The sequence below is a fragment of the Acomys russatus genome, chromosome 25 (assembly GCF_903995435.1).
Source record: "Acomys russatus chromosome 25, mAcoRus1.1, whole genome shotgun sequence".
Taxonomy (NCBI): domain Eukaryota; kingdom Metazoa; phylum Chordata; class Mammalia; order Rodentia; family Muridae; genus Acomys; species Acomys russatus.
The window spans coordinates 41,919,420-41,972,032 of NC_067161.1; the positions used below are offsets into that span (position 1 = coordinate 41,919,420).

At 46.7% G+C, this 52,613-nt stretch overlaps 1 protein-coding gene across 1 annotated transcript; it reads left to right on the plus strand.

Annotated features, from left to right (window-relative positions):
- Positions 1–370: 370 nt before the first annotated feature.
- Positions 371–47,808, plus strand: Tnfrsf13b (TNF receptor superfamily member 13B). Its single transcript, XM_051167285.1, has 6 exons — positions 371–408; positions 4,068–4,120; positions 31,360–31,488; positions 40,937–41,182; positions 46,952–47,122; positions 47,507–47,808. The coding sequence occupies exons 1-6, from the start codon at positions 371–373 to the stop codon at positions 47,728–47,730; spliced, it is 861 nt and encodes a 286-aa protein (XP_051023242.1). The 3' UTR covers positions 47,731–47,808.
- Positions 47,809–52,613: the final 4,805 nt, after the last annotated feature.

Genomic DNA, 52,613 nt, shown 5'->3' on the forward strand with positions numbered 1-52,613 from the left:
AGTGAGATTGGGAAAGGTCTTCCAGAAAGGATGCTCACTCACACTGCCTGGAGCACCTTCCTTGGGAGCAGTGGGTGGAGCAGGCGCTCTCCCCTGAGCTCCACTTCCACCTGGCTTGCCCCTGGGCTCTCACTGAAACTGATTTCCCTGGAATAAAAAATCAGCAACGTGGCTCCCTTCCTTCTTTCCCTCCCCCTCCCCCTCCTTTGCTTTTCTATGTAGTTTTTGGACTATACAAATGTGCACAGTTAGGTGAGATTTGGGGATCTGTAGGAAGTGATAGGTTACCCTCGTAGATATGTAGGCCATGTAGTCCAGACCCAGGGAACAGCATGTGTAAAGGCCCTGAGGCAGACATGTGACAGGCACGATGGAGATACAGAAGGGACGTCCTGCGTCTATAACCGGGTGAGTGTGTGTTCCCATCTGTGGAAGCCTGGAGGCTCAGCACGTCCAGATCCTGTGTCCAGGGTCAGCTCAACACGGACACGCTGTGAGGGTTTGGGGAATGCCAGCGAAGGTCCCTGTGAGGCCAATAGTCCCCACTTGTGTGGCCTCAGCAGATCTCTCATCACCTCCAAATTTGTCTTCTGCCTTAAAAAGTGCACACAGGCCTTGGATCAGTCACTCACAACTCTGGCCCTGCTTTCCCAGAAGACAGAGGAGCAACAAGCCAGAAGCTAAAATGTGAAGCCACTGTAAGCTGCCAAGGGGCCAGACAGGGCCTTAATGGGTGGAGAAATACTGGGGATGCCCATAAATGCAGTGGCTGGGAGATGCGGTCCAGAACTGTCACATCCCAGCTGGGATGGGGGAGGATGGAAGCAAGAGGAGCCTCTGGTGAGGGATGATGGGAGGGCTCTGTGGGTATCAGGAGAAGCCTTGGAGGGGGTGGCAAGTGGGTGTGGTTGTGACAGACTGGGCACTACCTAGTATATAGAAATGGTGATTGGTTGCTACAGAATTGGGTGGCGGCCATCACACATAAGTGGGCAATGTGTGTGCCTTGTCTCTAGAGTGAGCTGCAATGGGGTGCCAACTGCCAGGAATAGGGGAGGGCCACACGCTGTCCTCAGCCCCTCAGTCCTGATCTGCAAGTCTTTATTGAGATGGGATGCTGTAAATGGCCAAGGGACAGGGGACAGCTTGTAGGGCCAAGGCCAGTGCTCCTCAGGGGGCCCAGGTGGGATCTAAGGCAGGTGGGCGGAAGAGGACGACTGCTGGAAAAGCTCTCTGGTTAGCTGGGCGTGGTGGCGCACGCCTTTAATCCCAGCACTCGAGAGGCAGAGGCAGGCGGATCACTGTGAGTTCGAGGCCAGCCTGGTCTACAGAGTGAGTCAGTTCGAGGCCAACCTGGTCTACAGAGTGAGTCCAGGACAGCCAAGGCTACACAGAGAGACCCTGTCTCGAAAAACAAAACCATCTTGATCTCACGTGGATGCTCCTTAAAACAATGGCCTAGGATGACTCCAGTTGTGGTGTCTGTTTTTTGCTGCTGTAGCTAAATACTGAAGACCAAGAAACTCATTGGGAACAGATAGTGTTTGGCACTTGGTACTGGAGGCTGAGAAGTCCAAGTAAATGGCATCGGAGTCATGCAGGCACCTGGTTAGGAGCTTCCTGCTGCATCATGGCGTGGCAAAGGGCATCAGGCCAGGCACAGTAGGCATGATGGCACTTCTCAGAAACCAGTATGATGACACAGGCCTGTCATTGCAGTACTCAGGCAGGTGACTCAGGGGACCATGAGCTGCACACAGGCCAGCTGGGCTACACAGCAACACCCTTACAAAATACCCACCCGAACATATAAATACACTAAAGCTGTAGCAGAGCCCCACCCTCAGGACCTCATCAAATCTTAAATTACCTCCCCCCAAAACAAAACAAAACAAAAGCTGGGTGGATGTGGCGCATGCCTTTAATCCCAGCACTTAGGAGGCAGAAGCAGGTGGATCTCTGTGAGTTTGAGGCCAGCCTAATTAACAGAGTGAGTTCCTGGACAGCCAGGGCTACAAAAGAAACCCCGTCTCAAAACAAAACAAAACAAAACAAAACAAAACAAACAAACAAACAACAAAATCCCAAATCTTAATCACCTCCCAAGAAGTCAATTTCCATATATTCACTATATAATTTGTGACCTATAATGGTTCAGGCACCTTTGAGGAGTGGGGCAGAGCTTCAAAGTACAGCACAGGGCGTTTCTCAGATATGTAAAAGCCAGAGTCTGGTGACTTTCCCAGGATTCCGTGTGGGTCGGTGGAGCTGTCTTCTTCCAAGGCAGGGCAGGGTATTCACTCAAGGCAAGAGCTCTCATTTCTCTCACTCTTCACTGCAGCCCCAAGAAGCAGAGTCACCCCTTCACAAGCAGGATTCTGTGGGTCACCCTACCCACAGATGGGTCACAGTGGCTCACCCTAATTCTAGATGGAACACTGAAGATCACCCCACTCACAGACAGATGGGACACCAAAGCTTAGAGAAGTTGTGTGGTTTGCCCAAGTTTTGCAGCTCCTAAGTGGCAGAGAGGGATATGAACATAGGTCTTTCCAAAGGGCCCTGGCATGTGACAGGGTAAGGTTACAAGGACTGTAGAAAGTAGTCAAATGATGTGGCAATCATTTCTTGAGCCAAATACATCCTCTCAGGAGCTACCTTACTCCTGGGTAGGCGATCAACTCAGATCTTTAACATTTTCACTAGAATTCATAGTTTTTTTGTTTTTTTTTAAACATGTATGCCCTATGTGAACAGTTCCAAAGAGTAATTACTCCAAGTCTCCATGAAAAGGATGGTGGGTAGAAGGATTGTGGGTGTTCATAGAATGGAACTATAGCAACAAAACTGAATGAAGGACAGCTACACACAGCAAACTAATCCTCACATCACGCTGGGGGGCAGACTTAGACACTGCGAACAGATGCTATGTGATTCTTGCCTGTGAAGCTCATTGCTAGACAAGGCTAACCTCACCCGCAATAATGACCCTTGCGCGCGGTCAGAGCCTTCTTCAGACTGGGGTGTGGACCCTGGTTGTGTAGACATATCAAAGAAAGCTGCTGGGGCTGGCCCCTGAACCCTTTACTCTGGCTATTCACCTTTCCAGGAAGGGGAGGAAACCAGACACCCTCCCTACCATCCTGTGTCCCGAGTGGGTCTTGGTTAAGCCTTGGTTAAGGGCTGGAGATGAAGTTGCCAGAGGGGAGATCTGCGTCATGGGGCTTTGATGGGCTCCCCTTTGTACTGGCTGCCTGTAGTGGATGAACACTTCCCTGTCCCCCAGGGAGACCTGGCCAGGTCTGTAGCTCTTCTGAGTCTTTGCCACAATAAAAAGCTACCATAGGAAAGTCTATATTTATGGTCACGGGACAGCAGTCTGAGGCAGTCATGTCTTTTCTCCTGTCTCAGCCGCTACCCACTGGAAAGTGTAAAGGACACTGGGGTCTTGGGCTCTTTGCTGCCGTTGCTTTCTCTCCATCCAGCCCTGTTTTAGACTGCTCGGCAGAAAAGGGAGGTTACCCCCAACCATGTCAGCGAGAAACCACAAGATCTGGTGCTGGCCTGTGCACGGCGCTGAGTGGGTTCCCTTTGCAGTGTGCTGCCATGGCTCACTCCCATAGAGTAGGAAACAAGAGACAAAAGGGTACAGGACATGTGACCTGCCCCAGGACCTACGTTCTGACAGAGGACCATGCCTTGTGTCCTCGGCAGCCATGGCTTACAATCTCAGTGGTACCTGTCAGATCCTACCTTGACCCCAAATCTGACTGTCTGCAAGCGTGAGACTGCAGTTCTCACTCTGGCCTCAGTGCCTGCGTAGACTCCTCGATTCAGTGTGTGTGTGGCGACAAGTTGGCACTTTATTATGGCTATTCTAAGATAAAGAAGCCCAGAAATCTGCCTTTCCACCTTATTTAACAGGCAACACAGTCACTGTCGCGGGCTGGAACCCGCAAGACAGCAGCTACCTAGGTTCTTCTATTCTGCTGGGGACACAGCATGAGTTACAGCCAGGGTCTCCAGGGAATGACTCAGCAGACCATCTGTTTTGCTACTCCTGTCAGGTGCTGGACCCGATTCCAGATTCTCATCCTCTGGAAGTCTCCTGTCAGGCAAGGTGAGGCTGACCCTGGAGTGCCAGGGAGCCCTCAGCCCAGTGGTCAGGGGCTGGCAGGGAGGAACTGGGGCAGCCACACTGCCAATCCCCACTTGAGCCTGCAGTCAATGACCAACTTAGGGGGCACAATGAGGGCAAACCAGGGACCCTGAGGAGTAATGGCTTGGCAGTGTGGACCCACTGACTGGGACAAATACAGTCCTATGCAATGCTTAATCTTGATAGACAATTTGGTTGGACTTAGAATGGCATAAGAGACAGGCCCCTGGGGGCTGGAAAGATGGCTCAAAGGTTAAGAGAACTACCTACTCTTCTGAAGGTCCTGAGTTCAATTCCCAGCAACCACGTGGTGGCTCACAACCATCTATAACAAGATCTGGTGCCCTCTTCTGGTGTACATGCAGGCAAAACTCTGTGTGTATATGATAAATAAATAAATCTTAAAAAAAAAAGAAAGAAAGAAAAGAAAAAAGAAAAAAGATAGAGAGACAGACTCCTGGGCATGTCTTTGAAGGATTGTACAACTAAGTTAATTGGTTTTGGAAGAGCTACCCTGACTGTGGGCTGTATGATTCCATGGACTCCCCCCCTTCCCCACTGGAGGAAATGAGATGGCCACGTCATCCATTGCTCTTCCCGACTACAGATGCAGCGTGAACGTGACTGGCTGCCTCCTGACCCTGCAGTCATGTCTTTCACACTATGATGTACTGCACCCTCTTGAACAAAAACCAATATAAACGCTTCCTGAAGTTGCTTCTTGTTAGCTGTTTTGTTAAAGCTGTGAGAGAAGCACAACACCCTCTGTATGGGACACTGATGGTGGCGAGAGGCTGTTGCCGGGTTGGCTAAGGATATACAAGAACTCTGCATCTTCCACAACGTGTGTGTGTGTGTGTGTGTGTGTGTGTGTGTGTGTGTGTAGGTAAGTCTTTAAAATACCTACTTTTTAAAAATAAAGAAAATAGGGCTGGAGAGATGGCTCAGAAGTGAAGAGCACTGACTGCTTTTCCAAAGGTCCTGAGTTCAATTCCCAGCAACCACCTGGTGGCTCACAACCATCTATAATGAGATCTGGTGCCCTCTTCTGGCCTGTGGGCGTATGTGCAGGCAGAACATTGTATACATAATAAATGAATAAATCTAAAAAAAAAAAAAAGTAGTGAGAAAAGTATTAGAAAGAAATAACAATTGAAAATGGAAGGCAGGGATGGTGTTGCACGCCTTTAGTCCCAGTGTTTGGGAGGCAGAGGCAGGCTGATGACTGAGAGTTCGAGGTCAGCCTGGTCTACAAAGCAAGTCTAGGATAGCCAAGGCTACACAGGGAAGCCTTGTCACCAGAAACTAACGGTGGTGATGATGGTGATGAAGGTAGATTAGTTACAAATTAGAAGATGTGGAGCTGGGCTGGAGAGATGGCTCAGAGGTTAAGAGCGCTGACTGGCTGCTCTTCCAAAAGTCCTGAGTTCAATTCCCAGCAACCACGTGGTGCTCACAGCCATCTATAATGAGATCTGATGACCTCTTCTGGCCTCAGGGTGTACATGTAGGCAGAGCACTGTATATATAATAATAAAGAAAGAAATCTTTAAAAAGAAAGGAAGGAAGGAAGTATGGAGTTAATTAAAATAGAAAGCTTAAAGGTACGTTTGATACAGCTAGAGAGGGTTACAAGGAAGATAAGCCAGAAGAAATTATCCAGACCGAAGAATAAAATTAAATAAAGCATAACTAAGCCAGATATGGTGGTATACATCTTTAATCCTAGCATTCTGGAGACAGAGGCTGGTAGCTTTCTGTGATTTCTAGGACAGCCTGGTCTACATAGTGAGCTCCAGGTCAGCCAGGGCTATGTAGAAAGACCCTGACTATGATGATATGGTGATGATGATGATGATGATGATGATGATGATGATATGGTGATGATGATATGGTGATGGTGATGATGATGATGATGATATGGTGGTGGTGATGATGATGATGATGATATGGTGATGATGATGATGATGATATGGTGATGATGATGATGATGATGATATGGTGGTGGTGGTGATGATGATGATGATAATGATGATGATGATATGGTGATGATGATGATGATGATATGGTGATGATGATGATGATATGGTGGTGGTGATGATGGTGATGATGATGATGATGATATGGTGATGATGATGATGATATGGTGATGATGATGATGATGATGATGATATGGTGATGATGATGATGATATGGTGATGATGATGATGATGATGATGATATGGTGATGATGATGATATGGTGGTGATGATGATGATGATATGGTGGTGATGATGATATGGTGGTGATGATGATGATGATATGGTGGTGATGATGATGATGATGATGATGATGATGATGATATGGTGATGATGATGATATGGTGGTGATGATGATGATGATATGGTGGTGATGATGATGATGATATGGTGGTGATGATGATGATGATATGGTGGTGATGATGATATGGTGGTGGTGATGATGATGATATGGTGGTGATGATGATGATATGGTGATGATGATGATGATGATGATATGATGATGATGATGATGATGATGGTGATATGGTGATGATGATATGGTGATGATGATGATGATGATGATGATATGGTGATGATGATGATGATGATGATGATATGGTGATGATGATGATGATGATGATATGGGGATGATGATGATGATGATGATATGGTGGTGGTGATGATGATGATGATGATGATATGGTGATGATGATGATGATGATGATGATATGGTGGTGGTGATGATGATGATGATGATATGGTGGTGGTGATGATGATGATATGGTGGTGATGATGATGATGATGATGATGATGATATGGTGGTGGTGATGATGATGATATGGTGGTGATGATGATGATGATGATGATGATGATATGGTGGTGATGATGATGATGATGATGATGATATGGTGGTGGTGATGATGATGATGATGATGATATGGTGATGATGATGATGATGATGATATGGTGGTGGTGATGATGATGATGATGATATGGTGATGATGATGATGATGATGATGATATGGTGGTGGTGGTGATGATGATGATGATGATGATGATATGGTGATGATGATGATGATGATATGGTGATGATGATGATGATGATGATGATATGGTGATGATGATGATATGGTGATGATGATGATGATGATATGGTGGTGATGATGATGATGGTGGTGGTGGTGGTGATGGTGATGATGATGATGATATGGTGATGATGATGATATGGTGATGATGATGATGATATGGTGGTGGTGATGATGATGATGATGATGATGATGATGGTAGTGATGATGATGATGATGATGGTGATGATGATGATGGTGGTGGTGGTGGTGGTGGTGGTGATGATGGTGATGATGATGATGATAACAACAATAGTTTTAAAAGCATAAATAAAATTTGAAATCTAATATATTTTTTTTAAAAAACGAAGACATATTTAACTAGAGGCCCAAAGTAATAAAAAGCATTGGGCAGTGGCAGTAGACAGGAGATGGCAACTGAAGAAAAATTATAGGTGTCTGGGGTGAGCATGGGGATTGAACCTAGGGCTTTGCACAAGCTAAGGAAGCAGTCCACTAATGAGCCACATCCCTACTCCTAAGAGGGTCTTTTAAGTAGCCATGGATTTGAGATAAACCATGAGCCTCCTGCAGGATAAAGCTCCTGCAGCTCTGGGGAAACGCCTGACAAAGCCGCTTAAAGGAGGAGGGGCTTATTTGGCCCAGGGTTTCTGGGGCTTGTCTATGGCAGATGGTTGCATTTACAGTGTGGGTCTAAGATGAGGGGCAGATTTCTGAGGTGAGTGCGTGGTGGGGCAGGGTACAGGAAGCAGAGAGCAGTGCAGGAAGAAGGGACAGAAGACAAGATGTCCTTCAAAGGCTTGCCTCTAGCCGGGCCCCACCTTGCACAGTTCTCCCCACCTCTTAAGAGGCATAGTGTCACACGCCTTTAATCCCAGTACTCTGGAGGCAGAGGCAGGCGGATTGCTGTGAGTTCGCTGGTCTACAAAGCGAGTCTAGGACAGCTAAGGCCACAAAGAGAGACCTTGTCTTGAAAAACAAAACAAACAAACAAACAAACAAACAAAAGAGCTGCTTCCCTCTCAACAGGAGTCAGTATTGGGGATCAAGTCTGTAATACATAAACCTTTTAGGGAGATACCTTCTTATCCAAAACACAGCAGAATTGTACAAAAACATTACTGGAAACTAAAGACAGAACCAAACCTAGGAACAAGCCACTGTCCCTCCTGACCCCACCACCTGCAGACTGTGAACTCCACCAGCACAGAATCTTTGACCAGACCTTGCTATTGCCAGGCACTCCGTGCCTGCCACTTGGCTGCTTCTGGGCCATGTAGGTGAACTCTTCTCTCACCTGCCTGACCTCTCAAGGGCTGGGGCCACTGCCTGGAAACACCTGGGGGTCTTCAGGGATGTGGGTCTTACAGTCTGAGAACTCTAGCATCTGGTAGAAGGAGTCCATGATCTGAGGGTTGAGATTTGTGGAAGCAAACCCCGACTCCACCACATCATGGCTATGTACAAAATGCTCAGTCCCTCTAACCTCGCTTTATGTGTGAAAAGGGACGCAGCCTTCAAGCTGCACATGACAGGTGGTTAACACACTGTGGTCACTTACTATTAGCTTACCTACCCCATGTCACTGAGGGCAGCGTCACCTGAACTGTGAGCCTCAGGGATGCCTGAGGCCCTGGCCCAGCAGTCAACCCAGCCTCCATTCTCCCTTTTAGACACCTGTCACCTGTTGGGTGCCATTTGCATGGCAGGCACAGCTCTGGGTACCAAGGGCTCTGCAAGGTGAAGAGAAAGGCCCTAGCATCCTGGGGTTCACATTCTTCCTCCTTTGTTTTGTCTTGCTGAGATAAGGTCTCGCTGTGTAGCCCTAGCTGGGCTGGGGAATCACGATATGACCCACCACAGCTGGCTTCAAACTGCTGTCCTCCTCCTTCAGTCCCCTGGGAACCGGGACTAGAGGTATGTGCCACTATGCCCAGCCCTAGCTGAGAAAGCAGGTGGCCTCTGATGTGCACAGAAATGCATGCAGGGGAAACATAAGCTCGTGGTAAAAGGATGTGGCTCAGATGGTGTGCTGGCTAGTTTTATGCCAATTTGATCCAAGCTAGAATCACTGATAGGAGGGAACTCAACTGAGAAAATGCCTCTGTAAGATCTGGCTATCGGCAAGTCTCTCGGGTATTTTCTTCATTAATGATTGATGGGCTCCCTTTGTGGGTGGGGCCACCCCTGGGCTGGTAGTCCTGGTTTCCGTAAGAACCGGGTTGAGAAGCAAGCGAGTGGGCAGCGTTTCCTTCACAGCCTCTGCTTCATCAGTTCCTGCCTCTATGTCCCTGTCCCCTCTGCCTTTGATGACGAACTGTTGTATGGAACTGAGTGAAATAAACTCTTCGCTCCCCCAACATGCTCTTGTTCATGGTATTTAACCACAGCAATAATAACCCTAACTGAGACAAGTTGGTACCAGGAGTTGGGTATCACTGTGCCAGACCTGACCATGTTGTTTGGAGGAGGATTGTGGAAGGACTTTGGAACTTTGGCCTGGAAAAGCCACTGAGTGTTCAAAGCTTGGTGGGCTGTTCTGTGTGAGTTTAGAAAATTAGAATGTTGAGAGACATGCAAGCAATGGAGGCCTGGTTTCAGGGGGACCTTTTTGTGTGTGTGTGAGTGAAGACGCTGTGGTGTCTGGTCAGCTGCGGCTGAGGAATCAGCTGTGATTAAGAAAAGACCAGCATCATTGTGATGAAATCTTCTGGGAAGTGTTTCCTTAGGGTCAGCACACAGAAGCTGTGGTCCAGAAGCGGCCAAGGCTGTACCTTGAGCTGGTAGCTGAATTAGGTACTGTAGTCACCCGAGTGGTATTGACTTTGAAGGCATGAGGGGTCATGTATCGCAGCTGAGGCTTGGCTGGAGTCCCTGAAGAGAGCCCAGGAGAGGCTATGGATGAAAACAAAGCGCAGTTGCAACAAGAGACCTCCACAGTTTTGGAGATGCCAGTACCATGGGATGACCACCAAGAACAGCAGTAGCAGTGGAGTGGAGACAGCCAGAGCTGGGAGACAAGCTGTGTGTGCTGCAGAAGGCAGAGCTACAGAAATGACGCAAGCCCTTTGGAGGAGCCCAGAAGATGGTGAGTGAATCCCAGATGTTGGACATTGAGCTATTGGAATATGATTTTGCTTTGTTCAGACTGTGACTGTGCCCCGGTTCTTCCCTCTTGAAGTAAATAAAATATTTAATTTATTACTTTCTTTTTTACTTTACTTTTTTACTTTTACTTTACAGGAGCCCACAGTTGAGAGACTTTAAACTTTTAAAGAGATTTTGGCATTTTACAAAGACTTTGAATATTAAAAGGAAGTTTGAATATCTTTTTAAAAGACTTTGCACTTTTTTTGTTTTTGTTTTTGTTTTTTAGACAAGGTTTCTCTGTGTAGCCTTGGCTGTCCTGGACTCACGTTATAAACCAGGCTGGCCTTGAACTCAGTGATCCGCCTGCCTCTGCCTTCCAAGTGCTGGGATTACAGGCGTGCGCCACCACGCTCGGCAAGACTTTGAACTTTAAAATGTTTGAGTTTTTAAACAGTAAGACTTTTAAACTTTGGAATGTTTTATGAAATCTTGGAGATGAGTTAAAAAAAAAAAAAAGGAAGGTTGTGGCTTAATAGTGATGTGTATGTGTGTCAAGTTGACAAGGGGTCAGCTGTAGGGAATTTTCTTAATTAGTGATTAATATGGGGGGTGTGGGCAATCAACCCATTGTGGGTGGGGCCCCATGGTCCTGGGTGCTATAAGAAAGCAGGCTGAGCAAGGCATGGAGAAGAAACCAGTAAAGTAGCATCTTCCACGGTCTCTGCATCAGCTTCTGCCTCTAGGTTCCTGTCCTGCCTGAGTTCCTGCCATCACTGCCTTTGATGATGAACTATTAAAAGGAACTGTGAGCAAAATAAACCCTTTCCTCTCCAACTTGCTTTTGGTCAAGGTGTTTCATCACAGCAAGAGTAACCCTGACTAAGACAGGTAGGGACTCTGGCAAGTAGCTGATCTGACTATCAGAGAAGGAGATGCTAGTGCCAAGGCTTCATGGGGCAGAGCACAGGAAGCCAATGTTGCCAGGGTGAAGAAGTAGGGTAAAAGCGCTGGGTGTTCCTAGGGATGTCCCCTGCCCATTCCAGTGATGTCTGTGGTGGAGCAGACATGGGGAGGTGGGAAAGGAGAGCTGGCTGTGGGTCCAGGTTACTGGGGGTTTGTCTGCTTTTACCTAGTTGCCTGTGAGTCATAGTCTGGGCACAGAGTCTCTAAATCACTGTCCCCCATCACCTTTCCTCAAGGCCTGGCCCTTTCTCTTCACAAAGGACCTGGTTCATTGAGTCTCCTTCCACAAATTGGTCACGTCTACTAGGAACCAGAACTTGGGGTTTTGTTCACTTTTTAGTTTCCGTTCACTTACTCATTCAAAAACTATTGGATGGGTGTGCAGTGTGTGTTGGGACCTTTACTGGAGCCTGAGGATAAGTCAGATGGCTTGGTATGTTCTAGTAGCCCAGAGGCCAGAAGTTTCATGGCCTCAATTTTCCATCTGTGAAACAGGTGGTCTCCAAAGGGCCATCCACCTGTAAGTCCCTTCTCTTCTAGAGCCCCGAGGATAGTGGAGGAGGCAGCTTTCCCAACCCCGATGTACAATAAAGGACTTCAACTGGAGAGACAAGGGACCAATGGGAAGAGAAATGGACTTTCTCCTATTTTTAGATCTAAAAGTTTCTAGAGGCCCCGTGAGGGGGCTGGCCATTGAGCCTGGCTGAAATCTGAGTCTGGTCCCAATGAGGGGCCTGGCCACCAAAACTGACTTGTAGCTAAGTCTAACTCCCCAGAAGCCACATGGTGGCAGGGGACAACTGATCCCTACAGTGTATGCTCTGACCCTACACGAACTACTTGCTGCCTTTAGCACCACAGGCCAAACACAAGCCTTTAGCACATGAGACTTCGCAGGACACTTATCTATATGATAGCAAAAAATGAGAGCCCTTCCTCACAAACACTGAAAATATAGACAACGGCATATTTAGAAAGTCACCGGCTTGCAAGGGTGACATTTGTTTTGGCCAAGGATCACTAAGCTAAGTTGTCAACAGAAAGGTCATTCTTGCTGTGCTGTGTTTGAACTTTACAAGGATGGGAGTGGGAGGAACAGCCAAAGCAGCCTCCACAGGTGTCATTGCTTAGAGGGGTCATTACCCCATGTGGAGACGCCCGGCAGGTTAGTTTCGTTTCTTATCATTGTGAAGACATACCAGACAGAAACAACTTGTAGGAGGGAGGATCTATGTAGCTGGTGGTTTCCCTGAGTTTAGCTCCTGGTTCAGAGCCTGTGGTGGGGTGGGTAGAGCGGGGCACAAAGAGAGACCGAGAAAGCCAGGCTCCCAACGGCCCAGCTTCCTTTCAAAGGCCTCATCTCCCACAGGGGCCACCACCTCCCAGGAGTTCCTTGGGCCCCAGACCCTGTTTTCAGCACACCGACCTTTAGGGGACATTGAGATAAACTACAGTACAGATCACAGAAGAAATGGAAGGTTAAAAATAATAGAGAGAACTCTAGGCCACTGGTTCTCAGCCTTCCAAATGCTGCGAGCCTTTAATATAGCTTCTTGTGTTGTGGTGACCCCCAACCACAAAGGGGTCCTCATGTTTTTGTTGTTACGTCATAACTAATTTTGCTACTGTGAGAAATCATAATGTAAATATCTGATATGCAGAACATCTGACTGTGTAACCCTTGTGAAAGGGTCATTTGACCCCACACAAAAGGGGTTACAACCCATAGATTGAGAACCACTGCTCTAGACAAACAGGACTGGAGAGACGGTGAGCTTGGGAGACAGCGGTGGCCTTCAACAGGAAGGCAGACACAGATGGGCATAGCCGAAGAGACTCTGAGCAGGAGGAGTCCCACCCCACCCCCCCAGGCCCCATTCCCACCCCACCCCCAGCCCCACCCCAGCCCCAGCCCCACTCCCCATCCCCGGCCCCCTCTCTCCCCCTCCCCCCCCGGGGTTGACTGTGATCCCATCTCTACTTTGCTCTTTGTTTTGAATTTTCACAATAATAAAGTAAAAAGACTGCCCAGCTTCTCCCATAAGAAGCTGGGGACTCCTAAAATAAAGAGCCTACTTACTGTCTGATGCTTCAGATTGAGTTTGCTCCAAGCACAGTGTCCAGTACTTCTAAGAAGTGGCCATGGGTGCGCTTTATACATGGGTTGTGTATAAATTGCAGTTGTTGTTACGTCGGAGGTTTGGGACAAAGGCAAGATGGCCTGGACCTTGTCTTCTGACCCAGGAGCCCACACTTTCAAAACACTGGACAAAGTCAGCTCCAGGATTCCTAAGACCCAGCTACAGGGCCCTGAACTCACTGAATAAGGCTGTAATCCCAGTACCATCATCATCATCATCACGCCACGCCTCCTCCCCACTCCCCTTTTAGAAGTCTCTGCCCCAGCCTAGCCTTTCAACTTCACTGGCCTCCTCCTGTGAGATCAGTGAGCCACCTGAGAGATGCCTCCACAATAAGTCTGCCTTTTTACTATAAATTCTGCTCGATTTGATTTATTATGCCGCTGGAGAAGCCACTCAGCTGTGAAAAGGGCTTTAGCAACAGTTCTAAAAATATCCTTCTCTGGACATTACCTTTTCCCAGAACATACTCAGACAATATTATCGGGTAGCATGCCTCAAATACAGGGACTAGAAGGGAGGCAGGCCACAGCTAGCTGTCACCATGGGTCTGTGGGTGGAAAGCCCGCCATGTGCACAAGCAATGCTCAACATTAATAATGGGTGATGTTCTTTTCGATGAGGTAACTTCACCGAGGCAACCCAAGGCCTTCAGTGAGACAGTACCACACAACAGACGAAGCACTGAAACAGAGCTGGGGCCGCTTCAAGCCTCGTAGTTCCTGTGAGAGCTGCCGGAAGATGGTACCTCAGAGACTGAGTCAGGTGGGAAACACCAAATCTGAGCTGTCCCAGCCAGTGTCGTGTAAGCAAAGGGGGCCACAAGAGAAGAGTCCCATCCCTCCGCGGCACCGCTATGGGGCTGGGCTCAGCTGAAAGGCTGGAAATGGCGCACCCAGGTGTCTAGGTGGTCTGGGGTTTGCCCTCTGTGTGCATTTTAGTTGTTGGACCCTGCTTACTAGTGTTAATGAACCTGCTCCCAAGCATTGCAGTGTGCAAAATGTCTTTATTCTGGGTTCTAAAACTCTGGCCATGTGACTCACAGTGAGAAGCCGGTGGTGCCCCTGGAGACAGCACAGAAAAGTCTGGTTTCACAATGAGGGTTGGAAACTGCCAGCACTATTCTGAGAGAGCACATGTGCACTGGGGCGTCAGCCAGTGGTGACTGGATGTAACTCAAGGGACCCTCCCTTCTGCTCCCTGCTGCCCCCCTGGAGCAGCCTGGGTTTAATTTGCTTCTTATTTATACACAGAACAGTGTAAGTATTGACCAAGATAGCATGTGAGGCTCAGGACAGCTTCCCCAGCCTAACACATCCCAGCTCCACGTGTGGAAGGTGTGGGGCACTCAGAAGCCCCAGAGAGCTACCCCACATGGGCCTGAGCCCCATGCAGCCCTCAGCGAGGTGGCAGAGTCCAGCTCCAACAGGTCCAGACAGGCGAGGAGGGGACACAGCCTAGCCATTCCACTGACCTGAGCTTGCCCTATTCCCATAGGCAGAATGTTCCTGGTGATGGGCTCTACCTGTCACTCCCTTGGCCCAGCTGTGCTCTTGCTACTGGCTGTTCATTAACACTGGCTGTGAAAACCTTCCGCGTAGGATTGGGGCTCCCTCAAACGCATCACTCTTCTGTACCCTCTTGCTATGTATCACATTCCCAGGTTCACTGTCCTGGGAAAGACAGCACCAGTGTGTGAGTGTGTGTGCATCTATGTATGTGTATGTATATAAATGTGTGTATATGTATGTGTGCACATGTGTGTGCATGTGCACATGCATATGTGTGCATGTGGGTATATGTATGTGTGTGTGTATTGTGAATGTGTCTGTATGTGCATATGTGCATGTGTGTGTACATGTGTGTATATGTGTGAATGTGTATGTATGTATGTGCATGTGTGTGTCTGTGCATCCTACTGTCGGCATCCTGTTCTGCCACATCTCCTCTCGGTGGCCTGTCCCATTGAGCCCAGCCTTTTCTGCACTTCACAGTTGGTGGCACTGCTCCTTTGACCTCTGCACCTGGCTACGCAGCCATCCTCCAGTGAGTGGGTGGCTGCATGGCTGCCAGCATCCTGTTGCCATTAACGAACTTCCGGTGATGGACTTTCTAGGTTTCAGGGGTCAGTATTGGCTAGACTGTCCCCTAAAATGGTCTGTGCAGCCAGAAGCTCCAGCAGAAGGGAGTTCACGGTTCCTTAGATCACCAGCAGCCTCTCTCAGGATCAGGGAAGAATTTGGACCTGATGGGTGATATTGATTTGTCACTGTTTAGTTTCCTTCTTTCCTTTTTTCCTTCCTTCTTCCCATTCTCCTGTCTTCTCTCTCTCTCTCTCTCTCTCTCTCTCCCTCCCCACTTCTGTACTGGATTTTGAACCCAGGACCTTATGAATGTTAAGCACCACCAAACCATACCCCTACCCCCAACTCCCCCCAACTCCTAAACTGTATCTCCCCCGCCCACCCACCTATATTCTCCAGAGTCTTGCTATGTACCCCAGGCTGGCCTGGAGCTCACGATGCCCCCACTTGAGCATCCTGAGCACTGGGATTAAGGGTGTGTGACATTTTGTTCTTCAGAGCTGAGGAAGCCCGGGGCCTCGTCCATGCTTGACCACTGGGCTGCATGCAGCTCTCCTCCAGCTGCTTTCAGCTACATGACGCATTACTGGGAACCACAGACACTCTGCTATACAACAGAGCCACAGAACTACCCAGCTGAAGCTGGGACCTTCTGACCAACTGGTCCCCTACCCGCCACGGCCTCCGATGACTTGATTTTCTTCCTAGCTATAGGATCTCTGGGCTCTGTTTTCCACACAGGAGCGAGAGAACATGTGGCAATTGTCTTTCTGTTACTGACTCCTTTTTCTTTCTCTTTAAACAATGTATTTCCATTTTCAAATTTTTACTGTATGGGTGTCTTGTCTGCACACGTCTGTGCATCATGTGTGTGTCTGGGGTACATGAAGGCCAGAAGAGAGCATTGTACACCCTGAAACTGGAGTTACAGATGTTTGCGAGCCACCATGTGGGTGCTGAGAGTTGAGACCTGGCCCTCTGGAGAGCAGCCAGTGCTCTTAACTGCTGGGCCTTCACTCTAGACCATGACTTCTTTTTCTTTTGTTTCCTTGTTTGAGACAATGTTTCTTTGTGTAGCCCAGGCTGTCCTGAAACTCAGTCTGTAGACCAGGATAGCCTTGAACTCAGAGATCTGCCTGCCTCTGTCTCTCAAGTGCTTGGATTAAAGGCATGCGTTACCGAATGCAGCCTGACTTCTTTTTTTAAACGCAAGTTCTCCAGTTTCATGCATGTTGATACAAGTGGCAGGCCTTCCTTCCCCCTTGAGGATGAATAGAATCCCATAATTTACACACACCACAGTGTAGTGGATGTACACATGTTTTTGTTTGGATCCCAAGTGTGGGATGGGGAACGGACCTGTGAGAGAACAGGTGATGTTTATCCACTAGAAGACGAACCACCTCATGCGGGGGCTTGGTTTTTGCCAGCTGAAACGCATCTTAGTACAGACTCTGAGAGGAGATATATATGTGAGCGCAAAACAGGAGGCGGGGGCTTTTTGGGTCTTGGTATTGTTTGGCTGTTCATCTCTCCACTTCGAGCTCCTAGAGCGAACTGCTCCAGAGAAAGCTTCAGGGCTCCAGGTTCCGGCTGCTGTTCCAGGTCCCAGCAGCAACTTTAGCTGGATTGCTGGTCTCTGAAATCCTGCCGACTACGCCAGGGGAATTGCTCCCAGGAACTGAGTTCAAAAAGGTCTACTTCTGTTCCCATTAACCTCTTTTCTCTCCTATCTAGGGTAGGTGGGTTGGAAGGGAGGTGGAAATTGAAGAACTCCAAATAAAGTAGGGTTGGAAAAGGTGGAAGCCTACGCCAGTTTCCTTACCCACTAATCCACTGAGGCAGGCAGATTGACTCCATACCTGGGCTACTGTGAAGAGTACTATAATTAGCCTGGGAGTGCAGCTGTTGGGCTTTCTACACTGCAGGACTCTGAAGACCTGTGAGTACACAGAAATAAAGTTAAGGCACAAGATAATCAGGGCTGTTGCCCTGATTCTCCATGCTGCTCATTGGAGGGGTCGCTGTGTGCTGAGAACCTGCTGGAAAGATGGCCCTGCGGTGGCCAGGTGCTGTGGCGCACATCTGAAATCCCAACACTTTGGTGTCTGAGGCAGGAGGATCTTGAGCTCAAGCCAGGCTCGGACAACTTAGTGACAGCTGTCTCAAAAGAACTAAAAACCAGACAAACAGCAATCAGATGATTGTGTGAACTCATGTCACTCTCGCAATGACCCAAAGCTCCCCCTTTTCAGATGGGAGCATGAAGGTACAGGTCACAGAATATGTAAGTCCACGCCAAGGCTTTGGACTCTGAAGCAAAATCCAGATCTGTGGAGACTGCACAGAACACAGGTACCTAAGGTCCTGGAGGTAGTCACTGTGGCTTCCTGGGAGAGGTGACAGACACTTCATCTGAGCATTGAAGAACGGACAACAGGAACTGACCAGGCAGCAGCACAGGATGTGGTGGTCAAGAGGAGGGAAGGCTACCTGGGGGTGACAAGAGCTGTTTGGGCAGTCTAGCCTGGAGAGTGGGTAGTGGACACGAACCAGGCCCCTGAGCAGGGCCAGGGGAAATCCAGACATGCCCAAGCCCTGTGATTCCATGACCAGGTCAGGATAACCCTCCCCGCCCCCACTGATGAGCCATCAGGGACAGGTCACCTACCTGTATTCCCTGGACTTCGGCGCAGGCGCAGGTCAGCAACATGGCTTATTTACATCCCCAGGTCGAGGGGAAGACCCAGGAAGTGTGGCCAAGGCCTAACAAAATCTCAGGCTAATAATAAACGCCCTGAGTAATGAGTGGTGTGGGCCAGGGCAGGCAGGAGGCTGGAGCCGGTGGCACAGGAACGTGGTGAGTAGCCAGCTGTGGTGGGTGCGGGCCAAGAAGGTACTCTGGGGGCTGTGGATCCGGCAGTGCTACCCAGCTTTGGGACAGCCCAGTGAGACACACAGAAGACTCCAGGGTCAGGTCTTGCCTGCCAGGGGTTATGGGGTCAGCCAAACAGGCATGACCCTTCTTTTTTTTTTTTTTTTTTAACCTATGTGTTTCAGCTTTTCTCCTTGTGCCCCCTGGATTATTTTTAGGTGAATCTGGTGGTTTTTAGGTACCTCAGGATTCAACATTTGGAACTCTGCCCCCCACTTAACTGCCATGACTTTCTAAGAACTCTTTTTTGTGTGTTTTGTTTTGTTTTTCGAGACAGGGTTCCCTCTGTGTAGCCTTGGCTTGTCCTAGACTCGCTTTGCAGACCAGACTGGCCTTGAACTCACAGAGATCCACCTGCCTCTGCCTCCCAGAGTGCTGGGATTACTGGCGTGCGCCACCATGCCTGGCTAAGAACTCTTACTATCACAAGGAGCCTCAGAGCACAGGTGTTGAGCAAGGAGTGCATGGTGTCCTCGGTGGATGGGTTCAAATCAGGTCCTTCGAGGCCCACAGGGGGAGTCAGGTTTTGTATTTCAGCCTTTACTTATGCCCATTCTGCCTTATTTTCCTTGCTGATTATTGTTGATGAACTAGGGCTGTTTAGCCTGTAGTCATACTGGCATGGTTTTAAAGGGTTTCCTCCAAGGCAGAGGTTCCTCGCCAGGTCTTTCTGCTCACTGCGGCTCCATCTATCCCCAGACCCAAGGTTCTCTCAGGAAGGCTTTGCTAGGAGTTTTGTCTCTGTCCCCCAACCATGTCCATCAAGGATGCCAATAAGTTTCACAGAGAATCACATGAGGCAGTGAGGAAATGTCAAAGGACCTGCGACCAAGAATTAGGAAGCATCCAGAATGTTCCAGAACTCACAGTAGCTTCCTGGAGTTGCAGTGAGGACAAGGACAAGTAGAGAGTTCAAGTCATCGTTGTTTGTTGTTTGTCACTTGCCCTTGGCCTTGCGTCAGTCTCTTCTCTTCACCTACAAAGTGGACCTCAAAACCACAAACTTGCTTTTGACTCCTCAGACTCTTTTGAAGAGTCACAAACAAAGGCTATGGGAAGTAAAAATAAAAAACAAAAATTAGCCAGGGTTTTATTTTAGTGAGACCCTGTCTCCACCCCCCCAATAATAATAATAGTAATACTGATGATGATATTAGAAAACCATTAAAATGAAAGTAACTGCCTTAATATGTTTCACATTAACAATTTTGTTTTGTTGCAATAGAAAAATGTTTTTGTATAAAAAAGAAATAAACCACAAGTATTTGGTTTAATAGCAAAAAAATCTGTAGTTTGGCCCTCCCTGTGTTCTTAAAGCTGTCCGAGCGTTTCACTCTACAGCAGCGTGGGACTGCTCACTCACTTTGGTGTCTGGCTGGTTTTAAGGAAGTCTTTCCTTCCTCATTCAAGGTGTTCACGATAGCAGCCAAACGTGTCCTGTGTTGTTGGTTTTCTTTTCCTTTTTCTTTCTTTCTTTCTTTCTTTTTCTCTTCTTTTGGTTTTTTGAGAAGACAGGGTTTCTCTGTATAGCCTTGGCTGTTCTGGAACTCTCTGTAGATCAGGCTGGCCTTGAATTCAGAGGTCCTTCTGCCTCTACCTCTTGAGTGCTGGGATTAAAAGTGTGTGCTACCAACATCTGGCCTGTGTCCAGTTTTTAAAAGGTGGGAACAAACAAAAGCAAGAGTTCAAAGTTGCTTCCTACATGCCTAGAGTCATGCGTGAGGAATCCCTTCAGTTTGGGACTTGGCAGAGAAGCACCAGAAGCCGCACCCCCACTTTGCACACCATAGCAAGTGACCCCCTTGGTCCTCTGTAAAGAAGCCTGCAGCACCATATTGCAACATGCCAGGTCTTTTTGTGTGGTGGAAGCTGCTGTCTTGGCTTTTAAAACATGCTTCGAACTAATCTGCTGCAGAGGTCTCTCATGCTGCAGCACCTGCCGTCTAGCCAAGAATGTCACGAGGCCCCTAGAAATTGGGGGTTCCGCTGACTCATGGGTTTCAGGGTACACTGGAGTCTGTGTTGATTTGAACCCAGTGCACAGGGCTAGGTTACAAGAGGAATTCCTCCTTCTCTGCTAATCACCAATGGAGCTAACTCCTTAAGTCTCTTTGCTGCTCGGCTCCCGTCAACCTTGGAGGTCACTTGCCCATCCTAGGGGCTGGGCGGTGCTTCTAGACTTTACATGTATCTGGGTGGTGGGTGACCTCTGCCCTCTGTTCAACCTGTGTCTCCCTATCTGACCCAGGGGCTGTGGGGGCTCCAGGCCTCTCTCCGGCTGGCCCACTCATCTGACTCACAGGGAGGCCAGTAGCTCCACTTAAATGATTTTCTGTTTTCAGTATAGTCACAATTGCGTAGCCATGACGGAAACCTAATTTTAGGATGTTTCCACTATCTCACAAAAGAAATCTTGTTAATCTTCATCTCTCCCAGCTCCAGCCGCAGGCTAGGCTAATCCATCTCCCGTCTCTATCGGTTTGCTTGCCGATCTGGATAGTTTGTCTCAGCAGCAGCGCACTCGGTGCGTGCTGTGACTTCCTGTTCCCTCTCACTTCACATGTTTTCACAGGTCACCCATGTTGTAGCATGACCATGTCCATAGCTAAGTGATATCACATTTTAAGTACAGACTGCATTTTTTTTTTTTTAAATCCATTCATCAGCTGACCAGCGGTTTGGGTGTGATTGCGACTCTCTGGGGACTCGGAACAATGCTTTTGTGAAAGTGTCTATATTTTGGGCAGGCAATGCTTTCATCCTTTCATTCTTTTGGATGAACAGCTTCCTAGATGTGGAATTGCTGGCTCGAGCGGTGACTCGGTTGTTTCAAATAATTACCAAGCCACTTGACGAAGTGGCCTCAACATTGTGTGATCCAACTTAACGCACAGGGTCCTCACTGTCTGTCCCTGTCCTCCAGGGTGTGGCATCCTGCTATTTTGAGTTTGTCTTTGCCCCATCCTGAGCTGGGCACTTTCCCTATGCACGTTGCTCACTCAGGCATATTTTGGGGAAAATGTCTATTCAACTCTTTAGCCCATTTTTCAAAAGTTTTAAAGGCCCAACCCTTAGTTTAGTTTAGTTTTGTTTTTTTAAATCAATTTTGGGGGTGTTTATTTGTTTGTTTGTTTTTCGAGAGAAAGTTTCTCTGTGTAGCCTTGGCTGTCCTGGAACTTGCTTTGTAGATCAAGCTGGCCTCGGACTCACAGTGATCTGCCTCCTCTGCCTCTGAGTGCTGGGATTAGAGGCATGCGCCACCGTGCCCGCCTGGCTCTTTTGAGTTATTTTTTTAAACTGGTACTGGGTAAGGACTTACCTGCATTATTTTGCATGTGTCTATTCCGCTTTCCCTTCAAGAATGGTATAACATCTTAAATGTACCACCTCCTAATTTAAGTAATAGACACCATTCATTGAAAAGACTGGGGTTGGCCCCCACTGAATGCTTTATAGTCTTGTAAAGACACTGTGTGTTCATACACACAGAGACTTGCTTGTGCTCCCTATCCGGCTGCACTGGCTGGACCCTGACAACGCTGGTACCACCCAGCAGACGGCAGCATCTCCATACTGTTTCATAAGCAGCAAGTGTGAGTCCTCCAGCCTCGCCCTTCTTTTTAAGATGATTTTGAATGCTCAGTTCCTTGCAAACCCCATTTGAATTTTTAGGATAGCCTTTTCTGATTATGTTTTTTTTTAAAGTCATTAGGATTCTGTTATAGCCTGTATGATTGGTAGGTTGCTCTGGGCCATACTGACTTTTTAAGTCTTCCACTTTGTGAATGCCAGGATATTGTTTGGCTTATTTAGGTAATTTCTTTCCATAATATTCTCTAGTTTTTGGCATATACTTCTTTCACCTCATTGGTTAACTTTGCTAGGTATTTTATTTCTTTCCTTTTTTTTTTTTTTTTTTTTTTGGCTTTTTGAGACAGGGTTTCTCTGTGTAGCCTTGGCTATCCTAGACTCGCTTTTGTAGACTAGGCTGGCCTTGAACTCACAACAATCCGCCTGCCTCTGCCTCCTGAGTGCTAGGATATTTTATTTCTTTTTATGTCATTATAAGCTAACCTGTTCCTTAATTTCCTTTAGGATCATTCTTTGCAAGCCTATGAGAATTCAATGGCTTTTGATTGAATTTGAATGTCAATGCCGGTGGTGCACACCTTTAATCCCAGCACTCGGGAGGCAGAGGCAGGTGGATCGCTGTGAGTTCGAGGCCAGCCTGGTCTACAAAGTGAGTCCAGGACAGCCAAGGCTACACAGAGAAACCCTGTCTCAAAAAAACAAATATAGCCGATTTTAGGATAAGATCATATCATCTGTGGACAGAAGTGGACTTAAAGTTGTTTGTTTGTTTGTTTATTATTTTGCCTAAGTGCCAGGCTTTTACTCTAATTTCGTCAGTATCCACAGATCCATGTTCACCAAGGATGCCAATACATAGTTTCTCAGAGAAGTGGATGAGGCATTGACCAGAGGCCACCTTGACCCAGAAGGAAATGTCACAGGACTCAGGGCTGGGAGTTGGGAGTGGATGAAGGCTGCAGTTTTGCCTCGTTCCTGCTCTTGTCTAAAACACTTTTCAGTTTTTCACCATAAGTATGTTATTGTCTGTACAATCCTTTATGCTGTTTTTATTCCTAGTTTATTGCATCTGGTCTTTTTGTGTTTCTTTGTTTTATCATGAAGAAGTATTGGGTTTTGTCAAATGGCTTTTCTGTGTCCGTTGGGATGACCGTGTGGTTTCTTTCTTAATTCTTTGGCTGTTGCACATGTCACTGATGGCTTTCGGTGGGACTGAACCCCCGAGCCCTCTAGGAACAACCCACCTGTGACGATGGTAAATAACACACTTCAGGGTTCAATGTGCTGCTATTTTCTTGAGAACTTGCCCCTGTATTCATAAGGCATATTGGTCTGGGATTTTTCTTTTCTTTTAATGTCTCTCTGTGGTTTTGGCATGAGATGTGTTTTGTCTGATAATAGTTGTAAATTTGCATCTGCTCTTTGGGCACTATTTGCATGAAATATCTTTTTTTGTTGTTGTTGTTTTGTTTTGTTTTTCTAGACAGAGTTTCTCTGTGTAGCCCCAGCTGTCCCAGAGCTCACTCCGTAGACCAGGCTGGCCTTGAATTCAGATATTCTCCTGCCTCTGCCTCCTGAGTGTTGGGATTCAAGGCATGTGCCACCAAGGCCTGGAGATGCATAAAATATCTTGAGATGCATGAAATATTTTGCTCCGTATTTTCACTTTGAATCTTCTGTGTCCTTTGATCTAAGTGTTGCGGTTGGGGTGTAGCTAAGGGGTGGAGACTGCGTAGCAGGCTCTAGTCCCCGGGCTCCCTCTAAAAAGCCAACAAAAACAAAAACAAATCTTCTATAAATAGCATAGAGGTGAATCTTGTGGGTTTTTGCAAATCTATCTTCCTTTAAACAAGAGTGCAGACAATTTATATTTACTATTTTTCTGATAAAAAATGATTTCTGCTGTTTATATATTGCTTCTGTTTTATTTATTTTGTACATGAACGTGTGTATGTGTCAGGGCTGGGTGCCAAGGTGAGTGAATGGAGGGCAGAAGAGAGCTTGTGGGACTCAGTTTGCTCCTCTTCCTCTTCCTGTGTGGGTTCATGTTACCAAGCACCTACACCTGACAGAGGCACTGCCTGGCCCTCTCTTCTGCAGATTTTTAATTTATCTTCTTAGTGATTATCTTAAAGATTACACTTAACAATGTGATCTTGTGATGTCTTAATTTGAATATCTACTTAGTTTCATTAATATGCAAAACTCTGTTCCTAAAAGTCGCTCCCCTTTTCCTTTTATGTTGTTATTCTTGCATATTTTCTCTTTGGACATCGAATGCCGATTAACATAGGCTTTTTTTTAAGGTTTATTTTTATTATTTTTAATACTTTTATTCCATGTGCATGGTGTTTCGCCTGCCTGTATGTCTGTGTGAGGGTGTCCCCTGGATCTGGAGTTAGAGACAGTTGTGAGCTGCCATGTGGTTGTGGGAATTGAACTCAGGTCCTCTGGAAGAGCAGCCAGTGCTCTTAAATGCTGAGCCATCTCTCTATCCCCTAACATAGGTTTTAAATAATTGTCTTATGTAGTGTCTGTTTAATTATGTAGCAAAATGGAGGTTTCAACTCATAACAAGTATACAATAATTCAAGTTTATCTTGGCTCGCCTGGTGGTACAGGCCCATGATCCCAGGCACCCAAGAAGCTGAGGTAGGAAGATCACAAGTTCAAGGCTCTATGTAGGCAAGAGAGGAGGTTCAAAGTCAACCTGGCCCAACTTAACAAGACCTTGTCTCAAAATAAAACAAAGAGCTGGGGATTGTACTCACTGGAGGATGCTTGTCTGGCATCCGTGAAGCCCTGGGTTCACTCAAGTGCACACGCGAACATGCGCACATATGCACACATGCACATGCACACACACACATACATACACACACATACACACAAACATAGATGCATACGTATATATGTATATATACAAACATTAATTAATTGATTGATTGATTGATTAAATACCCAGACATGGTGGCTGGTTCATGCCTTTAATCTCAGTGCACAGGAGGCAGAGACCCTGAGTTTGAGGTCAGCCTGGCTGACATAGAGAGTTTCAGGCCAGCTAGGCCTATATAGGGAGATCTTATGTCAATAAAATAAAATAAGACAGAGACTGGAGAGATGGCTCAGCAGTTAAGAGCACTAGCTGCTCTCCCTGGGTTTGATCCTCAGAACTCACATGGCAACGATAACTCCAGTTCCAGAGGCTCCACAGGCACTAAGCATGCACGTGGTGCACAGACATACATCAGCCAAGACACCATATACACAAAAAGAAAACAATAAAAACTAATGTTTTCCTCTGTGTTTTTTTTTCTTTTCCTTTTTTTTTTTTGAGACAGAATTTCTCTGTGTAGCCTTGGCTGTCCTGGACTAGATTTGTGGACCAGGCTGGCCTTGAACTCACAGCGATTCACCTGCCTCTGCCTCCTGAGTGCTGGGATTAAAGGTGTGCACCACCACACCCAGTCTCCTCTGTGTTTCTTATCCTTTCTTTGATTCTGTCTAACCACTTCCGTTTCAGCATGAGGGACTCTTGGTAGCCTTTGGTACCAGCAATGTGTTTTGTTTTTTGTTTTTGTTTGCTTCATGTTGTTTTTAACCTTGAAATGTCTTAATTTCTCTTTCATTATTGACATGCAGTTTTGCCAAGGACATAACTTGTGACTGGCAGCTTTCTTCTAGGCCTTTATATCTGTCGTCCCCTTCTGTCTCTCCGTTAACTTTCCAGAAGGTCCCTGGTACATAACAGGTTTCCTTTCTTCTTCTCTTTGTAATGACGATGTGTGTGTGTGTGTGTGTGTGTGTGTGTGTGTGTGTGTGTGTGTGTGTGTGTGTGTGTGAAGTCGGGGGGTGGGGGGGGCGGGGAGAAAGACCATGTGCCACAGCAGGCATGTGGAGGTTACGGAAGAATTTAGTGCAATCAGTTCTCTTCTTTAACCCTTATGAGGATCCCAGGGGTCAGACTGAGCCTGGCCAGGCTTGAGAAGCAAACACCTTTCCCCGCTGCTCCATCTCCCAGGTCCACAGGCTGCTTTTGTCTCCCTGCTTTCACAGCTCTCCTCATCCTCAGGGTTCTATGATTTTATTGTATCATGGCTCAAGTTTGAGGGTTTTTCCCCCTTCCTTTCTTCCTCTCCCCTCTTCTCTCCTCTTTCTCTTCTCCACTTCCTTCTCCCTCTTCTTCCCTCCCTCCATCGCCTTCTCTCTACAGTGTGAGGTATTGAACCCAGGATCTCATATCTATAGGCAAGTGCTCGAGCACTGAGCTGTAGCCCAAGCTTTTACATTTTGTTTCATTTACTACTTTTAGTTGTGAGCTAGTCTTGCTAAGGTGGGGAGCCTGCCTCAGCCTCCCGGGTGGCTGGAGTCATAGGCCTGACTTATTTTGGTTTGCCGGCTCGGACCTTGAGCTCCCCAAGTGTGCATTCATATCTTTCTTAAGATTTAGGAAGCTTTAAATGATTTAAATCAGTGCCCAGCAGCTGTACGTATTTCTGGGTGCAGTGAATTTTCCATTTGTGTCTACGTTAGGTAGGATGATCGGCCTACCCAGCGCCTGACATTTGCTGTGTATGTGCTGAGAACTAAGACCCTCTCTTCCAGCATTTGCTGTGTGTGTGCTGAGAACTAAGACCCTCTCTTCCAGCAATCTTAAGTAGAAGTTATTGTTAACTGTAGCTCCCTTGCTGAGTAACAGAACATAGGTACGCCCTCCCATCCCCTCATAACCCTGCTCTGTCCGTCCCTGTCCTTTCCTGGCTGTGGCAGCCACTGCTCTCTCTGCTGTTGTCAGTTGACTTTACTGATTGTACCAGAATGACATCATACAACTGGGTGGTGGCGCACGCCTTTAATCCCAGCACTTGGGAGGCAGAGGCAGGCAGATCTCTGTGAGTTCGAGGCCAGCCTGGTCTACATAGTGAGTCCAGAACAGCCAAGGCTACACAGAGACACCCTGTCTTGAAAAAAACCAAAACCAAAACCAACCAAATAAACAAACAAACAAAACCCCAAAACAAAAAGAGAGATCATATGACTGACTCTTGCTTTTCTGTTTTGGCTTATTTTGATTAAAATAATGTCTTCTGACTCTATTTATGTTGTTCAAGCAAAACAGAATTTCATCCTTTATTGACTGAATGATTTTCCATCACATAGATATCACATTTTCCTTATATATTCATTCATTGTTCTGCATTCAGGTTAATTCCAAATTTTGCCAACTATGATAATCATGGGGGTGAAGCTATGTCTGACTCTTCTAGTTTCATTGCCTTCGGACAAACCTGCCCCAGTTACACCATGACCAAGGCAAATTATAAAATGAGGCGTTTAATTGAGGGCTTATGGTTCCAGAGGGTTAGAGTGCGTGGCCATCATGGTGGGGAACATGGTAGCAGGCAGGCAACATGGTGCTGGAGCAGTGCATTTATATCCACATGCGCTAGGCAGAGAGAGGCAGAGGGAAACACTGGGAATGGCGTGGGCCCACAGGGATACACTTCCTTCAACAAGGCCACACCTCCTAATCCTTCACAAACAGTTCTACCAACCAGGGAACAACTCTTCAAACATATGAGCCTATGGCGGCTGTACTCGTATAAACCACCACAGCACCCTCCGGTGGAATTGCTGGGCCATGTGCTGGCTCTATTTTTTACCTTTTAAAAAAAATTAAAAAAAAAAAAATATATATATATATAAACACACATTTATTTTATTATACATGAATAAAACAAGCTACATACATCAGGGAGAACCATGTGACAATCATGAGTTATATAAATGTTACATTCATAGCGATTTGGCTATATGACTTTGTCAAACTTGAAGTAAACATCTTTCCTATCTTGTGGGGTCTAAATTTCTGAATAAAATTCAGTATCTATCATATCTCATCTCTATTAACATAAATCCTTTATTTTGATCTAAAAAGATCTTATTCCCCTAACCAACTAAACTTGATTGTAAAACCCAACTATCTGGTCTTCAACCCCTCTTAGGGACTTGAGAAGGAATAAAACTTAAATGCCTGGGTGAACCGAATATATATCCTAAGTCTAACAGATAGATATGAGTCTATAGATATATATGGTAAAATAGTTAAATAAGGTTTTCAAAAGCCTCAGAGACCCCCAGAATATGGCATTTAAAGACGTTTTTATTATTCTAAAGATCCTTTGACAGTAAGACAAGTTAACTCCTGGTAACACACAGCCTACCTCAAAGAAGATGATGAGCATCAAAGAACCTCCTTAAGGAGATGGCTTCAAATGTGGCAAAGAAGCCATTGGGAAAAATGTCCTCATTTCTGCCAGACAGAATTCTGCCTAAAAATGAGCAAGCTTAGATGCAGGCAGAGTCAATGGCCAAACTCTGCCAAGACAGGGTAAGCAAGTCCTCAATAGTTCCTACCTCATGAATAAGTCTGCCAGAGAGATTGGGCTAGAAGGCGCAAGATGAGGCTCCAATGTTATAGAGAGTGTTGGGTGGCTGTTCAGGCAGTAAATTGTCTCAGTCATTTTTTTAATTTTGGAAGCTATTTTTTTTTACTTTTTAAACAAACTTTCCTAATTGTTTTTTTGTAGTTGCTGTACCAACAGTGTGAGCATTCCTTTTCTCCACAGCCTGGTCATTAATAACAACCAATCTAATCAGGACTGGGGAGTCCGCTGTGGCTTTCCTCATGAATGGTGATGCTGACTTTTTTCTCTGATGCCTGTGAGCAATTTCTGTGCTGTTTTTTGAGAAATGTTTGTTAAGGACAAGTGTGGTGGCACATGCCTGTAATGCCAGCACTTGGGAGGCAGCGGCAAGTGTATCACTGAGTTCAAGGCCAGGCTGGCCTATAGCACAAGTCTGGGACAGCCAGGGCTACACAGAGAAACTCTGTGTCAAAACAAACAAACAAACAAACAAAAACACAAAAACAAAACAAGACAGAGACAGAGAGAAAGAGGTTTGCTAGAATCTTTTGCATACTTTTAATAAGACTGATGGATCTTTTGCTGTTGTTGTTTGGGTTTTGGTGTTTGTTTGTTTGTTTTAAATTGACACTTCAGTTCATTACAGTCTGGATAGTGGCTCTTGTTGGTCCTTGCTGGGCTCCATACAAGCAGGCATCCCTCTGTCCCAACTTTGTAACCAGTGGTTGGGTGGCTGTCTGCAGCATTGTGTGCAGATTCTTAGCATTTTATTCAAAAATGAAACAAGTTCATACAGAGTGCAAAGTAGCAAGAAATTTTATGAGAAGCAATAGAAATGATCAGAGCACACGGCAAAGGAGCATCCGGAGTGAAGAAGACTCAAGAGCCCAGTTACTATTTGGGGCTTTCCTTTATGGGGTTCGAGAGAACGAAGTTTGGTTGCTCAGGGTGTACTATGGGCCGGTCTCTGTGTTGATTGATAATAATTTTTCTTTTTCACACATGTCGCTTCCCTTAGCACATTTGATTTTAATCACATGCATGCTCAATTATACATATTCATAAGTTGGTAGATAGGGGATTCTCCCTAAAAGTGTTGGCCTGAGGACACAGTTTTGTCTTATCACATATGTACCCCAAAACCAGGTCACTAGATTGCCCCTTCTGTTCTTCCTATTGGCACACTCATTGAGAATATGTTTGAATAGGAACTAAATTTGATGGTTGTTAGGAGTAGAGCAACTTACCCTGTCAATAGAGAGGTATAGCTCCCAAAAGTGGGGGTCTGAGGTTAGTAGGTGCATTGTTTGAAGAGGGGCGGGAGTGTAGTAGGTACAGGGGTGGGAGCTGGTGGCCAGGAGATGGGCTTGCATAACCAAAACCAAGTACCACCTAGGCCACTAAACTAACCCTGTGTTTGCCTACTTGAGTGACACCAGCACTATGACTGGGACTCCAGTGTGACCAGGCTTCAGTGTGACTAGGTGTCTGCCCACTGTGACTGGGGTTACTCTGTCCCACTGTGACTGGGCATCGCTCTGTCTCACTGTGACTGGGGTTACTCTGTCCCACTGTGGCTGGGCATCCCTATGTCTCACTGTTGCTCTGTCTCACTGTGACTGGGGTTGCTCTGTCCCACTGTGGCTGGGCATCCCTCTGTCTCACTGTGACTGGGGTTACTCTGTCCCACTGTGGCTGGGCGGCCCTCTGTCTCACTATGACTGGGGTACTCTGTCCCACTGAGACTGGACATCGCTCTGTCTCGCTGTTGCTCTGTCCCACTGTGGCTGGGTGTCCCTCTCTCACGGCCGGATGTGATGGCACACACCTGTAATACCAGCGCTCTGGGAGGCAGAGGCAGGCAGATCTTTGTGAGTTTGAGGACAGCCTGATCTACAAAGGGAGTCAAGAACAGCCAAGTCTGTTACACAGAGAAACTCTGTCTCAAAAAACAAAACAAAACAAAATATTGTAATCAAGCCACCATTGATCAGCCAGGGCCACAGAACAGACTTCGGAGCTGAACTGCAACCCCGAGCCCGAATACCAAGGAATATTTAGGCCTGCAAACCACAAACATCTGTCCAAGTTATTGTTACATTTTTCCACCAATCAGGATAGGAATTGGTTTCTGGGCCTGGGGACATGAACTTGCTTGACCCTGCCAGCAAGATGGGGAAGTTGTTCCTGAGATGGCTGGACTCAGACAACTGTCTCCTTACAACAGAGGTTGTTCAGCTATTGGGAAGTCCCCAGCTCCCCTCGGGCCTGGGACCTTGAACTTTAGTTCCCCCCTATGATTAAATGGAATCTGAAAACAAAATGGCTGCACTTAGAAGAACAAGTTTCCTTTGCTTGTTCCCCATAACATCATGGTTTGCTTTTGGGTTCTCCAGACATGGACTGTCAGCCATTTTGTGATGACTCAGTCCTCTGACTTCTGACAGGTATCTCGGCCCACGCTGGGCATCTATATCACTGCCAGGTCATCTGAGCATAAACTGGTCCTTACAGCCCTTTGCTTCCTACAGCTCCCCCTCCCATCCCTCATGGATAATGAGGACTAGACAGACATCAAGGATGAGGAGAAAGTAAGTGGAGACCCAGGGAAGAGAGCTGGACTACATGGAGGGCAGTGTGGGAGCAGGCAGGTGCAGCTATGTTAGGGAGGGGCCATAAGAGAGACCGTTTTACAAATGGGAAACTGAGGCATGAAGAGTGAAAAAGCCACCTCAGATCACTGCTGAGGTTGGAAGCCAGCTTTGTCGGGCTGCCCTCTGCCTGCTGAAACAGAGAACATCTCAGGACAGGGCAGGAGAGGCCACCTGGCTTCCGTTCACCCTTCTGCCTTCCTAAGGCTCCATCCTCTCTCTCTCTCCACAGGACTGGCGGCCAGGGTGGCTATGGCATCCTGCCCCAAAGGGCAGTACTGGGACTCCTTGTCGAAAACCTGTATCTCCTGTGCAGTGACCTGCAGCCAGAGAAGCCAGCGCACCTGTACAGACTTCTGCAGTGAGTTTTGGCTGCTGAGCCATTCCCTCACCTCTCCAGAAGCCCCCTGGCCTTTCTGCAGCTGAGTGGAGGAGACGGGGTGGAGGAATGAGATACTCCAAGTGGTCTCCTTCCTCAGCCTTGGAGCTGTTTGCAAAAGTCCGTTCTTTCCTGCCGTGGGCCATTGGCAGTTGTCTACTCCCCCACCCAGAATGCATTTCTCTAATTTTCTCTCAGCTCCTTTTCACTCAGCCTTCAGTGCCTCTCATCACTGTCCTGGAGGACTTCTTTGACCACAAAGGAAGAATTAGGCCTTACCATGTGACTTTCTTCATTTGTGTCTCATCTTTTAAAATTTTTTCTTTTCTGATAATTTAATACATACAGTGTTTTTAGATCTCTCTCTCTCTCTCTCTCCCTCCCTGTCCCTCTCCCTCTCCCCCTTTTTTGGCATTTCTTACTATGCAACTCGGGCTACCTAGAATTTGAGATCCTCCTGCATCAGCACCCTGAATACTGGGATTATGGGTGTGTCCCACCTCCTTAGCTGTAGTGTTCCTTTGAAACACTCTACTATGGAAAGGTCAAGCATATAAACATGAAGATAGGAAAACACAGCATTCCTGCAGACATGCATAGAAGAACACAGCACTCTCACGGATATAGGAAAAGACAGCACACTCACAGACAGGCATGGGAGAGAGCAACACACCCACAGACATAGGACAGCACAGCATACCCACATGCACATCTTCAGAAATTGTTAAGACTGCCTTTTTGTTGATGCTTGTTTTTAAACTCTATTTGGGGTAATGAAGCCTCTACCTTCCTTCTACAAGCTCTTAACTTTGGGTATGAGAAAAAAAGTTAGTGGGAAGAGGGGGCATAAACCCCCTTACTTCTCCCCGCTGTTTAGGGTCAATGGGCTTTTTTGGGGCGATACCAATCTCTGTCAACAGCAAACACAGCAAGCAATCTCTCTGAGGCCCTGCAATGAAGCACCATCAGTCTCTGGTCTCTCCAAACCTGCTCTACACCACAAGCCACCGATGCGAGCCACATTTTCTCTCTCCAGGCTCTTCTACTTATCTCCCTCAGAGTCTTATACACGCCCTTTTCCATGCTGAGGCAGGGCATTACCAGCTGACAAACACAATTCCCCAAAGAAGACAATTATCAGCTGTGGACACACTAAAGTGCAAACTAAAATCCCACACTTGGGATTAAAACAAAAGCATATTTACATGACATAGCTGAGTTTACAAAGAAACAAAAACCTTTCATTACATATCCTCTTTTTGGTTAAAAAAAAGGGAGGGGGACTTTTTCTCTACCATTAGTGAACTATATACAATAAGATCAACTATTAGAATTATCAGGTTAGAATTACATTTACAATGTCCAGTCCGTTTGTATTTGGCTTCCTTGGAAAAAGTAGTCCACTATCTCTCCTTCCTGGTCAGTCCAAAGTTCTGTACCTAAATAAATTTCTTATCATATCTTATATCTATCTAGACCTTAAAACATCTTTTTAGACCTAATTTGTCGTAAGACTATGACTATCTAGTTTTCAACCCCATCAGAGACTTTAGACGGAAATAATGTGACCTAAGTATCTAGGAAGTGTAGTGCAAACAGCTTCCAGAACTATAGAAGTGACAGAGACAGCTGACTTCCTGGACAATCACCAGAGGCTTTTCTGTATCGTTGGGGCATCCCATCTTCAGCCTACTGGCCCAGAATATCTGGCAGACTTTTCTGTGAAGCAGGAACTTTGAAGGACTGGCCACTTAGTCTCTGCAAAGTGGGACAGTCAGTTTTCCAGTGTCCTGCTTGGTCACAGTTTGGTCAAGCAGCCTGTTCTCAGCTATTGAAGGACAGCGTTTTCTCCTGTGGCTGTTTTGCTACTTTTGTTTATTTGATGCCCATCATCATCTTTGAAGTAGATTAGAGGCGCTGCCAGGAGCAGATGTGTCTCTCTGCAGAAAAGCCCTTATTATAAAAACATCTTTTGAATGTCATGTTCTGAAATCTCTGAAGTATTTGAAGACCACCTATTTATTTACTATTCTATAGTACATAATCATACCTATCTGTAGAGCAATGTCCCTTGTTTCTAGCTATGTACTATCTGTTTAGCCTTGAAAACATATACAAGAGACTAAATAAAGCTTATTTCTGTAATTAACTAGCATCCAACAAGACTACAAGTAAGATCACTTATAGGTGATCCACTACTAACTTGCATCTCCAGTCATCCTGAATAGTTTGCAATAGTTAGTTTTCCTAAGACTAGAGCTTTACAGCACATTTTCAAGTGAGTTGCATAAGTTCAGTATATTAAGCAAAAGGTGAATAAAATAACCTTAAATTTCTATCAATATACAATAAATGAGGTGCATGTGCACAATACTAGACAAGAGTTGAACAAAGCAATCTTAAATTTTTATTAATATATAATAATCCATTCCAATGCAAATTATCTGAGACTAGTAGATTCAATAATCTACCTTTTATTCTATAATCCTATACCCCCTTTTTTCATTTATTATTCTCTTTTTCTATCCTTTCCCCTAACACCAGATAGGAGAGAAAGATAAGAGAAAAAGAAAGATAGAGGGGCCAGGGGTGGTGGCGCATGCCTTTAATCCCAGCACTTGGGAGACAGAGGCAGGTGGATCACTGTGAGTTCGATTCCAGCCTGGTCTACAAAGTGAGTCTAGGACAGTCAGGGCTACACAGAGAAACTCTGTCTCAAAACACACACACACACACACACACACACACACACACACACACACACACACACACACATCTCATGCATGTAATGATATATAACAGATTGAGGAAACTGTGTGTGGATTATTTCTAGCAGTTGTTGAACTATTCACCACTCCCTGTGGAAGCACTCGCCAATGGTATCTATTTATTGAACCACTGTTGTTAAAAGTAGGTACTGAGAAAGCAAACCTTTCCCGTCCTGCTCATGCAAGTGGACTGTAAGAAAGCAATCTTTTAAGTCAAGTACTGTTACAGGCCACGACCTAGGTAACAAAGAATGTAAAGGAATTCAAGGCTGTAAAGGACCCATTGGTTGAATTACTCCACTTACTGCTCTCAAATTCGCCATCATCATCCTCCATTTTCCTGATTTCTTTCTTTCTTTTTTTCAACAAACACAGGGGAGTTCCCTGGGCTGGTAGACTCTTCTGTGTGTTGAGCTGCCAGCTGCTCCTGTACCATTTGTGCAAATTTCCCTTTGTTATGGGGCCACTGTCCTTGCCACACAGGTTTGTTTAGTATCCATTTTAGAGGCAGAGCAGTTGGTATTTCAGCAATGCCTCCTCTTATAAATTTGGAAACTCCATCCCTGTGATGTCCTGTGTTTGGACAATGGGCATAGCGTGTGATTGTTCTCGATCGCACGTGTCAATACCTTCCCCAGGAGCATCTACCATATCACCCTCGATTTCCTCATTTGCTGTCCTGAGAAGTGCATGAATATTATTTTGAGCACCCCATTGTTGTAAAAGATCCCTTTCCCCATAAATTTATGGCTATGTGAGCCATATAGGGTCTCAGCTTCCCTGCTTACTCCATCAGACACTTTGTCTTATTTGTGATAATCTACCAATTCCCATAAACTGTGTATAAAACTTCTGAAGTGGCTACTCTGATTTCCAGAACTTTTGGGAGAGCATACTGATGTCAGCTATGTGTCTATCAAACCTTTCATTTCAACACCATTCATTTGTACCATTAATTTGGGTCTCTGATCATTAACCATTGTTTGCCAGAATACGTGTTTTCCAGTACTCCCAAATGCCCCTGTTCTTTCTACTGGAACGGTTTAATGTAGGGAAATAATAACAGCTGAACAATTCTATGCCCTGCATTAATTTCCTTTTTTTTTTTTTTTTTTTTTTTTTTTTTTTTTACATATGCCATGATTTTAATTTCTTCCTTATATCTCCCATCTACAATACCTGGATTCACAATAAATCCTTGAGAAGTTAGTGCACTTCCTTCCGAGATCATCCTTACTGTCCCTGAAGGTAAAGGACCATAAACACTGCTGGTTATCTTGTAACCTTTAATTTTTGAGTCTAATGTAAGAGGCATATCTGTGGCCAGATCCGAAGCTGCACTGCCTTCTGCAGCATGCATAAGGTCAGTAATACTCAGGTCTTTTGTTTCATTGGTTTTGGTTTTTTGAGATAGGGTTTCTCTGTGTAGCCTTGGCTGTCCTGGACTCACTTTGTAGACCAGGCTGGCCTCAAACTCACAATGACCCACCTGCCTCTGCCTCCCGAGTTCTGGGATTAAAGGTGTGCGCCATCACCACCCAGCAGTGATACTTAGTTTTAATTTTCCTGCCTGATTGGTACCTCACAGCTGACCAAGGAAGACAGTCTGTATTGTTTGCTGTGGGGCCTCATGCTGACAGGCCCTCCATTCATTTCCTGACGGCGAGAGGTTACCTCATATGACTTTTTTGGGCCTACAATCCTTAGACCAATGTTTGCTCTTTCCACAGTGACTATAAAACCCTGGGGCACTTTGCATTCCATTGCAGTCAGAAACTGCTTTATCTTTCCTATGAATACCATTTTCTCCAGAGTCAATGCACCTGCTATTTTGAGCTCTGAAGCTTCTAGCCTTACAATTTCTTTGGAAATGGACAAATTCACCACAAGTTAAAGCACTGGGCATTTTGATTTCTGAGACCGCTAGCTATGGCTCGTCTTACATATTGGCATGATGCTCCTGAGAGCCAATATCAGTTGTCTCTCTCATGCATTTGTTTATTGGGGCTCCTGACATTCAATGTTTGCATCTTCAGTCGCCAAGATCACTATCAATGCCTGTCTGGTTTCAGGGTCTGATCTGGCTCTACTTTCAGCTAAGCCCCATCCCTGTAAGAATTCGGTAAAGGCTTCACAGGGCCTTGTATTACTTTGGTAAGTGAGGTGGATTTTCCCCTGGCTCCTCAACCATGTCCCAAGCTCTTAAAAGCTTCCACACAACATTGTTCGATTACAAGATCATCGGATTGGACTTGTTCTTGTAGGTCAGCATAACACCCTTCACCAAGCAATTGATCTTTAACGACGTTTATCCCACTTGCTATATTTTGTTGTTCCATTTTCATGGCTTTGTGCCTCCACCACTATAACTATTGTAACTGCTGGCCAGCTTCTAGCACAGCTGGCATCAACCCCTTCCAATCTTGGGGAATATATCTATTTTGCATAGCTAAGTTACTTAATATTTGTTTAACAAATGAAGATGGCATTCCATAAGAAACAATAGACTCTTTAAAAACGCTTTAAGGCTAACATTGTATTGGACACAATGCTGTCTCAGCATAAGGACTGGAAAGGCTGATGGTGCCTGGGTAGCCCCAGACAACCCCTCTGGTGGCACACTTGGTGCGAGATCAGCCCTTTCGTCCTGTACAAGTCCTATTCTTCCCTTCCCCCTGCCTCATGCAGGTGCCATGAACACCTGGAGGTATGTGGAACAGGGTGGGACGCCAAGATTAGAGAACTCCTGTTCTAAGTTGCCCCTTTACCGGCAGTGCTTTTTGCTTTCCAAGCACTTCAACATTTACTGTAAACTCTCTAATTGCACAACCAACTCTGCATTCCTTTCAGAAAGTCTAGAATTGAGTGACACTTCCAGTTTTCCTATCATCCACTTTTTGTTTTTCAGACCCTTCCTTCATCAACTCATAACTTTTCTAATTGTTCAGTAATTTTTCCAACCTTTTAAAAATGAAATACAGGAAGAAGAGGAAAAGAAATAGAACATCCACTCTGGGAGTAAAGCAGGAGAGAACCCAGAGGCAGACGCTACAGTAAACCTTTTGCTTATATTCTGAAATAGTACATCCGTTCCTTCAGACCCTGTTGTCTCCTTTACAGCATTAGAAACCCAGTTTCTCATTATTCCTATGCTATTTTAACTGTTTTCTTTCCAACCACATTGAGCACCACCTGTTGATGCTTGTTTTTTATAATATATTTTATTAACTTATTCATATTACATCTCAATTGTTATCCCATCCCTTGTATCCTCTCATTTTCCCCTTCCCCCCTTCCCCTATGACTGCGACTGAGGGGGACTTCCTTCCCTGTATATGCTTATAGGGTATCAAGTCTCTTCTTGGTAACCTGCTATCCTTCCTCTGAGTGCTACCAGGCCTCCCCTTCCAGGGGACATGGTCAAATATGGGGCATCAGAGTTCGTGTGAAAGTCAGTCCCCACTCTCTACTCAACTGTGGAGAATGTCCTGTCCATTGCTAGATCTGGGTAGAGGTTCGAAGTTTACTGCACGTATTGTCCTTGGCTGGTGCCATAGTTTGAGCAGGACCCCTAGGTCCAGATTCTCCCATCATAATGTTCTTCTTGTAGGTTTCTAGGACCCTCTGGATCCTTTTATTTCCCCATTCTCCCTTGCTTCTCTCACCTAGAGTCCCAATAGGATGTCCTCCCCTCTGTCCCACTTTCCTGGTAAGTGAAGACTTTCATGGGACATGCCCCTTGGGCTAGTGAGTATATACCATTTGACTCTTTCTGCTTCTGGGTAAACTCACTCATTATGATCATTTCTAGTTCAATCCATTTGTCCACACATTTCAAGAATTCCTTGTTTTTAATAGCTGAGTAGTATTCCATAATGTAAAGGTACCACAGTTTCTTTATCCATTCTTCTACTGAGGGACACTTAGGCTGTTTGCATGTTCTGGCTATTATGAATAAGGCTGCAAGACAGCAAAAGGAGATCAAGGGGATTCTAAAGGGGAAAGGAGGAAGTCTAATTATCCCTATTTGCAGATGATATGCTAGTGTACATAAGTGACCCCCAAAATACCACCAGAGAACCGCTACAGCTGATAAACACCTTCAGCAAATTGGCTGGATAAAAAATTAACTCAAAAAAGTCAGTAGCCTTCCTATATACAAATGTCAATCATGCAGAGGAAGAAATTAGGAAAACTACACCCTTCACATTAGCCACAAATAATATAAAGTATTTAGGAGTTACTCTAACCAAGCAAGTGAAGGACTTGTTTGAAAAAAATTTCAAAACTCTGACGAAAAGATTGAAGATGACATGAGAAGATAGAATGATCTTCCTTGCTCGTGGATCGGGAGAATTAACATAGTAAAAATGGCCATCTTACCAAAAGCAATTTACAGATTCAATGCAATCCCTATCAAAATACCTACACATTTTTTAAAAGGCATTGAAAGTTCAATTCTCAACTTCATATGGAAAAACAAAAAACCCAGAATAGCTAAAACGATGCTTGTTTTTAAACTCTATTGTATTTGGGGCGTTGAAGCCTCTACCCTTTAACCCTGGGTATGAGAAAGAATGTTAGGGGGGAGAAGGAGTGCAAACCCTTTACTTCTCCCCGCTGTTTAGGGTCAATTAGGCTCTTTTAGGGGGCAATACCAATTTCTATCAACAGCAAACACAGCAAGCAGTCTCCTCAGAGCCACTGCATTGAAACATTTCTCTATCTCCAAGCTGTCACACCATCTATCTGTGGTCTCTCCAAACTGCTACATGCCACCTGCCACCACCACACACCACACTTATCTCTCTCTCTCCAGGCTCTCCTATTTATCTTCTTCAGAGTCCTAGACCACGCGCCTCTCCGTGCTGTATGAGAAAGGCCGTTACCAGCTGCCAAAGGCCATGCCTCACATGAGACAATTATTATCTGTGGACAAACTAAAACCCAAGCTAAAATCACACACTTGGAAATAAAACAAAAACATTTACATAACATAACTGAGTTTACAAAGAAACCAAAACTTCCATTATACCTTTTCATCTCCAATCCTTTTTTCACTTGTGTATTTTTCAAACACTTACTGATTATCTTTCAGTTTTAAAACTTATTTATATGTATGCACGTGTGTGTGTGTGTGTGTGTGTGTGTGTGTGTGTGTGTGTGTGTAGGTCAGAAGATACTTTTGTAGTCATTCCTCTCCTTCCAGCATGTGGTCCTGAGGACCAAACTCAGTTTATCAGTCTTGGTGGCGAATAAATATCTTTACCCACTGAGCAGTCTTGGCCACCCTTGTATACTTTATTATTTTCCTTATATACTTTAAATAAACTTAAGATCCATTAGTCTTAAAGGAGGAAAGTGCATAGGGTTTTTTTTGGAGGGGAATAGGTATTCTCAATCCATGGTTACTTGGCTCTCTATTTCCTGGTTTGTGGTGAAGGCAGGGCAGCACCTCCCTTCCCCAATGAGCCTCCTCCAAGTAGGACCATGTCCTCATAGCTTCCTGGTTGTGAAGCTGTGGATGAATCCACTCATCCATGAGATGAACTATTCACCAGCTGGGGCCTTGGGGGCATGACTTCTGCTCAGCATCACTGCCTGTGTTGGCTGCTGTGGTTCCCACGTGTTACCCACACACCACCATGGCCTTCCCCACATCCCTCCCCTACTCTCCAACAAGGGTTCTGGCTTCTTCTTCTTCTTCTTCTTCTTCTTCTTCTTCTTCTTCTTCTTCTTCTTCTTCTTTCTCTTCTTCTTCTTCTTCTTCTTCTTCTTCTTCTTCTTCTTCTTCTTCTTCTTCTTCTTCTTCTTCTATTCCTTCCACTAACTTGAAGTGTATTTCAGCTTCGAGAGAGTTGAAAATGCAAACAAACATTTTATATGGCAATGTAATAATCTAGATATTAATTTTGAAAAATATGTAGAGGGGGGCTAGAGAGATGTCTCAGTGGTTAGGAATATTTGACAGTTTTGCAGGGGATCCAGTTTTGTTCTTAGCAATTACATGGTGGCTACAATTCCTAACTCCAGTTTTGGAGATCTCATGCTGTCTTCAGGACTCCACAGGCACCAGGCAGCATGTGGTGCACATACATATATGCAGGCAAAGCACTCATGCACATAAAATAAAAGAAATAACTCTTTCAAACTTTAAATATATGTAGAAAGCCACCACATTTGGAAATGAAGAATTGTGAAGATTTTTTTTGTTTTGTTTTGTTTTGTTTTGCTTTTTTTTGAGACAGAGTTTCTCTGTGTAGCCTTGGCTGTCCTAGACTCGCTTTGTGAACCAGGCTGGCTTTGAACTCACAGGGATCTGCCTGCCTCTGCCTCCCGAGTGCTGGGATTAAAGGCATGTGCCACCACCGCCCAGCCTGAACTGTGAAGAATTTATGGGTCAAAGAAGAAAGAAAACAACAATAAACCCAGAAACATCTTGGACTGGGTACAGGAAGATACATATAAACATAGATATAAATATCAGAATGAGACATGCTAGAGAGCATCCAGGAGGCACGAGCATTCTGGAATTACTGCTCTCACATTGAACTATAGGATTCATTTGGTTTTTGTCTCCTCACCTTGACATAGTTTAGGGTCGGACCCCAAGCTCCTGGAAGTCCATAACACCCAGCAGCATTGTTCTTTCTGCCCCACAGAGTTCCTCAGTTGCCGAAAAGAGCAAGGCAAGTATTATGACCATCTCCTGGGGGCCTGTGTCAGCTGCGACTCCACCTGCACACAGCACCCTCAGCAGTGTGCGCACTTCTGTGAGAAAAGGGCCAGAAGCCAGGCGAACCTCCAGCCTGAGTTCAGGAGACCGTGGGCTGGGGAGGTGGAAGCCAGGCCGGATACCTCAGGAAGGCACCAGGGAGCGGAGCATGGAGGCTTGCAGGAGGGCCCAGGTAAGTGGCCCAAGGCCAGCGCCTGTGGGAGCTGAAGGTCACAATGGGTAGGAGGCCGGGCAACAGGCTGCAACAACAGGTGTCTTTGGTCCAAGAGGCCTAGACTCTCAGCAAATGGCCTGAAGCCAGGGAGGTCACTTCGTGCTAGGAAAATGTTTAGATGAAATTTTTAGAAGTCTATGGGACATTTTGTCCCGCATACGTGGTCTACGTTGCTCACATCTGATACCTCAAGCACTTAGCCATCTCTTTGTAGTGAAAATATTCATAATCTGTTTAAAGTTTCCCCTTGGTGTTGTGCAATGCAGGGACTGGACCCCGACACTCATGGCACTAGTCAAGAGGTCAGCTGGGGAGCCATGCTCTCACTCTGTTAACTTCTGGGATACAAAATCCGTTGTCATGGCCTCCCTAGCCCCTTTCCCAGGGTTGTCCCTTTCTACATAGCCTCTCTGAGGTTCTTATTCTATGGGGTAAAAAGGCCCAGACCAGACCAGAGTTGAAGAGAATGAGTCTGCAGGGCCGGGGGGTGCGGGTGGGGGGTGGGAGTGGGGGCGGCAAACTCTTGGTAAATGAAAGAATTAAACAACCAGAGGGAAATGGAAACTCAGAGAGACTTTGGTGGTGAAAGCTGGCATCTATTGGTCTGAAAGATGGGGCCCCAAGACCTAGAGGCACAACCTTTGAACTTGCAGAGGAATGCAAATTACATGGTTGCGGGGGGCAATGTGAGGGGGGTAAAGCTAAGAATAGAGAAGGAAGAAGCGGGGGGGGGGGGGGTCTTGTCAGGGGCAGAAGGAGGAAGTGAGCTGCGTTTCCGTGTGAACTGTTTCTTGGGTCTGCAGGATGGAAGATAGGTCAGTTGCTTTTTTCTAACCCTCCAGGGGATTGGCTGATTTCTGGGAATTCCATGGGTGACAGATTTCCTGGGTCCTTGGGCTTGCTTTAGGGTGCTGGTTTGGCACTGGGGCGGATTTCCTTTAATCCCAGACCTTTACATATAAGGATGGGGACGCCATTTTCTAGCTGGCTGCTTTCTGCTGGGGCTGGGAGTCATCGTTTTTGGGAGTTTTCAAGTCTGGGGTGATTCTAGAAGAAGCGTTGTCTTTATCTTGTGTGGTGGACTAGGTGAAGGCAGTGATGCAGCCCAGGAGAAACCTCCATGAAAAAGTTGAAAGGACAGGGTGAACCTTACCATGCTGATGTTAAGGAGGAAGGGAGTGAGCAAGGGGAGGAGCCAGGATGGGCGGGAACCTGGACTCCATCTAGAGGGGACTTTTTGCTGAATTTTCTGTGCCTGGTCTTGAGCCAGTTTTGATCTGTTATTGTGGAAGCAGCGCTGTTGCTAGAGAGAGCCTGAGGGGGTGCGGCTGACCTGGCTCTCCTCATCCTGCCTGAGGTGGTGCGGCTGACCTGGCTCTCCTCATCCTGCCTGAGGGGGTGCGGCTGACCTGGCTCTCCCCATCCTGTTGTTCTCCTGTAGTCCTGGAAGAATGGCCTGAGTGACAAGAGGAGGGATGGGTCCCACAGCCCGTTTTGCTCTTATCGATGTAGGTGTAGAGATAGAAATTGGAGCTTTGAGGGGACATTTTTCCTGCCACCCCCAAGAGTCCTGCCTTAAAGAAAAGACAAGCAAGTGATGTTCAGAATGGTTTCCTGGTGGATTTCCATTTGCAGAGTACTTTGATGTGTGTCAGGCATGCCACATGGAGGAGTGTACTAGGGACATGGCAGTGAAAGGCTGCAAGATGACCAGGAGAGACAGACTTTTTTTTATTATTATTATTTTGTTGTTGTTGTTGTTTGAGACAGGGTTTCTCTGTGTAGCCTTGGCTGCCCTGGACTTCCTTTGTAGATCAGGCTGGCTTCAAACTCAGGTCGATCCACCTGCCTCTGCCTCCCGAGTACTGGGATTAAAGGCGTGCGCCACCACGCCGGGCTTGACAGGCTTATTTTAATTAATTAATTAGTTCATTTTGAGCTAGACAAAAGGTATTGGTGTTGAGGGAACACTGGTAAGGTGGGGGGAGGTTCTAGGAGCCCACAGGAGGGTTAGGTTTGAATGGAGAGAGGAGGTGATAAGGATTTGAAAGGATTTTCCTAGACTAGGGAAGGCGGGTCTTCCTCCTTATCCCCAGCAATGCTGGGAACCAGAAGAGGTTGAGACAGATTGAAAGTGGATAGTACCAGGGAGGCGGGTAGTGCCAGGAGGGCCGTCTATAAGGAAGTGGTTCAGGGTCCTGTGGAGCAAAGGTGGTGATGGTGAGGCTGCTCTGGTGAGGACAGAGGGAGCTGACAGGAATGGGGTCTACGAACATATAAGAGGGCCTTGTGAAGTCCAGCTGGTAAGGTGCCTTGAATAGATGTTGGTGCACAGCACATTTAGGAGACCCCTCCTCACTGTTTCAAGGGTCCCCCAGTATCTTTATGGGTGAATCGAAGGTGTGAGGGTGAGGCAAGTCAGACTAGAAGTAGGGCCGGGAAATGCTTGATTGGGAGTTTGAGACTAGTGAAGACTCACTCACCCAGAAGAAGAGGGACAGAAAGAAAAACCTTGGCTAAATAGATCAGGCACTTGGGAACTCCCCAAAATCCAGTCTCTCTCTTCAGGGACGGGGCTTTGTTTTTTTTTTAAGTCTTTGAAGGGTTTTTCCCTCCTAATGTAGGGTTGGTTGGTCATCTTTGTTTTGTTTTGAGACAGGGTACTCCAGTGTAGCCCTTGCTGTTCTAGAACTTGCTGTGTACACAGGCAAGCCTCAGACTCTCAGCCATCCACCTGCCTCTGCTTTCCGGGTGCTGGGATCGATCGAAGGTGTGCATCAGCGCAACCAGCGAGGGTTGGTTAGGACAGATTTGAATGACAGTATAGCTGACTGGCTCACACCAGTGGCATCCTGATCTGGCGTTGAGCTCATAGGGCCAGTCCTTCAGCAGAAGGCGCCACTGGGGGAGGAAATCCAGCAGGCCTTTGCTTTTGTCTCAGAGGAAGAAGCTGGCCGTCTTGGAAGTTCACCATCTTTATTACCTAGCCATGGCCTCTCTCTCTATCGGTCTGCTTCCCAGGGAGTCTGTCTAACTCCTAGCCCCCCATCTCCCCCTTTTTGGAGGTCACCCTAACTGCTTGGGGACACAGAGTGATGTAAAGTGGGCAGCATCCAGAGCCCTTGCGAGGAGGGGCAACCTAAGGGGCCATGATGACGCTCAATAGCCAGGACATTAGACAGTGATGCCGGAGCGTGTTCTTAGAGCATGTGGGTGATGGAGCAGCAGCAACACACAGACAGTGAGACTGTTGGCGTATTATAATTCCTATCGAGGGTGTAGTTAACATAGTTGGGCGGTTTTGCCCTTATTAGAGGAAGTGGAGAGGTCAAAGAACCCTTGGCAAGCTCTGTCATAAGCATCGGTGAGATTGATGATTTCTTTGTTACCACTGTCCACTGTATGACGTGTGCACATGGAGGAGACCATGTTTAAGTCCAGAGGCCGGCCACTGGGTCTTCTCTATTATAGCTCCCTGGGTAGAACGTTAATAAGCAACATTAATGATGAAAATGTCTCAACATCATGATTAACATAAGTTTTTCTTAGTAATTATACTGCTGACTGGACCCCGTACCAGAGCCCTGCAGAAGGATAAAATATCTGTGCAGTAAGCTGTCTGTTACATCACACTCCAGTTTGTATAAGGAGTGAATACCTAGAAACTAAGCATCTAACCGACAACTTAAAAGAGAAACAGAGCAGGGTGTAGTGGCACACACCTTTAAAACTCAGCACTCAGGAGTCAGAGACAGACGGATCTTTGTGAGTTCAAAGCTAGCCTGGTCTACAAAGTAAGTTCCAGGACAGCCAGGGCTCTGTTACACAGAGAAATACTGGAGAGAGAGAGAGAGAGAGAGAGAGAGAGAGAGAGAGAGAGAGAGAGAGAGAGAGACAGACAGACAGACAGACAGACAGACAGACAGAGACAGACAGACAAAGACAGAGAGATAGCATCCCATACAGTCTTTTTAAAATAGAATTATCCAGAAATATCTCATGGGCACTACATGGATATCCTGAAACGTTTTCCCAAACCTTCAGTGTGATGTACTAAATGCCCAGAGCAGGCCAGTCAGTCCATAGAGACAGCGGGTAGATGAATGTCGCTGGGGGCCAGGTGAGGGGAGATGGTGAAGGACCATTCATGGGACAGGAAGTTTTTCAATGGAGATAGAAATAGCCTCAAATTGGAGAGTGGAAATGGTTGCACAACTTCATGAAGATGCTTTTTAAAAACACTCAAAATTCACCAAAGTGGTAAATGTGATGGGTTACAAATCACACCCTAGGGCTGGAGAGGTGGCTCAGAGGTTAAGAGCATTGGCTGGTTCTTCCAAAGGTCCCGAGTTCAATTCCCAGTAACCACATGGTGGCTCACAACCATCTGTAATGAGATCTGGTGCCCTCTCCTGGCCTGCAGGTGTACATGCAGGCAGAATGCTGTGTGCATAATAAATGAATAAATCTTTAAAACCAAAACCAAAATCAAATTACACTCTAGTTTTAAGAGCAAAGGCATTGACAGCCCCCTTCATCCTCCATCCTGCTCCCTGTGAGAAAACACCCCAAGCACCTAAGAGAGTCATAAAGGAGAATTGTCTGATTAACCTCACGCAACCAGTTCTGACTAACGCACGGAAGGGAGCACGGAAGGGAGCTGGCCCTGAGCAGAATCCCCTCCGCTCACAGAGGCCCAGGCCCCAAGCTACACTGAGCAGTTACACACTGTTCTACAGAGACAGGAATTCTAAGCTTTGGTTATTTGGACAAGCGGCGAGATTTACAGTGTAAAACATCGTCATTTTCCCACCGAGACAGAGCAGGGCTGCTTTTCCCAGGCAGCTGTAACTGAGGTCATCCCGCAGGCAGATCTCTGCTCTTCCTAATAAGAGGCATGAATTAGCACTGCCAGCCAGGGCTGTCCTCTAAACTGCCTGGCAAAGGCAGTGCTCCATTAGTTAAAATGTATTTTTGTGTAACTTAATGCTTTCTGAGAAAGCTTAGTGATACATCTTTTTATGTGTTTACTGCTTTCACTCCCTCCTCAAGGGCTCAGTCCCCTAATTCCCTAGCACAGAGGATGCCTTAGTCCCTGGCTTGCCAGACCCAGGGGATGAATTGAGAGGAGAAATGGCAGGAGCAGAGCCTTGGCCTGAGGCAAGGTCTTAGTCCTGCACCCCAGCTGTAAAGGGAACTATGCCCCAATTCCCAGAGCCTTTCTGCTTCACACCTGGGCCCAGACTCCTCGGGCCTGACAGGAGACCCGAGGCTTGGCAGAGTCCCTTCCTTGGTCTATTATCCATGTATACAAGTGTGCACGCATCCATCCATCCATCCCTGGGTCTGTCTGCCTCCAAAGCATCTGGAGAAAACAGAATTGGCCAGCCCCAGAGGTGGTCCAGCTTTAAGGAAAAAGGTGCTATCCGTTTGGAGCGAAACAGGGCCAATTCCCCCACGACTCAGAAAGCATAGCAGTGAAGTCTTGGGACCAGGAAAGAAATACCATGGGCCCATCAGCAAGGCTGGCCTGGGGATGGCTATGGCCTAATGAGGTTAAAAAAAAAAAAAGCCTAAGGTAGGGAGGGCATTTGGTTCTGAAATGCGGGAGGGTACAAGTAGCTACATGCCTAAATATAACACCTTCCGAGAAGGGGAGACTGGGGGATTCCGCGTCCCCCTCGCACCCACGAACCTGTGCTCTTGTCTGTATTGAACCACCCACAGGATTGAAGCTGAGCAGCGACCTAGTTCTAGTCTACAGCATACTGGGGCTCTGCCTCTGTGCCATCTTCTGCTGTTTCTTGGTGGCTGTGGCCTGCTTCCTCCGGCGTAGAGGAGAGCCGCTTCCCAGCCAGCGTGCAGGGTCCTGTAGGTCACAAGCAAAGTCTCCCCACCGTAAGTGCGGAAAGCCACGCCTCCTTCCCTGACAAGCACCAGCTGTCGACTCCCCTCCCCCATCCACCACCACGCCCGTTTCCGGGTGGACATTCTCTGAGCCCAGCGTCCTGAAGCATCTTAGTAAAATCAGGTTCAAGAAACAGGGCCAGAAGAAAGGGTGGGTGTTAAGTTCGGCTTTGGGAGGAGATCTGGAAAGGGATCACCCCGGGGCGGCGGCTGGATGGTTTCGGGGTTCAGAGAGAAGTGAGCCCAGCCTTAAAAGCCTCTTCAAGGGGCGCACAGGAGAGCAAGCCCTGAAGTGGCTGTTAAAGCACTGGACTTCTGGACCAGGCAGTGTGTCATGGTCCTTGGAGCATATGGCGTCCTCCTCTGTCCTTGCAGGGCCCGCGACGGAGGCTCGCAGCGAGGTGGTCTTGCCACCCCAGCCTGTCGAGACGTGCAGCTTCTGCTTCCCGGAGCGCGGGTCGCCCACGCAGGAGAGCGCGCGTGCGCTCGGGATGCTCGGCTTCGCAGGCACCGCCACCCAGCAGCCCTGTGAGCTCGCATCGGTCGGCGGCCTGGGTGTCCTGCGAGTGCCCACCGGGGACACGCGTCCGGGAGCTTGACAGCCAGCGAAGGAGGAGGACCGGGAAGTGAGAGGATGGAATGCGAGGACTTGGGAAGTGGTGGACAAGAGACCAGATGAAGACACGAAAGAGAGGCAGTCAAGCTGTGTGCTTCTCTTCAGTGGAGAAAGATGGAGAAGCCGGCACCAGAACGTTGTCCTTACAAACAAGTGTTCTTTCCTAGGGCCTTGGCCTGATATGAGTGCAGAGTGAATGTTTTTTGTGAATTAAGTGTGTGCGTGTGTGTGTGTGTGTGTGTGTGTGTGTATGTGCGTGCAAATGCTGAGTTGTGTCACGTGTACATGTCCATGTGCATTGTGTGTCTGTGTATTGTGTGCCTGTATTAATTTCATGTGTATGTGCACGTATACGTATGTGTGAATTTTGTGCATTCAGGTATGTGTGTGTACATGTGTGCACGGCCGATGTGGTGTAGTCAGGATAGTGAGTGAAGGCCCCTCTGCGTGAAAAATGACGGGTGTTTCCTGGACCTCAGCAAGAAGAGTAGGTTCCATTGCATCCCTTTTTAGGAGCGACTATGCTTATCTTTTCAATTGCACCTAAACCTCCAGGTGCAGGAAAATATCCTCAGAAGCATTTTCCCAGCAAGCTTAAGTATGAAATTGTACACAGTGAAATTGCATTTCTACTACCCGAGTACCTGGCAGGCCTAACCCGCGGCAAAGGCCACACAACAGGCGCCCCTGTTCTCACCACTCATAGCTAGTAGGCTGCCACGCACAGTGTAACCCTTACGACAGCTCTATCCTTGTCACTCTACAGTCTGTCTTCTGTCTCTGGGTCCGTCCTCCCTTTTGTATTTCATGTTACAGTCTGAAATGGCGTCGTTTCGGCTCCTCTGTAAAGACTCCATCTCCAAATAAGGCCACACTCGAAGCGCTAAGGGTTAGAGATTCCAATCTAGTGAGTTTTCAAGGACAAACTGAACCCACAGTGGAGGCCCCGGGAGGCCACCACTGCTTTATCTGTGTTGAAAAGTTAGCATCTAACAAGTTCTTGTCCAAGATGTGTTGTGCCAGCCCTACATCATTACTGTGTGCACCATGATCAACTTCCTCCAACAGGCTGGACAGGAAGACCCTGGCTCCTGCTACAGACATGTGCTAGACGTGAGCCGAAGAGCACGGACAAGACTCCAGCGCTCAGCTTGTCTGGGACATGAACCTGGTTCCAGTCTTTACAATCTGCAGTTTTAAAACCCAGGGGCTGGGGCTGGAGAGATGGCTCAGAGGTTAAGAGCACTGGCTGATCTTCCAGAGATCCTGAGTTCAATGCCCAGCAACCACGTGGTGGCTCACAACCATCTGTGGTGTGATCTGATGCCCTCTTCTGGCCTGTGGGTGTACATGCAGGCAGAGAACCATATACACAATAAATAAACAAATCTGTTTTAAAAAATAAAAATAAAATAAAAACCCAGGGGCTGTAAACGCAAAATGTTTCTCAAGCTGGGGGTGGGGGAGCACAGGTGACAAGAACACAGCGTGAGGAGAGTCCAGCTCGGCTTCAGTCAAAGACAGTCCTGAGAGGTTTTGGTCCGCTTTTCTGTGGATCTTTTGTGTGAATTTTGTTTTTTACTTTCTGTGTGTAAAGAAAAGGCTCTTTTGCCAATTTTATCCATTGTGTTGAATCAACCAGCAGAATATCAAGCCAGCCTGACTCCTCTTGCATGGACCCCTTAAGACATTTTTATTAGTATATTATTAATTGAATAAAACTGGTTTTGCACAGCTTTTACAAAATTGTTTATAATGTGTTTTGTTAGTCTCTCCCACCCCACAACTCTCTCATCTCTCATCTCCTTCCTCTGGCCTCCTCAACACAAATCGTTACCCTTCTAGTTTCATGTCTAAAAAAAATCTGGGTTCTGTAAATGTGAGAAAACCTAGCATTCTTCTTTCTTAATCTTATTTTCCTTAATACTCTTTCTAATTGCAACCATTTTCTTTGTTTTCTTAATTTCTCACCTGGATTTCTGGGCCAGCCTCTTTGATGATATCTTTCTCCCAACCTCGCATTGGTGTGTCTGTAAAGGACCAGGTGTGAACAACCAGGTGTGTGCACTGTGTGGTCTTCCTGAGGCTGCTCAGCAACTCTTCCTCTATAATAACTTTTTTGTCTTGTTTTTATAGTGGTCTGAATGTGATGCTTAAGGGTTTGTTGTTTTGGCTAGTTTGTTTCATTTATCCTGCTTTGGGTTAAGATTCGGGGGGGGGGGGGTTGATACTGCCCTCTATCATCCATCTATCTAGATTATCCATCATCTTCCTTCCTACCTAGCTATCCATTTACCTACCTATTTACCTACGTACCTATCCTCTATTTTCAAGTTCTGAGGCCTTGTTTTTCTCTGTTTCTTTCTTCACCTGCTCAGTCTCCTCTTCAAGGTACCAAGGATAGATGCTACTGCTATCTCTCTCTCTCTCTCTCTCTCTCTCTCTCTCTCTCTCTCTCTCTCTCTCTCTGGTTTTTCAAGACAGGGTTTCTCTGTGTTAGCCTTGGCTGTCCTGGACTTGCTTTGTAGACCAGGCTGGCCTCGAACTCACAGAGATCCACCTGCCTCTGCCTCCCAAGTGCTGGGATTAAAGGTGTGTGCCACCATGCCTGGCTTAGATGCTACATCTCTTACCACAGCTGCTGCCTCCTGACTTCCTGATACCCCCATCTCTCTGCTGCAATCTCCACCTATTTGCACATGTTGTCCACCAGACTTTCTGTCCACTCCACTCTCTCTTGTAAAAGTAACTTTTATTCTCTTGGCTCAATTGTCATCTTGGAGGCTTACTACCTCCATCTTCTAACCTAGGCCTAGCTTTAGAAGCTTCTAGCCTCTGTACAGTCTAACCTAAGCCTAGAATGTTTTCAGCCTCTGAGACTTAGTGCTTCATAAGATCACCCTTTCTTGTTTTTTCTGAGCTCTGGGCTGGCTGATTCGACTCAGCTGTTTTAGCTCAAACTCTTCTCCAAGCTGACTGATTCAAGCTGGCTTCTTTCTCCACCCAGAGTTGCTCTGCTTGGCCTCAGACTAATTTAGCAATCTGCTGTAATCTCCTGGCTGCTTCTCATTTCCTGACTCGTTCTGTCTTCACCTGAGTTCTCTCTCTGCAACCCATCTTTTCGTCAGTATCCTAGTAAAACTGCCTCTTAAGTAGCTTCCCTTTCCTATCTCTTCTTGTGGGAGTTGGACATATCCTATTCTGTCAAATCTTCTCTGATTTGTCACTGAGACATCACTTTCAAACATTGGTGTTTTCTTCTACAAATTAACTTTACTTTCATTTGGGATTAAAAGCATGTACCACCATGCCTGGACCTAAGCTTGTCTTTACCTGATACCTGCTCTATACCAGGCTGACCTTGAACTCAGATCTGTTTGCCTCTGTCTCCTGGATTAAAGGTATGTTTGTATTCCAGCTGGATCACACAGATCTAGGTCTTTGGATGTGATCTCTTGTCAGAGCAGCCATATTCTGAGTTAACATTCCTCTAATCTCTCTCTGTCTCTCTCTCTCTGCCAAGCTGGCCTTGAACTCAGAGTTTCACCCACCTCTGCCTCCTGAGCACTGGGGTTAAAGGTGTGCGCCACCATCCAGCACCACCTATCTGTCTCTTGACAGTGGCTTTTCATTTGCTCTGACATGAGCAGGCCAGAAGGCTGGAGAATTATTTATTCCTTCATTTCTGCTGGTCTACTAGTGAGAGGTGGAAGTCAGTCTAGTTACGTATTGATGTGGGTTTGGGTTCTGTCACCTTGTTAACTTTCAGGGCTCTACTGGCTTCAAATTCTCCTAGTGCTGCTGGACTCTTGATGACAGCGGAGTTCAGCATATTCCTGTTCTATCTCTGCTTTATGCTCTCCCAGGCTCTGACACATGGAGGGTCTTCTCTAGGTGTCAGGAAGTGATTGTTCTTACCAAAACGGGATGGGACCATCTATGGCCTTTTTGCTCTCCCAGGCTGAGGCAGGCCAGGTGCTCCAGACCCACGGGATGGGGCCATCTACGGCCTTTCTACTCTCCCAGGCTGGGCAAGCCAGGAGCTTCAGACCCATGGGATGGGGACCTTTCTGCTCTCCCAGGCTGGGCAGGCCAGGAGCTCCCAGGCCCAGGATGGAGAAAGCTTCACTGATACCTTGATATCTCACCCCCAACAGGGATAGCCTCTGTCACTCAGCCACAGTAGAGGGTACTCCCCCCGCCCCCCCCCCAATCCCAATGGCCTGCACCTTGAGGCTAACAAGCTTTGCTGCCAGTTTGTTTGTTTGTTTTTACCTAGTAGGTCCTGGAGTCTGATGAATTTCCTGCTGTGGTGGCTGCTCTCCCTGACCTATGGGCTATGGCTGAGGGCCTCCTGGTCTCTGTGCCCAGCACACGAAGGGTGGTAATAGGAGGAGAGCCTGCGGTGCCTGTGAGTTCCCATTGTGGTGAGGTGTTTGGATGCGGCTGCCCCTCCCCCATAAGGCTTTACTGATCAGAGAGGTCTGACTGCTGTGCAGAGAGGCCTCAGGGAGGTGACGCCGCTTAGGTGAAACCAGAGGAGAACGTGGTGACAGAATCCTGCTGGCTTTGTAAGAGAGAGAGAGACCAGAAGAGCTATGTGCCCTTCTGGTGACCCGATGCGCCATGCTGCCTGGGGGCTCTGGTAGCCCTGTCAGTGGTCCCATTGGCAGATGAGAATGGGTGCATGCACCTTGTTTGCAGGTCCCAACCCGCTGACCTACATATAACAGAATCGTAGCTCTCCTATTTTGTAGGTGAAGGGTTGGAGGCTAGGAGAGCAGACTGCAGATACCCATCAGCAAGGACCAGCGGAGGCTCCCTGCTGTGGCCTTAGCCACTGGGGAACACTGTGTAGGCTGAAAT

Excerpts from the sequence above, each read along its gene's own strand:
- Tnfrsf13b (XM_051167285.1), top strand. The coding sequence starts at position 371 with ATGGAGATACAGAAGGGACGTCCTGCGTCTATAACCGG. Across the intron at positions 4,121-31,359 it reads GAAGTCTCCTGTCAGGCAAG|GACTGGCGGCCAGGGTGGCT; the intron begins GTGAGGCTGACC and ends CTCTCTCCACAG. Across the intron at positions 31,489-40,936 it reads CACCTGTACAGACTTCTGCA|AGTTCCTCAGTTGCCGAAAA; the intron begins GTGAGTTTTGGC and ends TCTGCCCCACAG.